General features: G+C 40.0%; 4 protein-coding genes across 20 annotated transcripts in view; all 4 read left to right on the top strand.

Moving 5' to 3' along the window:
- The window catches only part of LOC131327959 (pentatricopeptide repeat-containing protein At4g33990), a 10,271-nt gene extending 2,558 nt beyond the window's left edge, over positions 1-7,713 (top strand). The window contains exons 2-6 of one of the 17 annotated variants that reach the window (XR_009200315.1): positions 1-1,341; positions 3,749-3,841; positions 3,923-4,068; positions 4,228-4,341; positions 7,298-7,713. The exon at positions 1-1,341 is cut by the window's left edge and continues 1,168 nt beyond it. Coding sequence is in view for 1 of the 17 variants with exons in the window: in XM_058361073.1 (XP_058217056.1) it covers positions 1-1,287 (1,287 nt within the window). In the remaining 16 variants the exon portion in view is untranslated. Of the gene's footprint in view, positions 3,526-3,748; positions 4,069-4,227; positions 4,342-7,297 lie in introns of those variants that run through there. The other 16 variants (XR_009200314.1, XR_009200312.1, XR_009200311.1 and 13 more) reach the window with 16 other exon arrangements.
- Positions 7,714-11,357: 3,644 nt separating this feature from the next.
- On the top strand, positions 11,358-18,539 carry LOC131327961 (glycoprotein 3-alpha-L-fucosyltransferase A). Its single transcript, XM_058361074.1, has 7 exons — positions 11,358-11,978; positions 13,124-13,284; positions 14,466-14,707; positions 15,964-16,068; positions 16,669-16,825; positions 16,994-17,221; positions 18,097-18,539. Exons 1-7 carry the CDS (start codon positions 11,571-11,573, stop codon positions 18,350-18,352), a joined length of 1,557 nt encoding a protein of 518 aa, XP_058217057.1. The 5' UTR covers positions 11,358-11,570; the 3' UTR covers positions 18,353-18,539.
- Positions 18,540-42,561: 24,022 nt separating this feature from the next.
- On the top strand, positions 42,562-50,173 carry LOC131326245 (abscisic acid 8'-hydroxylase 4-like). Its single transcript, XM_058358949.1, has 9 exons — positions 42,562-42,918; positions 43,911-44,238; positions 45,715-45,864; positions 46,387-46,635; positions 46,965-47,054; positions 47,467-47,545; positions 47,828-47,934; positions 48,739-48,857; positions 49,792-50,173. The coding sequence occupies exons 1-9, from the start codon at positions 42,740-42,742 to the stop codon at positions 49,889-49,891; spliced, it is 1,401 nt and encodes a 466-aa protein (XP_058214932.1). The 5' UTR covers positions 42,562-42,739; the 3' UTR covers positions 49,892-50,173.
- A 2,130-nt stretch (positions 50,174-52,303) lies between these two features.
- On the top strand, positions 52,304-60,848 carry LOC131326775 (ceramide synthase LOH2). Its single transcript, XM_058359658.1, has 6 exons — positions 52,304-52,792; positions 56,683-56,891; positions 57,263-57,418; positions 59,367-59,552; positions 59,642-59,820; positions 60,315-60,848. The coding sequence occupies exons 1-6, from the start codon at positions 52,676-52,678 to the stop codon at positions 60,332-60,334; spliced, it is 867 nt and encodes a 288-aa protein (XP_058215641.1). The 5' UTR covers positions 52,304-52,675; the 3' UTR covers positions 60,335-60,848.
- The last annotated feature ends 11,001 nt before the right edge of the window (positions 60,849-71,849 follow it).

Genomic DNA, 71,849 nt, shown 5'->3' with positions numbered 1-71,849 from the left:
AAGTTGGGTATTATTGATTACGCATGTAGAGTTTTTGAGGAAATTCCTTCAAAAGATGTAGTTTCATGGAACACTATGATCGGTGGCTATGGTCAAAATGGTCTCGCAAGTGAGGCCATTGAAGTATTCAATTTGATGGAAGGGTGTGAGGATATAAGACCAAATCAGGGGACTTGGGTGTGCATTTTACCAGCTTACTCTCACCTAGGAGCCTTGAAATTGGGGATGAAAGTTCATGGGCGGATTATAAAAGACAGTTCCCTCTTGGATGTCTATGTGAGTACCTGCCTCATTGACGTGTATGGAAAATGTGGGAGATTAGATGATGCAATGTCCTTATTCTTTGAGGTGCCGAGGATGAATTCAGTTCCTTGGAATGCCATAATATCATGTCATGGGATTCATGGCCACGGTGAGACTTCTATGCAGCTATTTGGAGCTATGAGGGATGAGGGAGTGAAGCCTGATCACGTGACATTTATATCTCTATTGTCATCTTGTAGCCATTCGGGTTTAGTTGACAAGGGTAAATGGTGCTTTCATGTGATGCAGGAAGAATATGGAATCAAACCTAGTTTGAAGCATTACGGGTGCATGGTAGACATTCTTGGTAGAGCTGGATATTTGGAAAAGGCATATGATTTTATTGAGAAAATGCATTTAAGGCCTGATGCTTCAATTTGGGGTGCTCTTCTCGGAGCTTGTAGAATCCATGGAAACATTGAGCTGGGTAAATTCGCTTCGGATCGCTTGTTTGAAGTGGATTCGGAAAATGCTGGATACTATGTTTTGTTGTCGAATTTATATGCAAATGTAGGAAAATGGGAGGGAGTGGATGAAGTGAGATCAATGGCTAGAGACAGGGGATTGAAGAAGACTCCTGGCTGGAGCTCAATCGAATTGAACAACAGGATTGAAGTCTTTTATACTGCAAACCAATCCCATCCGCAATGTGAAGCGATTTACAAGGAGTTGGAGAGTTTAACTGCTAAAATGAAGAGTGTTGGTTATATTCCAGACTATAGCTTCGTGTTGCAAGATGTTGAGGAAGATGAAAAGGAGTATATACTTATGAGTCATAGCGAGAGATTGGCTATTGCGTACGGAATTATCAGCACTTCTCATAAGAGCCCTATCCGGATCTTCAAGAACTTGCGGGTTTGTGGGGATTGCCACAATGTGACTAAATTCATATCGAAGATTACAGAGAGGGAGATTGTTGTAAGGGATTCTAACCGCTTCCATCACTTCAAGGATGGGGTTTGTTCTTGTGGGGATTATTGGTGATGTGGATGTATTGTTTACAAAATTGACAGCTTGGATGTCAGTCCACGACTCCAGGTGAGTATGCTATACCAACCTCGAAGAGAACTGAAAACTGTATACGATAATTCTGCTCAAGTTTGGTTGCCTAGTTGCTTAGTTAGTTAGTTTCTTTGGAGGGCACATCACAGGCCTTGGATCAAGCATGCCCTTGGGCTTTAAACACCCACACAGCTAGTCTTTCGGAGAATAATGTTTACTGGGAAAGATGGTAAATTAAATGACTGGTCCCTCCAACTATTGAGAATTTTTATGAACACAAATAGTAAGTTCTATGGTGGTTACACTTTTCAACAAATTACGGGACACCTATTTGCTTATGTCTAATGAGTTGTTCATGTGTACCTTCTTTATTTTTATTTCCAGAATAGTTTGGACTTGGTTTACTGGTTAATTGAAACTGTATGGTGCACATAATGGATGGATGAGAAGCACATTTCGTGTGGCACGTACATTATTTCCTGCACATCATGGATGGATGAGAAGCACATTTCGTGTGGCACGTACATTATTTCCTGCACATCATGGATGGATGAGAAGCACATTTCGTGTGGCATGTATATTATTTCCTTTCAACCCCATTATTTCTTTTATCTATGTTGATCAACTTAGTTGTCCACATAATTGAGGTTCCGCAGAGGTTTTTTATCACAACTTTGTAGATGAAGACGAAGAATAGAAGTCAAGCTGTTCACTCATGGCGATAAGGTTGAAGAAGGCTGCAGCTGATGCTTCAACCCGAGATGAAGTAATATTCGGAGTCGATGTTGTACTGACCTAGTGACCTGTCTATCTATCTGTGAAACACTACAACAAAAGAGGGTATTCCCTGCACTTCCTTTCCCTGTTTCTTTCCAATAAGCCTCACTAAAGGTCAATTTTTTGCCGGGGCTGGAGAAAACAAAACGCATGGGGTGCTTCCCAATTTCCCCATCCCTTCATATTTTCCCTTCGGCGCCTAAGGCGGAGAAAAGCCCTAATGTTCTTCAATCGACTCCTCTGGTCTCCTCTCTCTCGGAAAGCCCTATTTTTCTCTTCGATTGACACTCCTCTGGTCTCTCTCTCTCTCTCTCTCTCTCTCTGTGGCTTGAATTTGTATCACGATTGGACTGGTTGTATCTCGTTTTGGGCAGAGAAACTTCAGGATCGACATACCATGTGTTCGGCTGTTCTATCTCTACTGGTATTCTCTCTCTCTCTCTCTCTCTGTGGTTGGTGGATATGTGGTAGTGAAGGGGTTGCTGGTTCATTGATGGCTGTAACGGATCTGTGGTGTGGAAGCGAAGGACGGCCCAACCGGGGGGTTGGTGCTCTCACTACCTTAAGGGTTCTGAATCTATCTCCCATCCATATCAGCACTCTCTGTCTCTGGGGTTCGGCGTTCCCCTCGCTGCTGGTCTCTGTGTGTGTGTGTGTGTTTCTCTCTCAATGTCTCTTTATTTTCTCCGATGGAGTTGGGCTTCAGTGGTCAGGGTTGGGTTTCTAGTTAGGGCAGTCTATTATGGGAGGGAGGGGGTCGTGGGGAAGGAGGATTTGGGTTAGGGCACAAAAAGCTTGGTTTGCTTGTAGGAAATGATAAACCCCTTACTTTGTTAATGGAGTTACTTGTGTAAATTCTCTGTTTTTGTTTGATCTGTTGGTTTTCTTTACTGCATGACTGATTTAGTGTTCCATGAAGCTATTATTGTTGGATTTTTTTTTAGTTAGCTTCAAATACCAGTCATATGGAAATCTAGATGTAAACGTATGTAGCTCTGCTATTAAGGTCATGTTTTCTAATATGATCGATGTTGGTTCATATGATTACCTTAACTTGTTCAATTCTGTGTAATCGAATTGAAAGTAGGTATATTATACTGGCGTGCAACGAAATGTAAAGAAAGAAAATCACTGAAACAACTCTTTAAATTTTTTGAAGACTAATATGTGAAAGATGGGCTCAAGTTTGCAAAGGAATTTGTAATTCTATTCTAGATCTGAGGCCCTTTCTTTCATGGTTGTAAATGAGGTCAATTTTGAAGGAAAGGCACCTCTCAATTTGTTTTTGTAACTTGTTCCTAAGTGAAATTGTTGATTGAGTTTGTTTGTGGAGATTGCAGTCCATTTCTTGGTCTGGAATGAGTTGGCTTTTGATTGAGTTTGTAACTTGTTCCTATGTGACCTTCTATCTGTATTTATGTTTAAGTTCTCGCTATGCCATACTTCATATCACTACAACAAAAGTGGGCTTTCCCGGCATTTGTTTTAAACCCGTTTATAGCCCTTTTTTAGTTTAGCGGGCGGGCCACAGGGAAAAAAACAGAAGCGATCGCTGTGCTTTATTTCCCCAAGTTTGGACATTAGGTTTAAGACTCAAGAGTCAGAAAACGCTCCTCTCATGCTTAATTTCCTTATTGTCTTCATTTATTTTCGTGTTTGATTTTAGAATAAAGCCAGGGCTCTTTTTGTCATGTCGGCGGAGGAGCGCGGGGTTTTTTGCCATTGCTTTATCTGGTGTATTCTCATCAGCTTGATGGGGGTACCAATACTTTCCTTTTCCCATGTTTATTTGTTTCCTTTTACTTTTATGTGGTCTTATGCATCGGGTTTGTATTTCTAGTGGAAATCAGGGAAGTGTGTGAAGCTACTGATAACAAGACTGTTGTTTGGGCCAAGTGGTAGATATTTTTGGCTGAGGAGCGTATTGTGGCTAAAAGTAACGCCGATAGCAATTTTAAGCAGCCAAAGGTTGGTCTTCTATCAAAGGTATTGAGTGATTGAATCTACCTTGATATACGCTTGTACATCTAATTAACAGTAATGATTTTTTTGATGCTTTTTCTTACTTTTTATTGTGCTGAATCTGCTGATTTCATTCTTTTAAAATTGGGAACAAAATGCTTACTCTATGGTCACGGTTGACAGTTGAAGAGGCAATCTAGTGGGGAAAATTGCGGAGCCTTGGTATTGCCTCAACACAAGCTACCTCCAATCCACCGTTGATACTAGGATTGACCTATTGACTTGTTCTTACACAAGGTACTTAAGATTTAAGCTCTCTAAAATTCATGTTGAGTAAGTTTTCATGAAATCTATTACAAGTGACCTGTTTGATTGGGTCGATCGTTGAATTCCTTGGTGACACTACATAATTGAGACATTTGTTTGATTGACAAAATGCCCAAACCATTCCATTCCGTGGTTACTTTTAGGCTTTGGATACTTCGGACCTCTATGTCTTGGTTACTTTTCGGAGTTGCGTCTGTTAAGCCTCTTGCATATTTTACTTCTAGTTTTGTTTCTCTAAGTTCACTTGGAAACCATGGGCACTATACTTGAAAAGTAACAGGTTAGAATCGAAACTTAAAAGTTTTTTTCCATTCACTTGCATCTCTATTGGCTTATGTGTTTTATTTGGCTGATTAAACTCTACTTTATTCCTTTCTAATGGCTGCATAGATGCATTATGCATAGAAGCATAACAGAAGGATTATTTTCAGCTTGTTGTGAAAAGAATTGATCATAATATTATCTACGGAATGGTCTTGGTGTGATGTAGGACAAAAATGGAGAATTTTTGTATTTTATTTTTATTGTTTTAGAATAAGATTTTGACTAGGAATATTTTCGTTTCGGTTAGAATTATTAACTTTTCACATTCAGTTTTATTTTGATTTCTACTTTTATTAGGATTCTTGGTCTACAAGAATTAGAAATTTATTTTAATTAATTAGGAAATATCTTTTCTTTAATGCCGCTTGTTTTGACATGATTTAAGATTTCTTTTACAGTAGAATTTCTAGGGTTAGGGTCTTATAAAAAGGGTTGTAACCTATTCAATTATTCAACTTTTAAGCTTTTATCAATAATATTGCAGAGATTCTCTCTTTCTTTATTGTGCGCAAGATTTGTTCGTTGCGACGAGTTGTTTATCTCGTTTGGATTAGTACGTTAATTAGTCTCTCGTGAATTCCGCTGCGTTAAGTGGTATCAGAGCCATGCTTTTTCCTGGTTCGATGGCATTCATTCGTGGAAGATATACAAACCTTATTGACGATGATCGTAGGGAAGAATTTAACAGAACTCGCACTAAGGGATTTGTCCATGATCAATCTGTTGAACACAAAATTGATAGAAACTGCTTTGAGGGATTTGCCCGCAACCAACCTATTAATCAAAACGTCTCCGGAAGATATTCTTATTATCAACTTGATGGTGAGGATGAATCTGAAGACGAGTTATTTGAGGATTATTATGGATATCAGTCAAATAAGTGACATTCAAGGCTTGAAGGGTTTTATCGCACTGATGACGACTTTTCAACTTTTCAGGTACAACCAATAATTCCTAGTTTTAATGGATATTGCCATCCTGAGAATTTAATTTATTGGTTTTGTAAAGTTGACAAGTTTCTTAAGCATATGGAAATTTTGGAAGAAAATGAAGTTAGATACGTGGCTCGTAAATTATAAGGCCGTGCTTCTAGATGGGGGAAGCAATTGCATTATAATCGGGGGTGTCAGTATAAACAGCCAGTCAAGACATGGCTCATGATGAGACGATTGATGAGTGATAGATTTCTTCAATCGCATCATGGTTAGATGTTGTATGAAGAATATTGAAGAAATCTCGAATCCAAGCGATTGTCCCGAGATACTCTTGAGTTGTCTTATTCTTTTTCAAGTAATAAAAATTATACTGTTGCGGCTACTGAAAACTCAAGGGACACATCACTGAGACTACTGGATTCGAGTCGATCAAGCTTTAAAGGTCAACAAACCAATAAAGATCTTTCAATCTCACATTCATCATGTTCCAGCTATTACGATGGATATGAGATTGCAAAAGAGGAAGGAGATTGAGTTGAATTAGAGGAGGTGATATTTGTTGAGCCGAACACCGAAGAAACAGTAGAGGTCGATGTCGAATGCAGTCATTATGGGCACATTGAAGCTGACGGTAAAAAGAAAGTTGACCTTGATATTAGCAAAAAAGAGGAAGCTAAAATTGAGGTTGATAACAAAAAAATTGATATCGATGTTGGTGATCAAGTTGTTGAGAACCAAAATAATTGTCCATTGGATTTGGTTGATACTAATATTAGTGGTATGCGAGATAGTCTGGCTAGCAATACATGTGAAAGTAAGTTGGTGTTGAAAGAATTATTCTTTTCTTCAAGAAGATTGACCAACAATCTATTCGAAGCATACATTCAAAGAACGGATTCATTGCAAGATTGCATGTTTGACGGGGGTTATGTTGATTTCATAGATTTTCTCAGAGTGGAACAGTTTGAATGGATTCCCAACATTCGTCTAGTACACATTGTTAACAAGTTGAAGCATGAAGAAAAAAGATTATTGCATGAACACTTTTCTTTGAATGATTTTTGGAAGACAAGCAAGAAGTTGAAGTATTTCAAATATCTATTTCTTTGGAAGGGAAGGAGGCAAGTTTCTAATGAGAACTGGAGGGCGAGTTCTTTTGAAGAAAAGGAGATTGATGTAGGACAAAAATGAAGAGTTTTTGTATTTTATTTTTATTGTTTTAGAATAAGATTTTGACTAGGAATATTTTCGTTTAGGTTAGAATTATTAACTTTCCGTATTCAGTTTGATTTTGATTTCTACCTTTATTAGGATTCTTGGTCTACAAGAATTAGGGTTTTATTTTGATTAATTAGGAAATATCTTTTCTTTAATGCCGTTTGTTTTAACATGATTTAAGATTTCTTTTACAGTAGGATTTCTAGGGTTAGGGTCTTCTAATAAGGGTTGTAACCTATTCAATTATTCAACTTTTAAGCTTTTATCAATAATGTTGTAGAGATTCTCTCTTTCTTTCTTGTGCGCAAGATTTGCTCGTTGTGATGAGTTGTTTATCTCGTTTGAACTAGTACGCTAACTAATCTCTTCTGAATTTCGCTGCGTCATGGTGAGACTTTTCTAATGCATTCAGATTGTATTATTGACCAAATGGTACTTTCTTCTTTTAGGCTGAACTTGCTAGATGGTTGGAAAGGGATAGTTTCAACTTTCAAGACAAGGGTACGAGGCAGTTGGTGCAGAACGGTGACCAGTGCTAGCGTTCGTTTGCGGAAAGAACACCTCAATTGAAGAAGATTTTGGAAGATCTATCTGTATTTTTTTTTTTTAATTATTACTAGTAAGGTGCAATAATGAGAAATAACAAGAAAATGCCTTATCGGGAAGTATTCCTGACATCGGTATCGCCAGCCTTTGCAAAAAACACCGGGAAGACTTGTTAAACGCAAGTATTCCTGACATTTGTATCGCCAGCGTCTGCAAACGCTGGGATAAATGTTTGGAAGACTTGACTAGTTTACCCGAAAACCCCGATTTGTTGTAGAGCTTAAATCAATGTAAGATCACATAGTCCGTCTTTTCTGCTCTTCCGGATAGTGCCATCTGGGAATATTTCTTGCCATGGAAATTTCAACTTGCACAAACCCTTTAGGCTGGGGGAGCAAAGCAAGTGCATTGTAGTTTTGGGGATGGCAGAACTTGGACTGCGTGGTTTTGGGGATGGCATCATTTGTCTGTTTTACCTTCCAGATCAGTCAGCGAAGGAAGGGGGTACACAAGCTGTGTTATTAGGTGTGGGGGCTATTTTTAGGGGCTATTGGCAATTACCTCCAACCTGTCTCCGCCCCGATCTGATAAGCAAATGGAGCAGGGATAGTATTTGTTTCCTCCGCCCCGCTTAAACCCGATCCGAATCCAAATATAGGTATTACGGAGTATATTTTTGTACATAAATGTCTAAATAAATTTCATTATTTTCATATAATAAGAGCAATATACCAATTAATAGAACATTAGTTTATGTCTTTGTTTTCTTTATTTCTATTGTTTTTAACTCATCAATTATCAATATCTTGTTTTCTTGTCAAAACACTTTAAAAAGAACAAAATTAATCAAATTCTTATGGTGAATGGAGACCCAATTATTCCCCTACCCTGGCAACTCCCCGATTTCCCCTGCTCTGACTCCTATCCGATATAGAATGGGGCAAGATTGGGGGATGCTAAATCCGACTCCAATCTATTCCATTGCCATCCCTAGTATTTGGAGAGTGATTTGGGTGGATTTGGGATGTGTTTTGGGCTGATTTGGGGCTTATTTAGGGGATATATATATCTGAGGGCTGTTTTTAAGAGATGATTTGGGCTGATTCGGAGAGTGCTTTTGGGGATGTTTTGGGAGTTAATTTTTTGAGGCAAGAGTAATGGAGTGTTGGTTGAGGCAGCCGCAATGAAGGCTAAGGGTGTTTTTCAAGCATTTGTTTGTAAAGTTAGCTCTTTGCTAACTGTTCGTGTTTTTTTTTTTTGGTTGGGCTTTCTTCTTCTTAGTTTTTTGTAAAGAAAGGAAAACTTCGAGAGGTGGAGAGATAGATTAGTAATTAGCGAGTAGCAGTAGTAGGAGGATATTATGCATTCTCTGACACTCTCTAAATGCCTTTCTTTTGTGATTGTAGTGGTCCCGTTGCGCTAAGGTTCTTATTTTTTGTTTTGCGAGACGGATCAATCTCTCACAATACATCACTTTTAATTTAAAAAATAAATACTTATTTTAGTTAGAAGAACAAGGCCCGGTTTCAATTTTTCTCCTTGTGATGAATGGAATTCTTTTGCTAAGCTAAAAAAAATTCGCAATTGCTTTCATTTGAAGACAACAAAAGAGATGGATTAAACTTCAATTTGCAAATGGAGTGGAGTGCAGTTAGTGTCTACTTTCATGCACATGGGTAGAGTTCGATTTCTGTAAGCATCTATCCCCTTTCCCAAGTTCCTTAGAGTAGAGTACATTAGGTTTAATGAATGACAAAAAAAAAAAAAAATTATTTTAACAAAAAAAATCCAAACCAAAATTTAATACTCCCTCCGTCCCTAAATAAGTGTTCGGCGCAGAAAACTAGGCTTTACAAAACATGCATATTTTTTATTAAAAAATTTAATTTTTTTTCACAATCTAATAGAACTCATTGTTATCTATTGATTTGTGAAAAAAAATTGATTTTTTTAACGAAACAAATGCTTCTTTTTTAAGGCCTAGTTTTGTGCGCCGGACACTTATTTAGGGATGGAGGGAGTAATATGAATATAGAAGTAACCTTTCTCTTCATTTTTTATGAACAACACGCAACAATAAAAGGTGAATTGCTGTCGAACAATGTCACTCCCAAATTTAATGACTGCCACTAATATAAGTTTGGATGTGTATCTAATCCATGTACACAATCAGCTTAATCAACATAACTGTACCACATTTGTGAAAGTTGATTGATTTTTAAAAGAACATTCATCCTTCATTTCCTCTCATTATAAATAAATGTGACAACAGTCAAATCTTTGATCTTCCGGTAAAATCTCCGTTTTTTTCCCTCAATTTTCGCACTCTCAAAATTTAGTAATTTGAGATAGTTTAAAAGACACTTTCACGATAGCGCTCGCGGTTCTACCCACTCACGCGCACAGGCACTACATGACCCCACGCATTGGGTCTAGAAAATTGGACACTTGAGATGATCGGGCCTGTGGTGATGGACTCCACGGATCTGGACAACACAGTAAAACATGAGACAAGGCCAATGTTTTCTTTTGGGTATATTTCACTTGCCTCCCCTGAGGTTCCTAACAAATATAGAGACGTTCCCTAAGGTCTCTAAAATGACATTGTCTTCCCTTACTCTATTTGACAATATACGTTTCTCTCCTTCCATTAAACTGTTGTTTGACTGTTAACTGAAAGATTTGAAGTCACATTTTTTAGTTCCTTCTTACTTTAAATGTCCTTCTCTATCCATGTTACCAATTCTACCAAACACTACTTGATTGTAATCATCCATCTCCACCATAGCACATCCTAATCATCATCATCTCCTTTCTCTCTCTCTCTCTCTCTCTCTCTCTCTCTCTCTCGTGCCCTACCATAATTAGTGGATAAGTGTCTCTAACTCAACGAGATACACAATTAATGTAAATTTGCAAAATACATACAAATCTGTTTATATACAGATATTTCTTAATGAAAGATGTCGATGATATTAGGAGTATATTTTCTAGGATGCAGAATTGGGATAGAAGGGCAGCATGCATGTATTTTGGTTTCTTGTGTTGGCCATTAACACATCTATTTGTTCTTTATTGGAGAGAGAAATAAGCACCGGACATTATTTGGAAACCTAATTCGAAGGTGCACAATTTTGGAGAAAAGAGGGAGCCAACTAATTGAAGAACGCGGAAAAATCTAATTCATTTAAACGCCAAGTTAAACACCATTTGCAGACTAATTGATAGTAGAAAGGTAAAGTAAGGGAGGTCTTTGTCATTTTCGAAACCTCAGGAGAAATGTCTTCGTATTTGTTAGAAACCTCAGGGAGGCCAGTAAAATTTGACCCTTTCTTTTGTTTTCCTCATGGGAAATGGGTCCCAACATCCTGTAATCCTAGCTGTTCAAAAAATTAATAAACATTCTGGGTAGTAACCTGGACCCCGGGATGCTATCAAGCGATCCCTGCCGAGTTTCGAGGGCATTCGGACCGTCTATCTCAATAATCAATGGTCCAGATTGAAAACAAACTCTTCTAAGAAAGAGAGTTTAACTCTTCCTTGAAAGAATTCGTTTTTCAATCCGTATTGCTGAAAATACTTTTGCATGGTTCGAATGTGCTTTTACACCCGCTCGGCATGGTACTTGGTAGGGACTGTTTGACAGCTTCCCTAGATCTATCCGTAACCGGTCCTGCCGTCCTGTATCTATACAAATACGGAGTACAATAATGCTGTCAAGCGGGGTGCTTAGCAGCGGTGCCGAGCGGTTGACTTAACTGTTTATCTCGGCAATCGATGGCTCGAATATTAATCCGAGCAACAGACAATTCAAATTTTTATACACTCAAATTAGATTCGAAACATTCGTGCAGAGATCAACGGCCAGATCGACTGCTTGACACTGCTGTCAAACGCCTCATCTCCCAATCCAAGGAAAGAAACGTCCTAACGAGTTGACGGATCAAAAAATGAAAACGTACAAGATACGTCTTCTAATTGTCTACCAAGTACCAACCATCACTCAAGCATACGGGCGGACTTCTCCAAATGAGATTGACCTGAACCAAAACACCGGAGCCAGAAACCCAAAACCCTAGATGAAAGCCCACATGAAAATTTTCCTACCCAGGTAGTTTTCTTCCCCAATTTCCCAAGAAAAAGCCAAACAGGGAACAGAAAGCTGAAAAATCGTTGATGGGTATGGTCCCAAATCAGAGGGTCACGAGACTGGGTCAGACCCACGACGAAATACCCGTGTCCAATTCCAATGGAGCTTCTTCTTCAACCGCTACTGCGAAAAAAAGATGGTACAATTTGATGCCACTGTTGGTAGTCCTGGTCGTTGTAGCAGAGATAGGGTTTTTAGGCCGGCTCGACATGGCCAAGAACGCTGCGATGTTGGCTGACTCGTTCTACCAGTTCACGACGTCGTTTTCGTCGGCGGGGGATTCGGGGACGGAGGAGGAGTTCGGGTCAGGCTTGGTGGGTATTGATCGGGGCGCCGAGGCTGGTGGGTGCGAGGAGTGGTTGTTGAGAGAAGACTCTGTGGTGTATTCTAGGGATTTTGAGAAGGAACCAGTCTTGGTTAATGGTGGTGATCAGGTTTGGTTTGAATTAGTCCTATAGACATGTTTTGCGTTTATGTTTTTTTTTTTTTAAATAACTCAAGCACGCACTCGACTAATCATGGACCAATCCCACCGCCTACTTGCGGGGATCCCAATTAAAGTCAGAACAAAGCTCCGTATGGATTGGCCTCAAAGGAGTTGATAGAGGTTTCGAACCTAAGACCTTAAAAGAGAGCAAACCCCTGAGTCCCACGCCTTGACCACTAGGCCAACCCCTTGGGGTTTGTTTTGCGTTTATATTGCTGTTTGAGTTTTGCTTTGATGTGGACTTTTGTTCCCGTTAATTGTCCGTCAACAGATGTTGTGTTGATCCATCGAATTAGTTTTGGGTTGGCAATTATGGTTAATTGATTGACTAAAATAGTAGTCATGATACTTATTCAGTCTTTTTTCTTGAGCAGTAGTACTTGTAACTTGTAAGGGATGTATATATGTATCAAAAATGTCCAGGGAGAACTACGAATGATGGAGACAATGATACAAAACGAAGAGAGCCCGATACTCCTATCTTATGATGCGATACATGTTTATAGTCATGTTCACGTATAGACTCGCATTTTGAATGTACGATGCTTTTACTTCTATTATCAGTTTGTGTAACTTTGTGGAACATGTTAGTTGTGCTGTAGTTAAATACTTGAGAAGTTGAGAGCTTGTTCAGGCTAGTGATCTGTAGTATTGAGAAGAAGGATATCAAAGAAGTTCAGAATTCAAGAGTGCCGTTGTATTTTTGCCGAATTCTTGCTCTCTTCATTATCGTATTTGTTGGTTATGCATTGGGTGGTCGTGATTTGGTAGGTCGTAGTTTGCCAACTTGCCATAGTCTAGCGGAGATGTCTTGGTAATAAATGTCTTCATGAATCTACAAAATGAAAGACATTTGAGAAACATCACTGTAATTTTGTCACCTTCTTTTTAAAATTTCGAGCGGTATCGTGTCAAAAATTTTACTAGAAATGTGTAATACATCATACCTTTCTCGTTTATTCTTTAAATGCCCAGTCCTTACAATTTTTCCTTTTTGAAAAATTTTCTTCTTCAAAGTCTTTATTTTTTCAATTACCATCTAAGTTGTGTTATTTTATGTTTGATATGTATGTTCTGCATGCTTCTCTCTAGGAGTGGAAGTCTTGTGCTGTGGGGTGTAAATTTCAGTTTAATGCCAATCAGAAGCCTGATGCTACTTTTGGGGTAGCTCAACAACCTGGGACAGCCAATGTGCTTCGATCAATGGAATCATCTCACTACTACTCTGAGAATAACATTGATCTTGCAAGACGGTGGGTAAGCACACTCAGAGATGACTCCTTTGTTGTTTTTGATACTCTAAAAGAATAGGCAAGCATTTAGAGAAACGCTCAGTGTAAAATCTGCAGCCAAGAAAATCTTCGAACAGCCCAAAACATTCTATGTATCCTTTGTGCGCACGCAGATTGAAAGTTTGTGCTTAAGTATAGGGTACGATGTAAGTGCAAAAGAAGTTTTGCTTTTGGTCTTATGAAGTTAGTAGTAACTAGTATAATTTAAAGCAAGAAAATTCTTTTCTAGAACGCTGTGCTCAAATACGCGTATGTTATATACTCCCTCTGTCCCAAATTGGATGTCAATTTTTGATATCCCTGCCAATTTCAACTCCTTATATCTTTCAATATGAATCTCAAAAAATATGCAATATGGATCTTATTTGATAGTTCTCGATTAGTTCTAATATACAAAGTTTTCAAACTCATGAAAAACATTATATAGTAGATTGAAAGATATAAGTGATGAAAAATGACACATTATAGATTGAAAGATATAAGCGATGAAAAATGACACGGGTTTCAAAAATTGTCATTCTTTTTGGGACGGAGGGAGTAGTAGGTGATGCACATGCTTGAACAATCTAATTGACTTTAAGAATATAATACTATCCATTGTGTAACTACTATTTTTTTTTTGCGGTGGTGGGGGTATCCATGTTCTGTTTTTTGAGCTGTTTCAGTTGCCTGATCATTTTTTCCCCCTCCTTTTACTTGCCTTTCTGGTATCATCCATGTTTATCTTCAGATCTTCTTATTGAATATGCAGTAAGTGAAATGGCATTGCTAGTTGTTACTAGAGAGAACGGAAAAATTGTAGAATCTTGGCCCTGCATAATGGCGGTATTTGAAAAAGTTGGTTATCATCCTTTCTGGTATCATCCATGTTCACGCCATGTTCACGCCATGCTTTTTCCTTTTTGAAAAAGTTGGTTATACATAATGGCGGTATTTGCATCATGTTACTGACATTAACACTGACAACTGACAAGTGGCACCAAGAAAACCCTTTGTCTCCTATCTGTTTTGCTTGTCCTTGTTTCTCAACATAGATTACAGAAGATATGGATAGTTTGTTTAGCAATAGAAATTACTTGTGGTTCAAAACTCTAGTAAGACCAAGTATAGTTAAACTGACCTCAATTTTCCTCGTGTACTAGGAGGGGATATAACATTGTAATGACAACTAGTCTCTCATCAGATGTCCCTGTTGGTTACTTCTCTTGGGCTGAGTATGATATTATGGCCCCACCTCAAGCAAAGACAGAGAAAGCTCTGGCAGCAGCTTTCATTTCCAATTGTGGTGCTCGCAACTTTCGTTTACAAGCTCTTGAAGCACTTGAAAAAGCAAAGGTCTCTATAGATTCTTATGGCAGTTGTCATCGTAATCATGATGGAAGAGGTGTGCACATTGTATTCTTGAGTTTTCTTCATTTAAAATAATTTCTTAATGTTAATAATACTATTATTCGTTTGAGGTCGTATATCATTTTTTGATTTTGCTCGTGTTTATATTCGGATTATCTCGGCACTTGCAAGTTGCAACATTGTTAGATTGAATGCTCCTATGTTATTGCTATTTTGTTATGCAACATTAATACTTGCAGTCCTTTCTTTCGTAACTTTTAAGCTTGTATGATAACTTCTCTTGCTAGATGTGAGCTTCTTGCGTGTTTGCTTTTAGAGTAGTTTTGAATCCTTAACTATTGTGGTGCACCATTATAATTTTCTTCATATTTGGTTGGTTTGTTGGGGGATACATTGGTAATTTTCTAGATGTGACCATTTAATGCAGTCTCATCGGTTCCGTAAATGCTTCAGGATATTGAGACCGAGTCTCTGTGCAGTATAAGTCTTGAAAGTGTAACAACAAAAGGAAGGTTGTGATGCCTTTTGATTTTGGTATGGTTCGAGTTTAGTTTAAAAGTGCATTTATGGACGAAAGGTTCTGATAAATATGCAAGTGTATGCATACCTTCTTTACAAAAAGTTTAGATTAGTCTTGACTGTACTTTCCCTCTGTAGTTCTAATTATACAGGTGTTTATATTGACTGGTTTCCCTTTAATCCAAAGAATTTTGTGAATTCCTCGGCTGTGGTGAACATTCATATTGCCTTGTGATTCGTGAAGTTGTCATTTGTTGCAGTTGGCCCATTCTTTCTACACTGTAAATGTGTATAATAAATATTTAATGAGAAGTAGTGTGTGAAATAGATAAAATGGGAGAAGATAATTGCTGTGTGGAGTGTATATTTATGTTGTTCTTTGCTCCGCAATATTAGGCAGCTTGTTGGATTTATGCTATGAAACTTATTTGCATTAGCAGAAGTAGTCAATGTATCTATGCAATTAGAGCTCAAAAGGTGGGACTGCATATTGCGTACATACTTCTGTTGAGAAATCAAGAATAACATCTCTTTCCTGAAGATGTTAGAGATTTTGGTACGAGTTCCATGCTTAAGTACGTGAGTTGGTACTAAATGTTTATAAGTACTTATTTTGCAACGGTATGCTCATCTAGAAGAAGTCAACTAGTATCAATTAATTCCAAGAACTTGACGACAAAATTATATTACTATCTGTAGTCAATCACGTCTTTGCTTACCAACTGTAGCAGAACTAGTATAAAATCATAGCTGTTTGTGAAATTGTTGCAGTGGACAAAGTGACAACTCTGAAGCGCTACAAATTTAGCTTGGCCTTTGAGAATTCGAACGAGGAGGACTATGTAACTGAAAAGTTCTTCCAGTCTCTTGTTGCTGGTATGATATTAAACTCTTTCCTGCATTTTTTTTTACTCTTGATGCCTCTGTTATGTTTCTAAACTTATATGTTTTTTTTTGCGTGTGTGATGTTCGTATTTCCATGAGGGTTTTGTTGGTTTTTAGAGTCCTATTCTCCCTCCATTTTTCTGGTAGTATCCCACTATCCCTGAAATCTAAATCCTGGAATTCACCACGCATTTAAGTTGTATAGTTGTTGAACTAATCTCTAAAGGATCAAAAAGCAAGTTGTTTAAATTGGTATTGCTGTTCCTTTCAAAAAATAAATAAATGGCATTGCTGCTGTTTGAGCCTCGAGCTGCAATTATGGCTGATGTGTGGAATGGAATAGTTATCTGAAATCGAACATTATTTCGCATTGGGAATGGCCCTCCTACTAAGAAAGGAACATATGCTTTTCTCCTTATCATCTTCTTGGAGTGATTTGGGAGGAATTGTTAACAAGTTTCTAATGAATTTTTATTCTTTTTTGCTAAGCAATGAAATTTTACTTGGTTCATGAATCATATGCATAATGGGAAAAAATCCTTAAATATGTTTAATAATGCTGATGAAAGGAAATTTTGCCAAAAATCTTAGGTTGTGTTCCTGTGGTTGTTGGTGCACCAAATATTCTAGATTTTGCTCCTTCTCCGGATTCAATCCTACATATTAGGGAGCTGAAAGATGCTGAATCTGTTGCCAACACCATGAAATCCCTTGCTGAAAATTCTGATGCATACAATCAATCATTAAGGTATGCCTTTATGTGTGACCATTTTCCCAGTCTTTTGACTGTTTTCGGCGATTTTGATTGAAATACAGTATACAAAGGCTGAAGGCCCTCAACTACTATCTGGTTCCTCAGATATGTCCTCTGTAGCTTCTGCTTATCGTTTGCAACTTGGGGATATTTATTTTTCAGGTGGAAGTTTGAGGGGCCATCTGATTCTTTCAAAGCACTTGTTGATATGGCAGCAGTCCACTCATCATGCCGCCTATGCATTTACCTGGCAACAACGATCCATGAGAAAGAAGAACAGACCCCAGCTTTTCTGAAACGTCCATGCAAGTGTACCAGAGGCTTAGAAACGGTCTACCATGTATATGTAAGGGAAAGGGGCAGATTTGAGATGGAGTCCATCTTCTTGAGGTAAATCTCAATTTATTCATCAACAGTTTTAATTGTTTACACATTTAGGATTGTATGTGTATTGATTTGCTTGATGCCTAAGATAGTGTGTAAAGAGTCTAAAGACACATTTAGGATTGTATGTGTATTGATTTGCTTGATGCCTAAGATAGTGTGTAAAGAGTCTAAAGACCTTAGTGCACGGAACGGGATTGGGAGCAGAAGCGGGGTAATATAGAAGCTCCCAAGGTTGGGAGCATGAAAGGAAGTATACTAAACTTACGAAGATGTAGCATTGAATATACACTTTAGAATCATTTTAGGGAGTAAAATTATGGGCCAAGTCCACCATAAGTGTAAGCAATGGGCTAGTGTTAGGCATCCCGTGTTAGTTTAGGTCTTTCACTCTCCCTAGCATTTTTGGTTGGAACACTTCAATCACTGATTTAGGGAGACAAATGTTAAATAATCCTCCACTTTCTGGTTTTTCAGGGCTTGGGTACGAGAAAGAATCGTGGAAATCTGATTGTTTTCTTAACTATTCCATCTAACGGACTCTGTTTTACGTGAGCAAACCACCTTTGACGATTTCTTTCAACTGATCTTCAAAATACCAAGAGATACCAACTTATCTACAATAATACTGCTAAGCAAGAAATACCAACTTTGCTTCTTTTTTCTTTTTTTTTCTCTATCACGTCAATATTAATTCATCAGCTTTGTCCGGCTAAAACTCTTGGTGAAGTTTGAGATATTTCCACAATGTCGACCCCACTTCACTTAGCGACTGACCACAAGACTAGAAATTTTGCATTTAAACAATCCATGTGGCGTTCAAACATTCCCTAGTCTCGTTCATATCCTTGCTATAGAGTTGTGACTCGTGATTTTGTCAGGTTGTCAAATTTGACTCTAGAGGCCTTGGAATCTGCTGTGCTCTCGAAATTCAAGGCTTTGAAACACGTACCCATCTGGAAACCGGAACGACCGGAAAGCATAAGAGGCGGGAACGAGCTCAAAATCTACAGAGTATATCCTGTTGGCAAGACACAGAGGGAAGCTTTGTATACCTTCAGATTTGAAGGGGATGCTGAATTCAGAAGTCACATTGAAAGGAACCCTTGTGCAAAATTCGAAGTCATTTTTGTGTAGATTATTGTTAAGGCCTTTTGCATTTTTAATTTGACATTTTCCCCCTTATTTTTGCAAATGGGACCTTATTTTGCAGATTTGCATGTCTTTTTTATTCATCCTATAATTTCACACTAGAATTTGGGGAGAGATGCGGCTTATCAGTCTCAATTAAAGTTTTAGCTCCCAGTTACTTTTTAAGTCCAAATTTATACTCCTTCTCTTCCAAAGAGTTAGGGTTGTTTGGTAACCTAAATTCAACACTTAAAACTGAATCAATTAAGTAATAAGTGATTTAGAGCATTCGCAATAGTAATAATCAAAATTAATAATCAAAATGTGTCACGTCAGTATTTGATTATTCATTTAGTCCATAATCAAACTTAACCACCTTTATCACTACATTGGTTATTTTTGCATCTTTAACCAAAAAAATCTTCAATACTCAATGCACATTTGTTCAATTGCAAAAAATGAGTTTCAATCACACGTCTGACCACATCATATTATTCGTCTCAATGAGATGATTGCAATATGCGGTGTTTTTGAGTTTTGAGTTTGGTTATTGAGTTTTGGTAAAAATTGTTAAGTTTGGTTATAGAATGAATGAAATTTGGTTATTTGCTAAAAAGAATTGTAATTTTACTTATTACAATGTGGGGTATTTTTTGAGTATTATTGTTAAATTTACTTATCCACACCAATTTGCTTATTACAGTAGGGACGCCCTTAGAAGGTTTGATAATAACATTTTACCTTGCTTAACAAATTAAGTGCCACTTAAAATGTATGCTAACAAGGGCTTGTTTGATAACTTAAATTCAGCACTTAAAACTGAATCAATTAAGTAATAAGTGATTTAGTAGGTTTGATAACGATATTATACCAAACATTGCTTAACAAATTAAGTGCTACTTAAAATGTAGGCTAAAAAGTTGAAAAAAATTAAGTAGCTTTGAGCTACTTAATTCTGGCTGAATTCTTGTGTACGTGCATTTAATCACCATACCACCACCACCACTCTTACAACCATACCACCACCACCACTCCACCACCACACGTCGCCACCATCACCATCACCACTATCACCACCACCACCACCACCACCACTTCGCCACCAACACCACCACTCCACACCACCACCACCATCATTCCCACCACCACCACCACCACCACCACCTCCACCACCTCCACCACCACTCCTCCACCACCACCATCACTCCCTTATCACTCCATCACCATCACCACCACCACTACCACACTGTCGCCGCCGCTGCCACCACCACAATGCCACCATTGCAACTATCCTTCCACCAACACCACTCACTGTAACTATTACACTGTCACTCCACTGCCACCACCACCACCACCACTCGCTGTCACCGTTACATCACCATCACACCACCACCACCATTACACCATTATCTCCAGCACTCCAACGCCGCCACCACCACTGCCGCCGCCACCACTCCATTACCACCACCACCACCACCACAATCACCATTCCACCATTATTATAAGTACATTGTGATCATTAGTAAATTAAGAGAGAATCAAAACTAAAATTAATTTATCATTTTTTTAATTCAGTACTTAATATGTTTACCAAACAGCTTTTCAGCTTAAAAAATTCAGCATTCAGCTTTTAATACTTAATTTTTCAGCATTCAGTTTCAGTTTTCAATTTTATCAAACAGACCCCAAGTTGAAAAAAAAAGTAGCTCTGAGCTACTTAATTCTGGCTGAATTATTGTGTACTTGCATGTAACCATCATACCACCACCACCACCACTTCTACAACCACTCCACCACCACCACCACTATTACCACCATTACCATCACTACACCACCACCACCACTACCACTTTAGCCCACCACCAATACCACGCCGCGCCGCCACCACCACCACCACCATTACAACATCACCATTGCACAACCATCACTCCACCGCTACCAGTCACTGCCACCAATACACCACCATCACTCTACCGCCGCCACTCCACCATTACCATAAGTACGTTGTGACCATTATTAAATTAAGAGAGAATCAGAACTAAAATTAATTCATTATTTTTTTAAAATTCAGTGCTTGATATGTTTTTATCAAATAGCTTTTTAGCTTAAAAAATTCAGCATTCAGTTGTGGGCACGCCACCTGAAAATTTTGCTTGTGAAATTGGGTGCGGCCCTTTTTGTTTGGAAGAGCGCGGCGAAACGCCTCGATTCAGAGTCGCCACTCGGGTTTTAGCGGTGAAAGCACCCAAGGAACCGAACTCGAAAATGTTTGCCACGTTTGTTTGATTTTGGAAAAGGCTTGTAGACTGGTCCATCGTCACCTTCGATATCTGAGGTTCGGGAGCCAGGTTAGAGAAGGGAAGGGTTTTATGGCACCCCCTCTCGCCCAATCCGGAGATTGGTCTCTACTCGGGCATTTTGTAAAAACGTTTGCATTTTTCTCTCATTTGGTCATCTTTTAGCCAGTTAGGGCGGGGGAGCAGCTAATGGGGATTAAAATTGTGACAAGTTGCAGTTAAGTGACAAAATGCTTCATGAATGACTTGCTTGCAATGATAAACATAGATTGAGAACAAGCACTGGACGACCCGATTGAATTTGAAGTTTGCTGCCCTAAAGGAGCATGGGCAGGGTCCGCACCAGCATGCACTGGCCGAACCAGTGCATGCAGAGACGACCTGCGCACGCCACAACCTGACTGGCGTACTTCACTCTCCAGGTTTCACAGTCTTTGTTTGCAATCCTCTGGGCTCTGGAAAAGGACCAGCGCACACCCAGGACAAACCACACAGTTAGTAGAGCAAAATATTCATAGTTACAGACAGATGAGGTAACTGGAAGCCATAAAAATAGACAAAAAAAACCCCCCTAAACAGAGTGGGGACATAAAAAGGCCAAGTTTAAGCTAAAATGTAAGGGCCAGCCACTGGATCCTGGGACAAACTGCCGTACGCCACTTACGGATAGCCGTACGCCACTTTGACCTTGATCCAATGCTTGGCTTTGCATCATCTGGGCTTTGGAACATGACCAGAAGGATCCCAGAGGCCTTTTAAACAAGCAAAGAGTAAGCAATAACTACTACATCTAAACAGTTCTAAACATACAGAAAGCAGTAAACTGGTTATTTAGCATGCAAGGGTGATTGACAGAAAGATAAGATGATAGAAATAGTGATCCATGATCCCCACGCCAGTAGTGCTCGTTTTGCCATTACTGGCGTACGGCATAGGCGTACTGGCGTGCGCCATATTCCATCTCATACGATTGTTGTATTTCGCCAGTTTAAGGCCAGGACTAGTATTGTTTACCAGCCTGGGCCTTACTGGTTCCCCTTAGGGGTCGAAAACAGAAAAGACGTAAAGGTGGTATACCTTTTGGTATTGAGGTTTGAAGGTTGTGTTGAGCTTTAGAGGTTGAAGATGGAGGTTGTATGGTGACTGAACATCAGTGGGTGTATGGAAGTAGACTTCTTTCCTTTCTCTTTCAATAGAAGAAGAAGAAGAGCAAAAAGAGAGGAGAAGGGAGCTTTATGCTTCTTGTTACCCAAATTATGCAACCCAGAGGGGGGGTGAATAGGATTGCTAGTAATAATTACCAATAAAAATTTATCTCTAACAATATATGCAAACAATAAGTATGCAATCAAAATAGAGAGATAGAGAGATAGAACCCGTTTATAGTGGTTCGGTCCGGATTTGTCCACGGTCCGGCCCTACTCCACTTCTCCTCAAGCAATTACTTGAAGGTTAGACTAATCTTTAAAAGATTACAACTTGTAAGTCTTGCGGGTGCTTACAAGAACCGAATGCCTCTAGCTTTCCCGAGGAGCTAGCACAACCGCAAGAATTTTCTCCGAAAACTTCTCAAAAACAATAACACCCAAATTCCAACCCGAATTTGGTCTTCTAAGCTTTCAAGTGTTTGACTCAAACACTCACTTAGGAAATACAAGTATGTGAAGAAGGTATGAAAATTATCGCTCACGACTTGTACAAATTTTCTCTCAAGAATAATATGAAAGTGGAAGAACAATGAGAATTTTTGGCTTTGATCTTTTGAGAATTTGCTCTTGCAATAATATGGAATGTTGTAGCTTGTGTATGTACTCATTAATGAGTTCTTGATGCCTTATATAGCCATCCATATGCTTCCTAGCCGTTGGAAACTAGCCGTTGGAACTAGCCGTTGGAAACTAGCCGTTGGAAACTAGCCGTTTGAAACTAGCCGTTGGAAACTAGCCGTTGGAAACTAGCCGTTTGATAGAGTGGTCATCCGGGTGGTCGTCCGGTTGTCACAGCTTTCTGTTCAGACAGCCGGCTTGTCAGCCGGTTCGTCAACCTGTGGCTCACAATTTCATCTAAATAAACCGTTAAAGCATGTATTGAGCTCAATAAAGTCTTTGTAAATATAAATCATGAATCCAAGAGACTTTATGCTATATTTCAAGGTCACGAAAATATTTAATTCGGGAATCGACTTTTCGATAATTTTGTATTTGCCGAATAAAAATATCATTGAATTAATCATCAAAATAATTAATAGAGATGCATATAAATTTTCACAAATTATAATGCATACATTTTTCAACAATCTCCCCCTTTTTGATGATGACACAAAATGATAGTTTTTATTCAAGTAGGAGTTATGCCAATCTCCCCCTTAATACATGCACCAAAGCAGTTATCTATGATCAACGAGTAATAGCAATAATCATCAGATCATAGCAAGCAATTTTTTAAATTTGCCCAAAATGGCAAGATAGATCAATTAAAACTTGGCTTTTTATAAAACTTGGCTTTTTCTCCCCCTGTGACATCATAAAAAAAAACTAAAAAGAGAAAAACAATAGGGCCATGGTTCCAGCACCATGCCGCTCGTGCCCTGTAGCACTCTATCTTCGTACATTGAGAGCTTGGCGTCCTTGATTTTCGTATTCTCGAATAATGGCTGCTACAACGGCAGCTATAATGCCAATCCAATACCACAGAGTATCCACATTTACATTCCATCCGAACCATGGTGGTATTCTCATGGTAAGTAACGCACACAGCAGAATGAAGATAAAGAGTTGCATCCAAATGGTTTGGATAAACAACCTGAACTCTGCTCGTTCGGCATCTCTTTCGTAAAACTCAAACGGTAACCCTTGCGGTATGTTTGCCATTGCTCGATTTGGAAGGATAGAGATTTGGAGAGATTTAGGCCGAGAGAGAAGGAGAGATAGATAGATGAGGAGATAGAGATTGTGTTGTTGAATTTATAGAGTATGAGATTGCCGAATTGTTTGAAATGCTGCGCCGAATTGTTTGAAATGGTGCGCCGAATTGATTGAATTGATGCGCCGAAAGAGAGATAATAGGGGATGCGGCACCGAATAGAGATAGGATAGGGGATGCGGTGCCGAATAGGACAAGAATAGGGGTGGCGCCGAAAAGAACAAGAATAGGGGAAGAAAATTGTGTTCGGGTGTTTATTGTTGTGTCCCCTTAATACATGCTCCCCCTAAAAGAGAGCTTTTTAAAGAATGCGAGGGGTATTACCGAGAATGATTATCCCTGCAAGCTTAGAGACAAGAAATTCATATCGGCGAAGTATATAAGAGACAATTTAAGCACTAAGCCATGAAGTTCATACAAACTAAGTGTAACAGACTTAATAAATCAGAGTTAGCAACGCAAAAGCTTGAATAAGTCTCAACCTCACGGTTGTCCGGTTGGACATCCGCTTGGACATCCGACTGACAAATGCAGGTTAAGTCCAGAAATCGTTTAAGAGGAGTAACATTAAAGACCATAAAACTGATTTTCTTCATACCAAACACAGGAAAATGAAACATATGATAAAATGTTTGGAGGGTGATTTCTTTATCAAGATCATTTGTACTCTCCATCAAGTATGATATTTACGAATTCAATCAACTCAACATTGAATCAAAAAAAAAAAAAAAAACTTTTGACATCAAGAACACAACTTTTTCATAAATGATTAGACATGCCGAGTTCTCGTCGAATGAAACAAAATTGTTCTTCACCAAGGGGTTTTGTGAAAATGTCCGCCAATTGCTTGTCGGTACTAATAAAGTTAAGTTCAATATCCCCTTTTTGAACATGATCTCTTATAAAATGATGTCTAATCTCAATATGTTTTGTTCGAGAATGTTGAATTGGATTCTTGGTTAAGCTAATTGCACTAGTATTATCACATTTAATAGGAATATGATCATATTGCAAATTGAAATCCTCCATTTGTTGTTTGATCCACAATATTTGGGCACAACAACTTCCGGCCGCTACATATTCCGCCTCGGCGGTAGATAGAGCTACGGAATTTTGTTTCTTGCTATGCCAAGACACTAGGGAGTGCCCTAGAAATTGGCAAGTCCCACTTGTACTTTTACGATCAACTTTGAAACCTCCAAAATCCGCATCCGAATAACCAATTAAATCAAATGCAACTCCACGTGGATAAAACAATCCTAAGTCATGAGAACCGCCAACATATTTAAAGATACGTTTAATAGCTTTTAAATGCGATTCTTTAGGACATGATTGAAATCTAGCACACATGCAAACACTAAACATTATATCCGGTCTACTTGCAGTGAGATAAAGTAATGAGCCGATCATACCTCGATACATCTTTTCATTGACGGCCTTACCATTCTCATCTTTGTCTAGCTTAGTTGATGTGCTCATTGGTGTGCTCGTTGGCTTTGATCCTTCCATGCCAAACTTCTTAATAAGTTCTTTCGCATACTTGGCTTGGTTGATTAGGATCCCCTCATTAGTTTGCTTGATTTGAAGTCCGAGGAAGAAGTTAAGCTCCCCCATCATACTCATTTCAAATTCACCTTGCATACACTTAGCAAACTCTTTGCACATATTATCATTAGTGGCACCAAAGACAATATCATCAACATATATTTGAATAATGAGCATATCTTTACCTTTGGCTTTAATGAAAAGAGTAGTATCAATTTTTCCACGAGTAAAGCCATTGTCAAGCAAGAATGAACTAAGTCTATCATACCATGCACGTGGTGCTTGCTTCAAACCATATAAAACTTTTGAGAGTTTAAAAACATGATCGGGGTATACATGATCTTCAAAGCCGGGAGGTTGTTTGACATAAACTTCCTCATTTATGAACCCATTCAAAAATGCACTTTTCACATCCATTTGATAAAGCTTGAAATTTTTGAAAGATGCAAAGGCAAGTAATATGCGAATAGCCTCTAATCTAGCTACCGGTGCAAAAGTTTCTTCAAAATCAATACCTTCTTCTTGATTATAACCTTGAGCAACAAGTCTAGCTTTATTCCTAACAATATTTCCGGATTCATCTAGCTTGTTACGAAAAACCCATTTAGTACCTATAATAGTGTGATCAAGAGGCTTAGGTACTAATGCCCAAACTTTATTCCTTTCAAATTGATTTAACTCATCTTGCATGGCCAAAATCCAATTTTCATCATCTTGAGCTTCCGGAAAGTTTTTAGGCTCAATTTGAGAAACAAAAGCTTGATTTTCACAAAAATTTCTATGAGACGAGCGAGTGGTTACCCCTTTCGAAACTTCTCCAAGAATCAAGTCCTTTGGATGGTTTTGCACGAATCTCCAATCCTTGGAAAGATCTTGGTTGTCTCCCATGGCATCTTGAGGTTGATTAATAACTTCATCTTCTTTGATTTGAGAGCTTTCTACTTGAGTATCACCATCAACTTTTTCTTGAATTGTCAAGTCATGAATCTCATGTGTAATTTCTAAGTCATCATTATCAACAACATCCTTAGTAGCACAAGGATTAGATTCATCAAAGGAAACGTGAATAGATTCTTCAACAAGATTAGTGCGCTTATTATAAATTCTATATGCTTTGCTAGTAAGAGAGTAACCAATAAAGATGCCTTCATCCGATTTTGAATCAAATTTACCCAAGTCATCTTTTCCATTGTTTAATACATAACATTTACAACCGAAGGCATGAAAGTAATTAATGTTGGGTATTCTACCATTCCAAAGCTCATAAGGAGTTTTCTTGAGGATAGGCCTAATTAAAACTCGATTCAAAATATAGCATGAGGTATTAACGGCTTCCGCCCAAAAATATTTTGGCAAAGAGTTTTCACAAAGCATAGTGCGGGCCATTTCTTCCAAAGTACGATTTTTTCTCTCTACTACTCCATTTTGTTGAGGAGTACGAGGTACGGAAAAGTTATGACCAATACCATGTTCATCACAAAACTTTTCATATAAAGAATTGTCAAGTTCTTTTCCATGATCCGTACGAATGTTAGAAATAACAAAGCCTTTTTCATTTTGAACTCTTCTACAAAGTTTAGTGAAATTAGGATAAGCCTCATTCTTATGAGTTAGGAACATCACCCATGTATATCTAGAGAAATCATCAACAACAACAAGACAATAATAGTTTCCACAAAGACTTGGAGAGAGAGTTGGTCCAAACAAATCCATATGAAGTAATTGCAAAGGTCTAGTAGTTGAGACAACATTTTTGGACTTAAAAGAAACCTTGGTTTGTTTTCCTTGTTGGCAAGGACCACAAAGTCTATCTTTTTCAAATTTGATTTTAGGAAGACCTTTTACCAAATTTTTTCTAGAGAGTTTTGAAATAGCATCCATACTTGCATGTCCTAGGCGCCTATGCCAAAGCCAACTATTTTCACTCAAAGCGGAAAAACATTTTATATCACAATTACTTAAATCATTGAGATTAAAAACATATACATTTTCAAATCTTTGTCCAACGAAGAGTGTCTTGTTGCTTTTGTCATTTTCAATGATACATTTGGATTTTTCAAAGATAACACGATTTCCTCTATCACATAATTGACTTATGCTAAGAAGATTGTGTTTTAAACCATTAACAAGTAAAACATCTTCAATAATAGGAGAATTACCTATATTGCCGATTCCTATGATTTTACCTTTGTTGTTGTCTCCAAATGTGACATGTCCACCATCTTTAGACGAAAGAGAATTGAAAGCCCTCTTGTCACCGGTCATGTGTCTTGAACATCCACTATCAAGGTACCAACTTCCTTCCTTGAGAGAACTTTTGAAGCATACCTACAATAGCACATCAATTCTTGACTTTTGGTACCCAAATCATCTTGGGTCCTTGAAGGTTAGCATTGATACGGTTCTTAGGAACCCAAACCTTTTTTGCATTAGAAGATGAGTATCCTTTCATAGGACATGTAGGAGAAATATGACCAATTTTACCACAATAATGACATGTCAATTTAGAATGGCTAGAAGGAGGAACATCTTTTCCAAAAAGATTTTTGTGTTGAGTGGGATTATAACCAATTCCGGCCTTGTGAAAAGAAACCATTTGTTTTCCAAGAAGAATGTCTAAACTTTCTTTTCCATTAGTGAGTTTTGAAAGAGAATTAGTTAAATCATCAATTTGTTTTTCTAAAGATTCGTTTTTGGAAGTATCCTTCAAATACTCTTTTTCTTTTTCCAAAGAGGTTCTTAAACTTTCATTTTCTTCCTCCAAAATATCTTTCTCTTCAATTAAATCATCTATTTCTAGTGAAAGATCTTTAGCAACCTTTTTAAGAAATTTGTTTTTAGAAACAACCTTTTCAAATTCTACTTTCAACTCTTTATAGGCAATAAATAATTCATCAAAGGAATAGGATGAGTCGAGATCTACCTCGTTTTCTTCGATGGCTATGAAACACAAGTTAGCGACCTCTTGTTGCTCATCGTCCTCATCGGAGCTACTATCGTCACTATTGTCCCATGCGGCCATCATAGCTCTCTTTTTGTCCTTCTTTGAATATTTTTTTGCATATGGACATTCACTTTTGATGTGGCCGGGCTTCTTGCACTCGTAGCAAATGATTGGATCATTTTTACTATTTTCTTCTTTGCCTCCATCTTTTCTTGAAAATCCTCTGCCTTTGTGAGATGCTCTATTTTTGAGGAGTTTCTTGAACGTTTTTGTGATGAGCGCCATTTCATCATCCTCACTTTCGTTACTTGAATCCTCCTTGCTTTTTGATTTGCTTGTTGTACTTTTGAAGGCAAGATCCTTAACTTTCTTCTCTTTTTCACCCTTGAGGTTGTGATGCATTTCCTCCGTCATGAGAGATCCCATGAGCTTGTCCATCGTGTATGTTGAGAAATCTTTGGATTGTAGGATGATGGAGGTGGTAGTGTCCCAATTGGTTGGCATGGAACGGAGCACCTTCCTTGTCATTTCGGATTGACTGTAAATCTTTCCAAGAGCTTTTAAACCGTTAGTAATACTAGCAAATCTAGCAAACATTTGAGATATAGATTCATCCGGTTTCATTTTGAAGAGCTCATAGCTATGCACAAGAATATCAATTTTGGACTCCTTAACTTGACTATCTCCTTCATGTGACATTTCTAACTTATCCCATATTTCTTTAGCCGATTCACATGCGGAAACACAATCATATTCATTGGGAGTAATAGCACAAAAAAGAAGGTTCATAGCTCTATAGTTCTTTTCTATTGAAGCCTTTTCCAAATGACTCCACTCATAATCTGGTTTAGGCATAGTCTCTTCTCCAACTTTCTTAGTAGGAATAATGGGACCATTTTTGATAATTTTCCATAGATCATAATCCGTGGATTGAATAAAGATCATCATTCTATTTTTCCAATGAGAGTAATTTTCTCCGGTGAACAAGGGAGGTCTATTGGACGATTGACCTTCGATACAAGAAACATTACTAGTGGTTGCCATGGATCTTAACTCTTAGATGGTTAAATCTACAAACAAGAGCCGAGGCTCTGATACCAATTGTTACCCAAATTATGCAACCTAGAGGGGGGGTGAATAGGATTGCTAGTAATAATTACCAATAAAAATTTATCTCTAACAATATATGCAAACAATAAGTATGCAATCAAAATAGAGAGATAGAGAGATAGAACCCGTTTATAGTGGTTCGGTCCGGATTTGTCCACGGTCCGGCCCTACTCCACTTCTCCTCAAGCAATTACTTGAAGGTTAGACTAATCTTTAAAAGATTACAACTTGTAAGTCTTGCGGGTGCTTACAAGAACCGAATGCCTCTAGCTTTCCCGAGGAGCTAGCACAACCGCAAGAATTTTCTCCGAAAACTTCTCAAAAACAATAACACCCAAATTCCAACCCGAATTTGGTCTTCTAAGCTTTCAAGTGTTTGACTCAAACACTCACTTAGGAAATACAAGTATGTGAAGAAGGTATGAAAATTATCGCTCACGACTTGTACAAATTTTCTCTCAAGAATAATATGAAAGTGGAAGAACAATGAGAATTTTTGGCTTTGATCTTTTGAGAATTTGCTCTTGCAATAATATGGAATGTTGTAGCTTGTGTATGTACTCATTAATGAGTTCTTGATGCCTTATATAGCCATCCATATGCTTCCTAGCCGTTGGAAACTAGCCGTTGGAAACTAGCCGTTTGAAACTAGCCGTTGGAAACTAGCCGTTGGAAACTAGCCGTTTGATAGAGTGGTCATCCGGGTGGTCGTCCGGTTGTCACAGCTTTCTGTTCAGACAGCCGGCTTGTCAGCCGGTTCGTCAACCTGTGGCTCACAATTTCATCTAAATAAACCGTTAAAGCATGTATTGAACTCAATAAAGTCTTTGTAAATATAAATCATGAATCCAAGAGACTTTATGCTATATTTCAAGGTCACGAAAATATTTAATTCGGGAATCGACTTTTCGATAATTTTGTATTTGCCGAATAAAAATATCATTGAATTAATCATCAAAATAATTAATAGAGATGCATATAAATTTTCACAAATTATAATGCATACATTTTTCAACACTTCTTAATGAGGCTAACCCCTTGCAAATGAATGCAAGAGAGGTATTTATAGGGGAGAGAGACTGAGATCAGTCTGGTGCTAAGGCCTGTTTGGCTGGCTTGGGTCAAGAAGAGAACATTCCCATGCATTAAATGCATGGGACTAGTTGATGGGGGGTGTAGGAGAGAGGGGGAGCGGGCCTGGCCGATATAATCATCAGGGGCTACTGTGGCCGACGTCAGGGTGGCACAAAAGTCTCGTCCATGTGGCTGAATAAAGTTGATTTGACTGGGTTTGACCGGCGTGCGCCAGTGATAGCTGAGTCAACGGTCGATGACTGACACGTGGCAGCTAACTGGCGTACGCCTCCAATACACTGGCGTATGCCAGTTGGGTTTGGCTGGGGCTGTTTGGCTCTGGTTTGAAGGGTTTGAAAGGGGTTTGAAAGAGGTTCGGGACGCTCAAAGCTCAAACACACCATTATCCTCAGACTGTTCTCGACCAAAATCATCATCGGGGAGATAAAAGATCGACAAATAACGTTATCTGGACAGTCCAGAATGGGGTGTCTACATCAGTACTTAATTTTTCAGCAATTAATTTCCGTTTTATCAAACAGCCCCTCAGTCTACTATAAAAAGAGGTGCAATTTTTATATAAAAAAATAAAATATAAAAAAATAAAATACTTCTGTTCACTATTTTTTGAAATTTTTTGCACCAAATTAGAGAGTTAATTGAGATTTTTTTGGTGTGAAGAAATTTGAAAGTTATGTATGAAAGTATTTTATTTTATTTATTAGAAATTGCATGTCTTTCCGGGGTGAACTAACTGTTTGCATGTCATTTTGTAGTGGACCTTCTACTATGAAAAAAATCATGTTCGTCGGTTAACAATTGACGCTTGATCAAATTCAAAGAAAAATGTGTTCCGATCATGCATTGATTGTTGACCGACGAACATGATTTTTTTCATGGTAGAAGGTCTTGACAATATAATTCTGAAGTACCAAAAAAAAAAAGGGGAAAAAACTGAAATGGTCCCTGTAGTTAAGTGTTTGTGTCAACTTGGTCCCTGTAGTTGTAATTGGCTCGATTTACACTCTATACTTTTCATTTTGTTCTAACTTGGTCCAATTACTAACCGCCGTTAGTCCTTTTAACAGCAAAATCAAATGGCCCCCTTTTTTGGGGTTAAAATAGTAATTCTCTCATTCCCCTCTTGCCCTAATATTAGGGATGTGCACGGGTCGGGTTTGCCCCCCAACCCGACCCAACATGTCGGGTAACAAATATTTTACACCCGCAAACCGAATCGAAAAGGGGTAAGAACCGTCTGAGAGCTCGATTCTTTACGTCAGGTCGTATAAAGTCCGACCAAAAACTGAATTAATCTTTATAAATTGGCCCGGTTGGGTAAGGTAAGAAACACACCAACCCGAATTCCGAACAGAAATATGATTTTTAACAGAAAATGAACCCGTACCTGTCCGAACCACATGTTCGACCCCGTCTGAGACCCTTTGGGTCGGGTCGGGTCCGCAGGTGGACGGATTTTTTGCATAGGCCTACCTAATACACCTCTAAACCAAAACACAGCTCGTTCTCCATTGATAAGGAGGCACCTGAGAAGAATTTTGGTTATAGTTTTCTGCAAAAAGTAGTCCTCTAATTCAGCATTTTCATGATCAACCATGAGACTACATAACCACTGGTATTGTCTATCTATTCAACTTGTGGACAAATACTGAGATGTCTTATTTTTCTGCGTAATACTGAAAATGCATATAGAATTATGTCCAAAAATCACAACATGATATAGATTCAAAAATCACAACATGATATAGATCCAAAAGTCACAACATGATAAAGAACTATGTCCAAAAGTCATAATATTACATTAACTGATGGATTGTTCGGCTAAATAAGCCAAGTGGCTTATTTTTTTGTCCTTATTCAATTTTTTTTTAGCATTTGTTAATTTTTTTTTTTTGTCAATTTTCAGAGATTATTGCTTCGTTATAACGAGAGGAAGCTAAAAAGTAAAAAATTACCATCGAAATCCATTTTTTTGAATAAAGACGAAAAAATTGACTTATTGACTTATTTTTGTCTTTATTTAAAAGAACTAGCGGCGGACTAACGGCAGTTAGCAATTAGACCAAATTGAAACAAAATGGAAAGTACAGAGTGTAAATCGAGTCAATTACAACTTCAGGGATCAAGTTGACACAAACACTTAACTACAGGGACCATTTCGGTTTTTAAAAAAATAGAGGTTTGGACAAGCTCTACAAAATGAATGGATTCAATATTGTTGCTGGCCCGGGATGGAATCCAAAAAAAATTGCAAATGGACGAATATGGACTGTAAAAAGCTTGACAGAACCCTCCCCATAAATTACTCTTAAGATATGTGGCCATCAGAGATGGTTGCCATCCCCGGAAGGCTATTTGCGGGTCCATTGCCTTTGTATCCTTTAACTTCAGTGTCCTTTTCTATTTCGAATAGTGGTCTGTCTTCTTTAACCGAGTAATCATTTAGTGGTTCTGCGGTACTGTCACATGATGCTCTAATGCGTTTCTTCGAAAAAATTCATTCGGGTTCATACCCTTTGTACTAATCTCCATATAAATTGGGCAAATGGGGGATCCTGCTGACCCTATGTGTTGTCCCCCGTCCTTTTGGATGGTCTAAATTTCCCTAGAAGAGTTCTCTCAAAATCCAAAACAAAAGTGTTCTCGGTAATTAATAGTTCAGATTTTAAGAGAACTCTTTCAGGGGTAATTGTCAAAATGGACGATTCGGATGAGGGACAACACACATGTTGACCTCAAAGGTCAACAGGATCCCCAATTTATAAATTTGGAGAAGAAAGTTGGGCACCACGTACATGACGGTTCCAGCCTCCGGGACCACCTAATAATTGAGGGGTTTGATAACGTCCATGAACACAATCTATGAAAGTGTCAATGAAAAGATCATGGACGGTCCAGATTCACTTGTCCATGATCCTTTCATTGACACTTTCATGGATTGTGTTCTTGTACTCTTAACATTTTCCAAATTTTTTTCTTTTAACCTCCTGTGCACAATTTTAAAGTGGTCCCAAGACCAATTTTGTAGTCACATGTGGTTTATATTGTTTCGTTTGGATGAGGGCTATGCACAGTAGTTAATTTCGACTTTGAGGAATTGGTAGATGTGTTTTTCATTTTTCTCCCTTTAGGGCGCGATTGGATGTGGCATGCACGAGTGATTTTTGGGGTACTTCCTCCGTCTCAAAATGGATGACAATTTTTAAAATTTGTTCCATTTTTCATTGCTTATATATTTCAATTTATAATGTTTTTCATGAGTTTGAAAACTTTGTATTATAGAACTAATAAAAAACTACGGAGTATCAAATAAGATCCATATTGTATATTATTTGAGATTCGTATTGAAAGATATAAGAAATTGAAATTGACACAAATATCATGTAACGACCCTGAATTTTGGTCTATAAAAATTTCGTTAAAAATTTGAATTTTATTTAATTTACTTATTTTCTTTTGAGTGGCTATATGTTTTCTTGTAAATATTCGTCGCAGTTAGATTTTGGTCTCGACTAGAAACCTTACGTGACGAATTTAGTTAGTTTCCAACCGACTACTTGGAGGAACCGAGCAACCGACTTACCTAGTTACTAGATGAACCGTTTGGACCTTTTGAACCTTTGTCTTTACCCATTGGTCCATAATGGTTAGGGTAATCTTTATCCATTGGACAATAGGCTTCCTATTAAAATCTTTTGGTAAGTACAAGATATAGTATTTTAATGGTTTATAAAAACTTGTGCAAAGTACATTTATTCTTTGTTTATTGGGGATTCTCCCACCCCTCCATTATCCATTGGTTAATAACCACAAGGGTAATTTTTGTCCATTGGATAATAAACTTTTTATTTTAAAAGTACATGTAGTCTTTCAAAATCTTATTTTAAAATAAATGGTACTTGTACTCTTTTGTCCAATGGTTATTAACCGCAAGGGAAATTATTATCCATTGGGTAATAACCGCTAGGAAAGTTAGTAACCATTGGGTAATAAAGTCTTTTGACCAAATAAAGTACCGATGTGACTAGGAAACCTTCCAATAAAGTTGATGTGACTAGTCAACCTTTTCAACCCTAAAGAATTACTTATTTATTTCTTTTTTTTTAATTTGATTTTATTCTTTGTCCATTGGACAATAAAAGTTAGGGGAACTATTATCCATTGGATAATAGAAACCCAATTCTTTATATTAAAGGGGTTTTGAGCAAAATACTTGAATAGACATTTATAAATATTTTTGAAAAGTACTTTTAATTATTTTTTCTAATAAAAGTTTCCTAGTAGCTATTGACCATTGGACAATAAATGTTAGGGGATTTATTATCCATTGGGTAATGGCCTTATTCTTTCAACCAAGTACATGGGCTTATTAAACTAGTCATTTTTCCTAATTGCCCATGTGATGAAGTACCAAAATTGTATTTTGAAAGTACTTAGTAGCTTTGTAGCCTTTAAGGCCTAATATTCTCCTAAGTACCTTTTTATTATTTTGTATTGGGGTTTTTACCCAATTGGATTTGTTTAATGGGAAGTGTGATCTACCTAGATTACAAAGTACCCTAATTTATTTATTTAATCAACATGTGCCTAAATTGTAATTCTTTATTTGATATTTGATTTTGTGAATCTTGTACTTTCTTATTCTTCCTTGTTTATATATATATATATATATGTGTGTGTGTGTGTGTGTGTGTGTGTGTGTGTGTGTACTTGAGAGAGAGAGAGAGAGAGAGAGAGAGAGAGAGAGAGAGAGAGAGAGAGATTGCCGAGAGAGAGAGAGAGAGGGAGAGGGGAGCCGAGAGAGAGAGAAGGAAGAAAGGAGGAAGATGGGTTGTACCTTGACTTGACCTTCCTCATCTTTTCAAATCTTTGGTGATATCTTTCTTCCTAGCTAAGAAACTTCCTCCATTGTACTTCTATATTTGTTTAGCACAAAATCTTGTACCCATTGTCTCCAAATCTTCCAACAAATCTCCCATAATCCCATCCAAGGACAAATCCTAGCCATGCAAGCCTACCTTTTAGCCAAACTTAGCCATGCAAGCCTAGGGTTAGACTTTGATCTTTCAAAGATTACATGCCATGTGTCAAAATTTGAGGTAGAGAGAGAGAGGGGGGGCCGGCCTTGTGAGAGGAGAGAGAGCCAAGGTTTTGCCTATAAATAGAACCATTCCCATGCCATTTGAACACACACCTTCACCTAGCAACTTCTCTCTCTAGAAAAATTAGTGTTCTTTCTTTGTTCTTGCTTTTGTTCTTCTTGTTCTTGAGTTGTTCTTGAGTTCTTCAAGAAACTCAACCTAAGCCGCCACTAAACCGCCACTCGACCACCCTCTCGATCCAAAAGTAGTAGTAGTAATAGTCAAGTAGAAGTTTCGAGAGAAACCTTTCTCTTTCGAAGCTACCGGAGGCCTACCGTAGGAAGTTACTCCGCCCGACCACCGACGTACTTTCCGTAGCCGACTACCGCCAAAAAGAACGGTAGATTATCCCTATCTACTACTCCTAATTATATGTAGTTCATCCTTACGTACTTATCGTTTGATTAGAAGTATTCGTATTTTGATCTTTAAGATAGTTATGAGTATGCGTATATGAATTGCTTGTATTACTTGTGGTATGTGATAAAGCATAAGTGATTTCAGTCCAAAGACGTCCGTACATGTGGCGTTGTGCTTTGAATAAAGCATAAGTGATACACTCCAAGGGCGTCCGTACATGTGGCGTTATGCTATAAGTAATGATTGAGCGTGAATAGTAATATAGAATTGGATGATCTTGTTAGGATGATTCTTGCTTACGTTTGTCCTACCGCGGAGTCTTTACATGTAAACGAGACACAAGAACCGAGGAAGTAGAAACATGACACCTAGGGTGTGGTTAATGAAAGGAAATGTTTTTCGAGGAGAAAATATTTTGAAACTACATAATGACCGGTTTTGAGTGGCATTATGTGAGTTGTGTGTGTGCGTGTATAAAAGAAATATTTGAAAAGAATGAAAAGTTTTGGAATCCGCAATGTGGCCGGACTTGCCCATTGTGTGAGGTGTGTGTGTGTTCCAATAGGAATCCGGAAAAAGCGGAACCATTGTGAGGTTGTATGTGTTCCAATGGGAATTCGGGAAAAGCGGAACCATTGTGAGGTTGTGTGTGTTCCAATGGAGATCCGGAATAGCGGAACCATTGTGAGGTTGTGTGCGTTCCCATGGGAACCCGGACCGACGGAACCATGGTGAGGTATGGCTTGGTTATCCGCGGAGAGGAGCCAATGCAATTGTGTGCCAATGGGAACCCGGCGTGGCGGAACCATTGTGAGGATACTCGGGAGACCGGCGCGGCGGAACCGAGGTTGGGTGTGTTAAAAACAAATTTTGGAAACCGCAATGTGGCCGGTCGTGGTAGCCCATTGTGTGGAGTGTGTTTTGTGTGTGTTCCAATGGGATCCGGGAAAAACGGAACTATTGTGAGGTTGGGTGTGTAGCTTGGTTATCCGCGGTACGGAGCCAATGCAATATTGTGTGAGTTAAACAAATGATTTTTGAAAGATGAATTGGGATGTGAAAATGTTGACACGGTCTACGATGAGTCGCGAAGGAGAAACACGAAACTCTTGGACACCAACGATAGTTGATTAATGAATGTGGATGTGTCATTGATTAACTGTGTATATACTTATCATGTGGAAATCGATGTTGTATTATAGCTTTGTTTTAAGTTATGAGTTAGCGGGTATGGGATTACTCTGCTGAGCTTTGTAGCTCACGGTGTTGCCTTTTTGGTGACCCTGACATATTATATCGGTGGTGATGCTGGTATAATGTGTCAGATTTTGTAGATAATCAGGATAAGCAGATCACCATGGAAGCTTTTGGAGCTGAGGAGCTGGCAAGAATGGAGGAGCTGAGGAGCTGTAGTTAGGAACCGTAGAACCCCCTTCATTTTTGTAAATATTGAACTCTTGTAGGAGTTTTGTTGTAATAAGAGCCAGACTCCATTTGATGTTATCAATAAAATGTCCTTTTTAACGTACCCAAAATTCGGGGCGTTACATATCAAAAATCGTCATCCAATTTGAACGGAGGGAGTATTATTTATGGAGGAAGATAAGAGAGTAGAGGGTATTAGAGCATCTCCAATCCAACACCCTCCAAATCTCTATTTGAGAAGATCAAATTAATCTATTTTATTTGAAAAGTAGATTTAGCGGATTTTACTATTTATCTCAACTCCAACCCAACATTCTATTTCTCAACTCCAACACATATTTGGAGGAGATTCTCTATTTTTTCCTTCATCCTCTATACTTAGAGGATCAAAGTTCATCCTCCCAAATGGAGGAGAGTTTTAGAGGATGTGTTGGAGAATGTTTTTCCTCCAAAATGAAGAAATGGAGTATGGGTTGGAGATGCTCTAAGAGCATCTCCAATCCAACACCCTCCAAATCTCTATTTGAGAGGATCAAATTAATCTATTTTATTTGAAAAGTAGATTTAGAGGATTGTATTATTTATTTCAACTCCAACCCAACACTCTATTTCTCAACTCCAACACATATTTGGAGGAGATCCTCTATTTTTTCCTTCATCCTTTATATTTAGAAGATCAAAGTTCATCCTCCCAAATGGAGGAGAGTTTTAGAAGATGGGTTGGAGAATGTTTTTCCTCCAAAATGAAGAAATGAAGTATGTGTTGAAGATGCTCTTATACTATCATTTATAGAGGGTGAACCCATATAAACGTGACTTTTATAGAGGACAGATAAAAAATAGTTGATTTGAATGAAGTATTAAAAAAGGAAAATACAATATACTCCGGTACATTTGGTTTGAATAAGAAATAAAAGGGAGGATAGCGTGTGTGTGTGGTGGTGGTGGGGCGGGGCGGCTAATCCGCCCTTACTAATTATGCCTTGGTCGAAATCCATCCTTATCTTTTGGGAAATGATATTGACACTCCAAAAATTAATGCAGGCACTCCAAAATTAATGTAATTTTAAAGTCATTTTTTTTTATTTTTGGAGTATCTGCATCAATTTTTAGAGTGTCAATATCATTTTCCTATCTTTTGGCCCCAAAACTAAGGGGTATTAATATTGGAAGGGGGATGAGTTCATCGAGGTGCAAAACTTCTATCCAAACCAAGACGAAAATGTCGTATCACCCCTTATCCGCTTGGATGAGCTTATACCCCTACTTTTGGCAGCATCCAATTGGGGCCTTAGAGCATGTACACTAACAAAATGTATTTTATCTATCCAATAATCCACTTTTTTTATTTTACCTACTTAAATCTCTCTCAATCCCACAGCAATTCTCTCTATCATACATCTTTATCCTTATAAAATATATTACTAAAAAAGAGAGAGACAAAGAGGGGTAGAGAGAGAATGAGGGAGTGGTAGGGAAGGGAGAAAGAAATAATAATATTTTAATGGTTCGCTTTTGAAAAATACCTCGCTAGTTTTACAGTGCATTTTTCTGAAAGGAAAAATACCTCTGTGTGTACCGAGACTGGTGCAAACTGCTTTGGTGGCTTTGATTAGGTAAAATGGCTAAAAAGATGGGCCTGCCTACTCTTGTGTACATGCTCTTAGTCATGTTCAACTCTCATCAATGGCTCTTTTAATCTAAGTTATGATTAATATGAATTTAGCCAATTGGTGATGAGCAGTTTAGAGCATCTCCGATGGACAGCCATTTTGGGAGCTTAAAGCGATATTTTGGTTTCAAGACCGAAAGACTCCAGTACTCTAGTGGGGAGCCAAAAAATGACTTCGCCATTTTCTTTGGTTAAACTTGGCCATGGAAATGGCCGGGGCCTTTTTTTTTTTTGGCAAAAGTTGTGATCTAAGGCTTTTGGGATCAATCAACGGTTGCAAATGGTAACGGCCAAATAATGTATTAACACTATTGGAACTCCTTTGTTGAATTTTGACCATAACATTGTAACGAGAAAAAAAATGACAAGAATCATTGGAGATATCTAACTGTTCCCCACATTATGTCAACTATGCTATATGAATGATGTGATAATCTATTCTTTGAAATTAATTCCGCCAAGGAGACTGATTTCATCATGCTCCATTGCTAACAAAAATGACTGTAGGACAAAGGACTTTAGCTTTAATCCCGATATCGGTTTGGGACGTTTTTTTTTTTTTTTTTGTGCAGATGGCTATGTACTGGTAAGAATAATACTCCCTCCGATTGGATGTGTGGAGTAGGTTATCTGCATTTATATTCATTTTTTTACATACACACAGAGAAAATAAAGAATAGAAAGACAATGATTGCTGCACTCTTATCTTTTCATGAAGAAACGATGAACTTTTGAGTTTATCTGTTTATCATTTAAACTGTTCTCATCTTGCCTATACAATATGATAAAAATCAACTTAATCTGGCGTTAATAAGGACATGCACAATACGTAATTTGTTCCATAAAATAGACCATGACGAAATAAAGAGTACGAGTTTTTCATCTCTCTATCAATGGTTACTCAAGATGAGAAGTTTTGTGGACATGTTCTTTTTCCTGAGAGGTTACAACATGAACAATCCAAGCCATCAATGTAGATTTGAGATGAGGTTTCCAAATTTATCGGTCTTACAGGACCAAATAGCAAATTATTCAAAAACAAAATAAAGAAAGACGGGTTTAGTGTATGGAGGGGAGCTTAACCCATACAACTTGGGGTATTGGATCGTCTTTAAATCCTTATTTTGGACGAGATCAAACCGTCCAAACCTCAGCCGCTTATCTCGACAATTAGTGATAAAAAAATACTGATAGTGCCCTGCTGGTGAGAGACCGACAAGCTAATCTTATTATTTTTTAGTAATAGGTAAGAGTCATCGGTAAGACACTATCAATAAATTCAAACGGTTGAAATTGAGACGTACGATCGAGGTTTTGGATTACCCGGTCCGGTCAATATCGAAGAGAGGAGGCCAGGAGGGCTTGCCGACTTTGAAAACTACGTGTGACGTACGCCAATCAGAAGACGGCCTTACCGTTTGGGTTCGGTTTCGTCTCTGGGGAGGGAGTCGCCCGCCCTGTACTAGCCCCTTCTCGTGCCCGGAAGAACAATCGCGAAATAGAACCACCGTGATCTCTACACGTGTCGGGTACAGCTATCCCCTGATTGCGACCACACCCTTGGAAAACCGACTTCACACATGCATTTTTTTTTTTTTTTTTTGATAACGACTTCACATAGTTAAGATCGAGTACTCGAGAAAGTGGGAAATTTTTTGGAAGTCTTCTTCATTCAAAAGAAATTTGCGTTCGTTAATTTTGTGCCAAATTTTTATGAGTTATTGATTTTTCTCGACGAAGAAAATCGGAAAAGTAATATATTTTTATTTTTATCTAAATATTTTAAAAAATAACCACCTTTCAGTATAAAAAAGAGTCAAAAAAATTGATTTTTTTCTTCTTTTGAAAAGTGGTTATTTTCCAAAATATTTGGATATTTTGATTCTTCTCGTCGAGATAAATTAATAACCCTCAAAAGTTTAGTGCAAAATTAATGAACGTTAATTTTTTTTGAACAAACACAAAATCTCCAAAAAATGCTAAAAGTTAAATGGAACAGGGCCTCAATGGTGCTCTAGAGGCTTTCTTCACCAGATCTGGAGGTGCCGTAGTGCACCTTTGCACTACAACATATAGTGTGGCGGTCCATTTCAATAATAGACAGCACAAATAAAACCCATGTATAGCAGCCACGCACAGATTCATTTTGCACCAATCTCGGATTCTACAAAGATGATCGGAGCCGCTCATTTTGTTTTTCATATATTTTTTAGGGCCCCTGTAAAAAATTATCTCAATCCGATACTTGTAATAGCATTTACGAATCATCCAACTTTGCTTCAGAAATTCAGGCCAAATTCTGAAGCAAAGTTGTATGATTCGTCAATGCCCTTACCTTTATCAAATTAAGATGATTTTTAACAGGAACCCTAAACAATATATTTTAAACAAAATGAGCGGCTTCGATCATCTTTGTGAGACCCGAGACGTGCGCGAAAAAAATTTGTGCTCGACTGCTGTACGGGATTTTTCTGTACCCCTAGCATTTCGATACCCCGGAATGGGTTTTATTTGCAAGTATAACCCCCTGGTTCATTGCTTTTATTTACTTCTCGTGAAAGTTACTACCTATTCCGTAAACACTTTTTCTACTTTTTTTTTGGTTTTGTATTTATTCAAATTTTTTTCGAGTGTGTTAGTTTTATGTCTCACTTTTTTACTTTTTCGATTCGTCAAAAATTTTAAAAAGTCCTAAAAGTTCCTATTGAAACAAGGTTATTTGATACACTGCATTTTTACACTACTTGTTTTTACCATTTGTAAACTGCATATTATTGCATTTTCATTTTCGGAATTGATTTGTACAATCTCCTTTTTGATAACCACACTCCCTTTTTTGGATTTTAGTGTTAAAAGTGTGTGTATTTTTTTACTAAAAGACAAAAAGAAAGTGTGAATATCAAAAAAGAGATTGTAGATATCAATTCCCTTTCATTTTTTAAATTTGAATAATTAAAGTGTTACAGTTTTACAATAATAATTAATAACGAAATATGATGGTGGATATAATTAAATTGAGATAAGAGTCTGAAAAAATCTCTCCAAAGTGCATTAATTTTCACTTTGACGTACCGTTAATTTTCATGCTAGATGGATCATTTATGCGGCCTAGCTAACAGTCCTGAGCCATTGTCGAGAGATGTCAAATTCTGATGTGATTAATTTACAAAATGAAGCTAACTTATTTATGTTGTTATTTTCTTCGATAACAATAACTATGTTATTTGCATGTGGTTTTTTTCTACTCCTTGAGTGAGGCATAAGTTTCTCAGTTAAATGAGGAGCAAGCTTTTCAGTCGAGGCGCGCGCAAGATAGTCCGGATATTAGGTTAAGATAGTCCGGATATTAGGTTATCAAAAAAAAAAAAAAAATCTTGAATTTGATTGGTTCATATAGTACCAATGACCAATCACATTTAGGTTGATGTTTTTTATCTTGGAAAATGAAAATTGATGACTGGCCGGTGAATACATAACTTGAATTACAATCATTTTCAGCTTTAAATTAGAACTGTTGGGCACTCGTTAACCCTCAAATAGAACAGTAATATTCGGAAAACATCTAATTAGTCCTTTAAAAACATTCTTAATTTTGTTTTACCGACCTTTCATTACCTTATAACTGTCTCTAATCTCTATCTACAATATTTCCTCTCACCACACTATATATATAAGCACAACCCACCTCATACCGGCCCCTTGCTTGCTCCACTGAATTGGTTTGTAAGCTTTGCATCCTTCAGCATATCCCCTCCTCCTTTCTCCACAAAACTACCATACCACTGCACCGTCACACACAGAGAGAGAGAGAGAGAGAGAGAGAGAGAGAGAGAGAGAGAGAGAGAGAGAGAGAAGAGAGAGATTTTTTCACGGACACGTACCATGCCAACATTGATATTCATTCTCTTCTTTCTATGTACTCTCCTCTCATACCCATACCTGAGGAAACAAAAGCAAAGGGCAATGCTTCCCCCAGGATCAATGGGGTGGCCTTGTGTAGGAGAGACTCTTCAACTGTACTCTCAAGACCCAAATGACTTCTTTACTCATAAACAAACAAGGTAATTGAATAAACATGCAGAGTCTTTTATAAAATCTATATATCTAAAGTTCTCTCCCAAATTTGCAAGTGGAATGGAGTGCAGTTGGCCTCCATTACATACTTTTATGTATGTGGGCAGAATTCGATTTTCGTAAGCCTCCTCCCCCTCCCCCAAGTCCCCTAGGATAGTGTAGATTAGTTGCGGAGGGAGCATGGGACAAGGGGGCCACGCGCCCCCACTCAAGTTTTTTTTTTTAAAATTTATATTTTGTTTAGTTCATCGTATTTCATAAATTTACTTTTAACATGTCGAATATCATTTCATTCTCAATTTTTTGTTTCACATATTTGAACATTGTCATTATATTGGTGAAATGAGACGTCTAATGTGAAAAATAGCAGTCACTTACTAATCGAAACTCTCTAATGCATAATGTCCAAAATTCAAAAATGCCTAATCCATGGGCTATACGTTTTATACTTTAGCAATTATTAAGAATGGGAGCAATATTGCTAAATATTGTATAGTGAATTGCTCTTAGACTTGATACGTTGAGACAATTCAAGCAATTCAATTATTTTTATATTCTACATAATTTACTATTAATAAATATGTTAGGTTTTTTTAATTCTTAGCACAAATGTTTTAACCTTACTTAGTATGCAAATTTTTGGTTGAAATGTGTTTAAAAGGTGCCCCGATTACATAGATTTTTGGTTACGTCACTGGTGTAGATTAGGATTAACGAATGACAAAAAAAAAAAATTCTCTCCCAAATTTGTCTATGCATAATTTACTTTGTGTTATAGTACTTTTTGTAGGGTAGTAACCCTAGCTGTAAATATATGTAGCCTTACAGTGATAGGTCAACTTTGATGTATCTCTTGTAAAGTTATTTGTTTAAAAGTACAAAGCAAAGTTTAGTTACCACATTTATTTTCTCCTTCGTACATGATTAATATTTGTTACTTGAAGTTTTAAAAGTATTAGTGCATTTAATTTTTCCTCAGATATGGAAATATATTCAAAACCCACATCCTGGGTTGCCCTTGCATCATGTTGGCTAGCCCGGAAGCAGCCAGATTTGTGCTGGTGACTCATGCTCACTTGTTCAAACCCACGTACCCGAAGAGCAAAGAGAAGATGATTGGCCCTTTTGCGCTGTTTTTTCACCAAGGAAGTTACCATACTAACCTCAGGAAGCTGGTCCAGAGCTCTTTTGCTCCAGAAGCAGTTAGGAAATTGGTGCCTGGTATAGAAGCCATAGCCATTTCTGCCTTGGAGTCTTGGGCCATTACTAGTGGGCAAGCCATCCACACCTTCCATGAGATGAAGAAGGTTTGTGTCTCTATGTGAAACTTATGCCCTTCTTTGATGATTTTCTTCCCCTTTTTTTTTGCTCGGCAAACGAACGATTTTAAATATCTCGAAGGGGAACATCGAGGACAAAATATCTTTGCTCAAGGAGCCAAAGACAACCAGCACAACCATAAGAAAAAAACAAATCTTCCAACAAAATGTTGAAAGACGCCCATACGGATTATGTTACAATTTTACTTTCCGAATACCATCTAAAAACACCTTAAAATCCTCCACAGAGTACACTTTGATATCGAATTTTGCTTTCATCCATATGATTTTCTTCCCCTTCTAAGCTGATTGATTGTAAAATGTAAGGGACTGTTGGGGGTTCGACTTAAAATCGCGCGCATGCACACAATATTACGAACGAAGAAAGCAAGAGAAAAAGATTTATATAATTGATCCCCAAATTGGACAATTTTTTTTTGGACAAATATTTTTATTACATCGACTACTGGGTATATCATATCATATAGATCCTACGATTTGACATCACAAAATTACCTTAATTATCGAACGCCGTCAAAGTAGCAAATCAGACCAATCAGGTTTCACATACTCAACTGCGCCCACACCAAGTGATAGTGGAACTTCTCCATACTTGCGGAGAAGCTAGTAATTTTGTTTGTGAGAGTGTTAGAATATTCTATAGCATTGTTTTAAATTGTTTTAATTAATCTTCTGATGTTTTGAATATTCTTTTCAATGGGAGTACCATGTTGAAAATTTTAAGCAGAATCATGTGCCTAACTGAGTTATTATTATTATTATTTTGCTTGGCAAACAAAACATTTAATAAAGCTTGAAAGGGGTATATCGAGGAGAAAAAGCAGTAAAACATACAGGTGGTTAGCTGCACAAAATGAAAACAGAACGAATATCCAACAACCAACACTTGGATAAAGATACAACTCAATGCTAGGTTACACTTTCAACTTCCGAATACCATTTAAATAGCCCTTAAAGTCTTCCACTGCATAGATCTTGAGTTATTACTATTCAGTAGATTGTTCAATGTTATTAAAACGAAAATGCTGGCTGGGGACACGCCTCTCGGTCACTCCCCAAACACTCATTTCTCGCAAAAAGTGGGCTCCACACATCTACGGGCTCTACTGTTTACGAGAAAGGAGTGTCTGAGGAGTGGTCGAGAGGCGTGTCTGTAGCATGACTCTACACTGCCATGATGCCCTAATTGGTTTAACTTGTCACTTGTGGTGTCACCTGTGGTACCGACAATTATACAGCACATTAATTCAACAATTATACAGCGATGATATGAATGAGTCTTATTATTTCAGACCTGATCAAGATGGGCTATTATTTCAAGAATGCCATTGTCATGCCTTCCTAGTTGAGTAGTATAATTCTACACATAATTTCAAACAAAAACAAATTTTTTTTTTTTCCCGTTTCTAATTCATATTTGAGTTCTCTGTGAGTCTTCTGCAGTTCTCTTTTGAAGTGGGTATTCTCTCAATCTTTGGTCTCTTGGATGGAAAATATATGGAAGAGCTCAAGGAGAATTACTGCATATTGGACAAGGGTTACAATTCTTTCCCCACAAATTTGCCAGGAACTGCATACAACAAAGCAATCTTGGTAAGCAAATTACTCCTCTAACATGAATGCGCACACGCACACACATACACATTATGTACAAAGACGAAACACCTGCAAAATACTACGAAGGTAGAACCTCTGGTTTACTTTCTTTCACTTATTTTCTGGATACTTTTTCAGGGTACGTAGCAGTTCTTTCTGTACGGGAATTTATTATGTCAGAAGAAAATGGTAAACAAAAAGATAAATAATCAAAAACTAAACATGTTTTTGGTTTTATCTCAGTTGTCTTTCCTTATGCAACTCCCACAACAAATTCATAATCTGAACATATTTATTTTTGGAATATTGTGTATGGCACTTGATTTAGTTATTGCGTACCTTAATTACTTGATGTAGTGTCCCCCCGGTATTCTAACTCTTTGAATGTATACTCTTTCCCCTACCGCTTGACATTGGGAAAAAGAAAACCATATATTCAGTCTCGTCTCTACCATTTTAAGTCCTTAATTTTTTGCTGAAAGTTTATCTGAATCTTCTATATATGAAAATTTGTCAAAGGCAAGAAAAAGGCTAGGTGAGATACTGAGCGAGATCATATGCGAAAGGAGGGAGAAAGACCTGGTAGAGAAGGACCTTTTGGGTCATTTGTTGAATTTCAAAAATGGAGAGGGGCAGACCTTCACTGAGGATCAAATTTCGGACAACATCATTGGGGTTTTATTCGCTGCGCAAGACACCACGGCTAGCGTGCTGACGTGGATTCTCAAGTATCTCCTTGATGATCACAAACTTCTAGAAGCTGTTAAGGTACCAATGGTTTCTATTAAGTCCATTTTTAATTTGCACTGATTTCTACAAGAGATATACGGAGTACTTATTTAAGGATGTGCTGTAAAATTTAAGGAGGTGCTGTAAACAACAACACCAACCAATTACAGCCATCCAAAATTGTTCTAAATGGTTTGAATTTTAATGAAATTTTTCCGGGGGAGAGAGTTTCATTAAAATCCTCCAGAACAATTTTGGACGGTCACGATTGAGTGCTGTAAACATTTGTTTACAGAACCTCCGTAAATAAGATTTTCCCTTTCTACAAAGGGATTACACAAATCTTATTTGTGTTTTTATTGTTGCAGGCAGAGCAGAAGATGATATATGAATCAAATGATGGAGGAAAGAGGCCCTTGACATGGGCTCAAACTAGGAAAATGCCAATTACTCATAAGGTATGTGAATTGTGATAGGGCCAGGCAGGGTCGTCGGCCCTGGGCTAGAGGTCCAAGAAGCCGTGGCCGTAGGTCCCAAAATAATATGTGTAAAAATTAGGGCTTCTAATCATATTTAGTATCTAGTACTATATAAGTTCAACATTTGTGTTGGAAAAATTCATGAATTTATTTGGTATTTATTTCAAAGAAATTATTAAGGATTTCATTTTCGAGGTTTGCATCTTAGGCCCTGAAATGTCGGGGCCATTCCTGGATAGGGGGTGTGGTGGAGGTTTCTTTGCATGTGTATTGCTTTATTCAGTTCAGTTATTCTAAACATGAACGACTATATATGGTGAGTTACGAAAACGGGGCACAATATAAATTTTGTTCTAGCCTTGACCGTTTAACGATGTGTTTATAATTTCAGGTCATATTAGAGAGCTTGAGGATGGCAAGCATCGTCTCTTTTACCTTTCGGGAAGCAGTGGTTGATGTAGAATATGAAGGTGAGGATTTAATGAAGTTATTCGATCGGGTGCACAATGCTCCCAACAAAAAATAACCTGCAAAACTTAGAATCGTTAGAATAGTTAGATAAACACTTTGGAAAAAGAGCTGAACTCCTGACCTCTTTTTTCTTGACACTTAAGAGCACTCTTGATGTCGTTCGGCCAAAGGCCTCTTGCCCTCTTGGCCACAAAACGATCCATATTTATATTTATTTTTTTGGTTTACAAGGTGGCCTTAATTAATCAAAGTGTTATGGTCCATTATTTTCCTAATGGCAGGATACTTAATTCCCAAAGGTTGGAAGGTGATGCCATTGTTCAGGAACATTCATCACAACCCTGAATTCTTTGTTGATCCTCAAAATTTTGATCCATCAAGATTTGAGGTATATGGAGTTCTAGTGCTCTATTGTCTGCATTAAACCCATATATTGTTATTTCCTTGCTCTTAATTATTTGGGAAAATGACGGCCAAGGAAGGACGTGTTTGATAATTAATATCCTTCAAGGACATTTTCAATATTAACAAATGTTCTCAGAATGTCCTTGGTGGGTATTAATTATCAAAACACGTCATGGGCTGTCATTTTCCCTAATTATTTCTCTTTGTATCTCCGGCCCAACTCTCTCCATTCCTCTATTTTAGAGATCCAAAATCTTATAATTTATCCAAAAGCTTTTTTTGGAAAATGTCAGTATTCGTACAAGCTCCAACCATTACTCTCTATTTCTATCTTCATTTTTCAAATACACATTTATTCCGTTTTCAAAATGCAACTCTCCCTCTTTTATGTTTTAATTATAATAAATTCTATGTATTTGTTAAATATATCTATCGAACATTAGTCTCATTTTATTGTCTGTAGTTTTGCAACGATTGATACTATTTTTGTATGCATCTCATTTATATGTAATGAAATGAAAGCTAAGCATTTTAGTAAACGGAGATCCATCTCCGTTTTATGGATCAGAATCAAAAGTGGGTCTCCATTGTAGAGACTCAATATGGCGATGGGTGGGAGAGGCCTTATTATCCAAAATGGGGTTTTTGAGTCAAGGTTGGAGATGCGCTAATTATTTCCCTTATTACTATAGAAGAATTCTAATCTTTTTGAAATCCTCTATATATAGAAAACTCAACCCGAATGATGCGACAGTGACATTTTGATTGTGATTGTGGTGGGTTTCAGGTCTTTCCGAAACCGAACACGTTTATGCCATTTGGCACCGGAATACATGCTTGTCCGGGGAATGAACTTGCTAAACTGGAGATGCTTATCTTAATCCACCATCTTGTTACCAAGTTCAGGTACGATAATTAATGGCAGATGATGAATTTTTATTTCTCCAAATAAAAATGGAAAAGAAAACAACAGCCAGTAAAACATTAAATCATCTTAATATACAGCTCGACACAAGTGAAAAAAAAGCTTGATCGGTCGGTAATGAGAAAACTTTTTTTTCGATAATTTTTTTTTGTAGTAATTATTTTCCATTAGTTGAACAAACTACAGTACCAAAATAAAAGGAGGTTATATTTGGTAAAAGACTCTTCTCATTTAAAAAAAATGGAATTAAAAATCATAATGAAATAACAAATGTAAAAATTATTTCCGATGTTTTCTTGTAGCTTTCAGTTAAAATGAGATATAAAATGTGGAAGAGTACGTTTTTTGAATCAAACTCGGTGTAACTCTAAACACTACATGAAAATATATGAATGTACACTTATTAATAAGTAGATTGTGAAATCATTAATTAGTCGGTTATAATTTTGTTCTAAGAGTCGGAAAACAAGTAAGGGTCAGCTTGGCCTAACTTTCAAGAGCTGGTTTTGGGTTTTTTTTCATTAATCTTTTTCGCTTCTTTTTGATGGCTTATAAGTAAATTTCAAAAAAACATTGGTCTACGGTTTTATACTTTTTTCTCTCATAGATATGAAAAATATAATAAAAAATTATAACCTGAATCTTGTAGAAATAAAGAGAAAGCAATAAAAAAGTTAGGTGCTTTTGTTTGCAAAATGTCTACTCCGACTGCTCTCATTTACCGCTTCTCCTATCGCTCTCAGTCTCACCGTCCAAAAGTGTTTTGGGCGGTGAGGATTTTAAAAGAACTTAACTCTTTCCTGAAAGCGATTTTTAAAATTCAAACTATTGATTGCCGAGACAGACGGTAAAATTGAACGCTGCTGTTTTTGTTTGTTAACTGATGATTTCTAACTCCTATATATATTATTGCAGGTGGGAAGTGGTGGGATCCCAACAGAGTGGGATAGAGTATGGGCCATTCCCAGTCCCTCGGAAAGGCCTACCTCTCAAGTTTTGGAAAGAATCCAATTAAAACACCAAACAATTGCATGTGCATCTAGCTAGCAAGAAGTTTCCAAATTTAAGAAATAATAACATCCTTACATTAAATCTTACAAACGTCCACGATTGATTGCATACATATATGTGCCTGTAGATTTTTCAATGAGAAATAAAGAGATACATGCACTACCATGTGACTCCATTATTTCTACAGCATAATGTCCCTTGAGCTCGTTCTGGAGGTACTAAGGAGTGTTACTTTTTCACGGGTTAAATTTTTCAAAGGCAAGCCAGCCACCTTGTGAATGTAATGCCAAAGATTAATTGGGTCTGTCAATAGTCCTCTGCGGCTTATTATACCCCATCTATCAGAGGTTACATTGTACTATGCATTATTGTTCTTATTGCTGTTTTCCTATTCTACCATGGGTTTTATATGTGGGTCGTGCATGCTCTATTTTCTCCCCCTTTTTTTGTTCTTGTGTTTAATCTCGTAGTACCATCGACGAGTGTCACTCAAGGAAATCCTTTTGGTGCTTCCCTTAATTAATCAAAATTTGACATTCTAGGCTGCATCTGACTAACAAAAAAACAAAACAAGTGGAGTGGTAGCGCAAAGACATGCACCATATAGTCCCATGCATTTGACGGAGATTCAAACTTCACTAACTACAAATAAAATTACATTACTGACTATTGCCGAAGAAAAAAAAAGACAAAATACAAAGGGGGACAAAAAGTAAAAATGTTTTCCCACCTAACATGGAACCTCACTACTTTAACCAATTCGCCCATATGGTTATTGGAGAACAAAATTGTTTTCATACTTGTAAGCCTGTTTTCGATTGAGCGTACCTAATACTACTCGACTCCAGCAACTCAAATCCTTCGTGCTTTGTCTATACCGATGTTCCAGTACATTTAGGGCTCGATTGGATGGTGATTTCGTTCGGTGTATTCCACAATACACCTGGACGAGGGATTGATGGGGCTGGTTTTGTTCGGTTTGGCATCCCTATTTTCGCCTGTATTACTTCATCCCCTTGTTCGTATGTACAGGCATTTTGGTGGAAGAGGTGTTAAATTATCCGGCCTAATACACCTACTTTTTGACCAAAACACCCCTCCTCATGCCCCCCCCCCCCCCCCAACGGCTCTCTTTGCTAACAGAGAGAGCGGCGAAGAAAAAGAAAACACCACTGACACAAAAAAACACACACACAAAGAGACTGGGAAGAAAATCTGGGAGCAATTTTGAAGATTTATTGATTGGAGAGACTGTACAGATGAGTGGGTGCCGCTTCTTCTTCTTCTTCTCGGCGAGAGCAATTTGTTAATTTTACGTCAAACTTTTGTAACTAATTGATTCGTCTCGGCGAGAGGAATCAAAAAAGTATAAAATTTTGATCGAAACTCATAAATTATGAGTTTCGATAAAATATTTTTCCTTTTCCGATTTCTCTCGCCGAGACGAATCAATAAATCATAAAAATTTGACGCAAAACAAACAAATGCAAAAAAAAAAATACTCTCTCGTCAATTTTTAAGTGTCTTACTTCGTAACTCCAACTTATTAAAAAGACATCATCATTATACATTTCACATCAACTTTTTCCTCCATTTTTCCTACTTACCCATCATCATTACACTTTTACTCACTTACTTTTTAAAATGGAATCTACTTTTAGGGACAAAATAGACAATGCACCAACTTTTACCCACTAACTTTATAAAATGGACACTTATTAAGGAACAGTTCAAAATAAAATACTGGACACAAAATAATGGACGGAGGAGGGAGTACTAAACTTTTCAATCCAAATCCATCCTTAATGGAACACACCCTAAATTACAAACGAGTGTTGCTATATGTACCGACCACGGGGAGGGAAAACGTACCGACGGCCGCCGGCGGGCCGTCTCCGGCCACCGGACGGCCGATCCGAGCCGTTCAAAAATTCTAAAAAATAAAACCGAGGGGGTCAACGCGGGAATCAAGGGCATCCGAGGTGTTTAGGGTGCTTGATCAAAGCACCCTTTTTTCGTGTATATATGTGTGTGTACATATATACACGAAAAAAGGGTGCTTTGATCAAGCACCCTAAACACCTCGGATGCCCTTGATTCCCGCGTTGACCCCCTCGGTTTTATTTTTTAGAATTTTTGAACGGCTCGGATCGGCCGTCCGGTGGCCGGAGACGGCCCGCCGGCGGCCGTCGGTACGTTTTCTCTCCCCCAATGGTCGGTACTCATAGATTTTTCGATTACAAAATGAGTCCCCAAAACGAAGGAGCAGATCCCCTCAATTGGTGCATTCGGACCGTTGAAAAACGTTTTGGACGGCTTACATTTAAAGAGTATTTTTTTTGAAAAAAAACCACTACTTTTAAATCTGTTTTGAACGGCTCTAAGATCCAACCCCCAAAACAAGATACAGGTCAACGAAAGTTTTATTTTTGGTCAAAAAATTAGACTCCCGTGGCTTTGATAATCGTCACAACGTGTGTAGATTGCATTACAGTGACAAGGGGCCCACCGCTATTGAACAATCTCCGCACGCACCCACGCCGCCCATTCACAAGATCTCCAACCTCCCTTCCTTCCCCCTTCTCTCTCTCTCTCTCTCTCTCTCCAAGCTCGAATTCTTACCTCAACTTCCCCTCTCTCTCTCTCTCTCTCTCTCTCTCTCTCTCATCCCCAACCGCATTGCGATTAGGGTAAATTAAACGACCGAATGCGTTTGTTCTTGTGCGAACTTAAGCAGTCGATGGATCCGTTCGATTGAACCCCCCGAGTTCGACGTTTGAAGCCTCCAATGGACTCGATCTGGATCGACAGTGGCGGCCCAAGCGCTTGGCATTTCGCAATCGCGATATACTTCGCCTTCGGCTTCGTCGCCGCGAGGTTCTTCCTTGACAGATTCATATTTCGTGTAAGGTTCTCGCCGTATACGAATCACATTATGTTTCCCCTGTTTACGTTGTTGCTGTTGCCTTGTCTAGCTGTTGTTAATTGCTCTTCTTGAATTGCAGTTATGTTAGGAGTAATACCTGCTTAAAAGGTTTGATTATTGCGCCTGTGTCTGGTGACTATGTAACTATAGAGCTAAGCCGCGTAATGTGTGAGTGCGTGCGTGCGTGCGTGTGTGAGGGCGAGAGGGTCGAAATTTGAAAGAGCTCTAGGTCAGAGCCTAAGTCACATATTGCTTGCACGAGCATGAAAACGTCCTTGGAAAACACCTCAAACTGTTATGTGAGCGAGGATTGAGAGCGTGATTGCAAAGCGAGGATTAAGAGCGCGAGTGGAGCGAATTCTCAAGGATTATGAGGCTAAGGTCAGAGCGCCCCAGAGCTTTTTCACTGTATGTAAAGTTCCATGTCTCATGTGTAATTTTCTAGCAAAGGTAATCTTTCAAGAAATGACATTTGTAATACAGAAAAATTTACCAACCATAGGTATGGTAACACAAATTTGAGCTTGTTGTACATGATTTACTACTAAACAGAAGAGTGCATATGTTATCCTAGAGTCTCTGTCTATGAAACTGAATTGCTTTAAAAAAATGAAACCACCACCAGATATAGTAATATGATGTGGTGTAGTGGTTTTTAATTCGGTTTCTGTCCAGTCGGATGGAAGATGAACTCGCTCCCATGTCTTTTTTCATGAAATATTTTTATGCGCTGTGTAGTGCCAGCAGACATTGTGAAGTGTGCCTGCCAGAGAGTGCATATCATTTCACACGCATCACAGACTCTGTACATGCGTAACAGCTAAGGATTATGCCACGTTTTACACTACTATTTGCCGACTTTTGAATTCTTGACTTGGGTGGAATCATATCACGAATGTAGAAAGCGAGTTTGCAAATTTTGTCCGAATTTCCAAAGGATCTGTCAGGTCGCAGTTTGACACGAGTGATACCGTTGTCCAGTGAATTGTGGGATTAAGCTACAAAGCATAAATTGTGGGAGTGCCAAGTGTCAATCACCCGGTTTACTTAAGACAAGTGGGTTTGGAGTGACTGAAGTGCTTCATGAAACAAGCACGAGGGGGCAATCCTACCCATTTCAACTAGATAATAAGGCCAAATGTCCTTAGAAGTGCAAATTCCACTTTTATATGCCCCCCTCCTAGACAGAGACTTCTCATCATGGATAGTTTGTTTGGTGCTATTGGTGTACAATGTACTCATTCTGGGTTCCTTAGTTCCCAAAAGGACTTGGGGATGCTGTATTTAAACCATGGCAAGCACTGCTGTGATGGAATACGGCACAGTTTTGGAGCAAAAAAGCTTCCTAGCCCCTTCCCCCTGAATCCCTGTTTGGCAAGCTTTTGTCAATATGTGAGTAAATTAAATCAAGGTAGCAAGGCCTGATTGCTTGATCTGAGTAATGGCATACCTGTCCAAAACCACTCCTGAGTAAAGAGTTAGTACATAAATTCCAAGACCTGTTACTAGGCCCATCTATTTTTAAAAATTTGTACCGCAGATATAGAAGTATACATTGCAAGCAATGAAGAAAAAAATATAGCCGTACAAATTACATTAGTGATTAGTCTCCAAATTAAAAAATAGCAATGAATGAGCGATAAAAGATTCATGTGGTTGACCCTAATTAATTGGGACGCAAGGTTTATTTCGGTTTGATCACAAAAAAAGAGTTTTTGTGTGCAGCCGCTACTGTGTGTATGATGGGTATTTCCTTTTAGTCTTAAACCCAAAGAAGCTTAGATCGACTTTGCCTTCACAAAATATGCAAACTATAGATATGGTAATACAAATGTGAGCTTGTTGTACATGATTTACAACTAAACAGAAGAGTGCATATGTTATCCTAGAGTCTCTGTCTGTGAAACTGAATTGCTTTTAAAAAATGAAACCATCACCTGATATAGAAATATGATGTGGTTTAGTGGTTTTTTCACTTTGGTTTCCGTCATCTAGAATGCAAGATGAACTCGCTCCCGTGTCTTCTTCCACAACTTTCGTGTGACATTTTGATGTGTTGTGTAGCCCCAGCAGACATTGTGAAGTGTGCCTGCCAGAGAGCGCATATCATTTCCTGTGTATCACAGACTCTATACATGCCTAACAGCAAAGGACCAATGGGTTTGGAGTGACTGAGTACATCGTGAAACAAGCATGAGGGGGCAATTTTGGAAATCCTTCCCATTTCAAACTAGATTTCACTTTGCTATGCCCAAACCGAGAAACACCACTCCACACAACACACCCCACACCCCCCCCCCCCCCCGGCCCCCAAACCCAAGACAGAGACTTCTCATGTTCGTGGATAGTTTGCTGGGCACTATCAGTGTACTAATTCAGGGTTCCATTGTACCACCCAGAAGGGCATGAAAGAGGAAGGAATCCAATACCAAGGGTCCAAGACCCCAACAAAGAACTGTCGCTTTATGTGCGTTGTTAATTGCAAGAATGCAAGTAAGACACAGGGGATGTGGAGAAGAAAAGCTCCTTTGGGCATCAAAGCTATCAAGGAATGGGAAGCACGGTTCTAGAATGTGGACAAACCAGGACAATTTTGGAGAGCTGCCTTGTGCGGCTTAACAAACTGAACGGGTCTCAAAAAATGCCTATTGAAATGAAACTGTAAAAGATGAGTTGATTAATGGTTGGACCGATGGAGAGACATAGTATACTTATATAATGCCGCAACATCGTGTGAGTACCTTACTATTGTTGTTATCTTTCTTTTTACACCAACAGAAATGCAATCAAAACGAATATTTACTTATGACAGACGTGCATGGTCTATAACATGATGTAGCATCGTTGCCTGAATGAATTAGTTTTGGATAGAAAAGCCAAAAAGCTACCATTCTTTAGTGAGCCAATGGTGGCATATCTGTTCCATCATAATTAATTCTAGCCCAACAGCTACCATTCATTAGGGAACTGGGAACCAATTGTGGCGTATCTGTTCCATCATAATTAAGTCTACCCAAACAACGGAGTACCATTCATTAGTGAGCCAATTGAGGCATATCTGTTCCATCATAATTTAGTCTAGCCAAACAGCTACCATTCATTAAGGAACCAATTGTGGAGTATCTGTTATAATTTATTTGGTTTGAGGATGACACAGAGAAACTATTTTGTCTCCGGAGCTGCCTCTGCTGCTTAACTGCTTAAGGTCATCAGACTTTAAGCTGTTGCCAAGATTGGTGTTTTTAGTCCACTGAACTTTAGGAGAACTGATTGAGAGCTTTCCAACTTCAGTTTTAGCTGCAAAATTATCAAATGGTTTGCAAGTCAGTCAACTTATAGGCTGTTGAACTTGAAGGTGTGTAACACTTTACCTAACAATCAGACCATGAAATCTTTCAAAGGCTACATTCACTTAGGTGGAAAACTAGTTCTAGATTGCTGATCTAGCAAAGTGGTTGTTGCCTGTTGGTGATTCATCTCTGGAAATCATTTTCTGGCCTTAAGGGGGTTTGACGGTATTTTATTGATTGTGTTGGTGACGTTATTATGATAGTTTTGTGCTTTTGATTTTATTGTGGTTGTGTCCTTTTTGATGGTCTTTTGAGTAATGTCTTACTAATAAAAGAAAGTTATATCTTCACTATTGCAATCCTCAAGTAGTTTTCCTCAAGGAAATAAGGACTAACAATGGATAAATGGTAAGACCCTCATAAATGTTGGTGCGTGGCAATTGAAACTCACTTGACGTAAAATAACACAATGATGAATAAGGCAGTGGTCCGGTTATTCTTGTGTTTGTGATCTTTTAAACACCCGGTTTTATTCATTCTACAATTCATGAATTCTAATTGTTTATTTATCTTTCTCAGAAGCTGGCCATTTGGTTGTTGTTCAATGGTGCCATCCCCTTAAAGCTGAATGATACTACGCAGGCAAAGATAGTAAAATGCTCGGAGTCTATGTGGAAACTGACATACTATGCCACTGTTGAAATTTGCATTTTATCAATTACCTACCATGAGCCATGGTTAAGAGAAGCAAAAGGATACTTTATAGGCTGGCCAAATCAAGAATTGAAGTGAGTACGAAATTCCCTTCTACCTTTGTGACTTTGTCAAATTGTAGGATTGACAAACCTCATTGGTGGGACATTTACGAGCAAAGCATGTAAACTGCAATGTCCTATTCCTTTTACTATTGACGCCACTATTTTGGTCAGTCACAGCAAGAACATAGAGATTACTCTTTCCCAATATACTGTGGTTCACATATTTGGCCCTTGCAAGTGTAAAATAAAAGTAGGGACAGACTAGTAAACTGTCTTATTTAGCCTCCTAGAGATTTGAAACTCTGGAATGGTTCCTACTAAATCCTAATTTACTTGAGTATCGAATTGATAGTGCTGATTTTCTTCTATATGTTGAATGACCTGTGTGATTTACTTTTCAGGATTCCACTAAAGCTCTTCTACATGTGCCAGTGTGGGTTCTACACCTACAGCATTGCTGCCCTCCTTACATGGGAAACTCGAAGGAAAGATTTTTCTGTGATGATGTCTCATCATGTGATCACTGTCATTTTGATCAGTTATTCATATGTTACAAGGTATCTCTCTAGCTTATGGATGCACTTTGCTTGCGTGTTTGTGTTAGACTGAAATGGTGTGCATTTATCTGTGCTTCGTTTGCAAGCATTGTTTCACTGTGGAGTATGGCTCCGATCAAAACCCTTTGTTTTGGTGCTGCACGAACTCTGAACTGTAAACAAAAAGGCTTCAATCCTGCAACTCAAAATTGACCCATTCTGGAACATTCCCCTTGTTGCCTGGTTGTAAGATTCTCAGTTCTTTTACACCACATCCTGAGTCTAGAATGGGAAATGATCCAAATACCAACCAACAGGTGGCCAAGTTGAAATTGAAATTAATCGTAACAAATTTCTTGCTCCCTTTTTCAAATCAAAGCAACTGGTTTTGCTCACTTCAGCATCTATCTGTACAGCATATGACAATTGGATATTCGTGCCTGTTTGCGAAAAATTCTGAGAGTGGATTATGGGATTCTAGATTCTAAAAATCACTGTCTTTTTTTTTTTTTTTTGAACGGCAAAGAAAATTTTATTAATCTTTGAGATTGTTGCAAAGATTAACAGGAACAAGGAGAACGGCACCATATTCCTAAGCTAAGCTAAGAGAATCACTAACTTTTTTGAAGCTATTTTAAGAAACAAAAGCGTATTTTTTAGAAGCCATGATTTAGATGCTTTTACAGATGTCTGAGAAGCTGTGATTACCTCTAAGACAAAAATATTCCTTTCCATTTTAACAATCTAAGGAAAAAGCTATTGCAAAAGCCCCCTTCGCCTCTCTTTACAATTTGGGTTCTAGAGTTGTGGCTTGGTGTTTTGACATGCCCCAAACTGTAGAAGCCAGTACGAACAAATGCTTCTTCCCAGTTCCTGTCCGAATATGTGTCTGCAACTGTATGTGTATGGAGTCTATGGACTATGGATTATTGTAAAATCGAATTCAAGTACTTGAATAGATTGCCGAAACACTTGGATAACAGTAATTTGTTATTTGTGAATGCAAAGTCGATTGAAGCTCCTTTGGGTTTAAGGGAAATATGTTTCCACGGGCAAAAGGTCAGGACTTAATGCGGCTTTTCATATTTTGGAGTGTATGGCAACCCATAAAGAATTAAGAATGTTCAAATCAAGTCATAGGTTTGCTGTGTTCGATCACAACCTAAAGTGAGTTCATGACTTCTGGAGCATTGTATATTAGATTCCATCCCAGAGCACCAAGGTGTGGATAGCGTACTGTTATTATTATATTCATCAGTACCTGCATAGAGATGTTCTAGGAGAGAGTGAGAAAGTATGGCGATGCATCTTTTCTGGTTAACGGTCCCTGAGTGATGGTTAGGCTAGGTTTGGTTGATCTTTGGGAATCATCTCCTTGCTTGACTTATTTCTTCTTCTGTCTTGTTGTGTTGGTTTTCGGTATATGATGGTATGTTGATTTGGAACTGTCATCAGTCAACTCTCTATAGTGTCTTTTTGGCCACACTTTTTGGCAATCGGCATAGCTCCATTGTGTTGTGTTTAGTCCTTGTACCTTCAGAGAGTGACACCGGATTTGGAATAGGGACTACGTTCACATTTGGTAGCTGATGGCCAGGGCTAATTTCTCTTTAGTGGGGCATGGAAGCACATGGAATCAGAGATAGAGCAGAGTGCCAAATATGGTTTTCTGAGATAGTCTAAAATATTTGAGACTAAGATTCTTTTTCCTGAATGTTACTTGTTATAACTCTTTGTTCTTTCAGTCTTTTTCCCAAGTCCTGGTTGCAGCTACGCTGTTGTTTCTTCTTGTGAAGTTTATGCATACCTGGTATTTGTTTTTTCATGTGTGTTATTGCTGGTAATAAAAGGTGTGTTATGAAGGAGCTTACTTTAAATCTGGTGTTAAACTCTTCTTAAGAAGCGGACTCCACATCCTGGACTCTTTTACCATCACAAGCATCACTTTTTTACTTGTGCCTTTTTACAGCTTCTTCCGGATTGGCTCTATTATACTTGCACTGCACGATGCAAGTGATGTGTTTATGGAAGCTGCTAAAGTTTTCAAATACTCTGAGAAGGAGCTTGGAGCAAGTGTGTGCTTTGGACTTTTTGCTATTTCATGGCTTCTACTGAGGCTAATATTCTTTCCATTTTGGATTATAAAGTCCACAAGGTTTGTCCTCCAAGCAGATATTCTATTTCACCAATCTGTATAGTTTGTCATACTTTAGCATAACCCCTTAAGTGGTTGATGTATAACAGCAAAGATCTCTGCAATTTTTTGAGGTTGTCAGAGGCATATGACACTTTATTGTACTATGTCTACAATACGATGTTGGTGACCCTACTTATGTTCCACATATACTGGTGGTATCTCATATGTTCAATGATCATGAGGCAGCTGAAAAATCAAGGGAAAGTAGGAGAGGATATACGATCCGGTAAGAGATTTTCTTATAAAGTACTACCAATTTACAGGTCACGTTCCGTTTCAGGAAGACTGTCAACTGTCGCTTGTTTTGTATGCATAATTGCATGGAATCTCTCTCTCTCTCTCTCTCTCTCTCTCTCTCTCTCTCTCTCTCTCTCTCATTGTAGTGTGTTGCTTTTGTTAAATGTAATGCATGGGATGAGACGAGGTGGTTCATCTCATGATTCCTGAAGTGGCTTCATCCACTTTTCAGAAGAAAAGTGGGGTATGCTTGCATTTGTTGATCCCATGTTTGCATAGATTCTTTGGCAATTGCAACACAGACCCCCATGAAGAGTCTCTCGGACCATATCTAACACCCAAATTTGGGTAATGGTCAGCAGAACCTGTAACACATTGTCTAGAGCATAAATTGCATAGCTGAATTTTAGTTTCATTGTGGTTCACCAATCATATTTTGTCGTTCTGTTGAACAGCTTCTAACTTCTTTATACCCTAATGCAGATTCAGAGGATGATGAATAGGTGGATTATTGTGCTCAACTGGTTTTTAGCACCGAGATGTCTAGCCAACGGAATATTTCTTTTCATGGGGCACTAGGCCATTGTCAGCTGGAAATTTATTTGGAGCGTCCTTCTGTGGAAAGTTTGACTGCTGAGTTGTGTGCAAATTTTCAGTGCATCAGTTGATTCATGCGGGTTGAAAACTCTTTCTACCCTTTGAATATCCTCCCTTTTTTCCATTTCTTTCTATTGGAACAGAAATGGAGGTAGGACCATATAGTATGTTACATCCTGGTTAAGTTTGGTGTAAAAATAATAGGTCTGTTGCATTTTTGTTTCCTTTGCTCTCGAGAAACTGATGATCCCTTGTGTTGACAAATTGCATTCGTAGGAAAAACGGTAAGAGCAATCTGATTAGTCAGATCATTGCTTATTCCTCATTCTGCCTAGAATAGGGTGTTGCTTTGACCGGCCAATGTCAATAAGAGTAAATGCTCATTTTTCTGGGAGTTGCGGAAGCACAATTGTTTAGGTCTGAATGCAGTTTTTATTTAGGTCTGTATTTAGTTGCCTCCCTGACTCTATCACATTGGTCTGGGCTCTGGTTAATGTCAAGTGCTTTCAAATAGGAGAGGTGTTGAACATGAAAGCCCTTTTTTTTCAATCTAATCAAACGCTAGGCAACAGGAAGTCGTTTCCGAGAGAGGAGTAAAACATCAAACCATGCTATTCAGGGTAGATGGAGCTTGGTTGGTGAATGGAGGGGATATTTCATATCAATTATTCTAGGACCACACCCAAATACACATCCACACACACTGCACACTCTAGTGTGTGTGGGGCCCAAACACTTGTGTGTGTTGGTGTGTGTGTTGGTGTGTATTTTGGGTGTGGAGGTAGAATTACTCATTTCATATAGGAGGCAGATTGTCTCAAGTTAGGCAGTGGGTGAAGTCCAGCCATTTCCGACACATTTCGGGTTCATTTCATATGACGGGAATGGATAACCGTTACACGAAGGGAGGCACGTTATCTCAAGTTAGGTAGTGAACTGCACAGGGTGCAGCCCGGCCATTTTCAACCCCCATTTCGAGTTCACTTTGATGATCGAATTCATTTGTATATCGTAGAGCTTGTCAAGTGTGACTCGCAAAAATCATGTTGATGGGATTGCGATCAATGTAGACACCCCATTCTGGACTGTCTAGATAACGTTATTTGTCGATCCTTTATTACCCCAATGATGATTTTAGTCGAGAACAGTCTGAGGACGAAGGTGTGTTTGAGCTTTGAGCGTCCCAAACCCCTTTTCAAACCCATTGCAAACCTTTCAAACCAGAGCCAAACAGCCCCAGCAAAACCCAGCTGGCATACGCCAGTGTATTGGACGCGTACGCCAGTTAGCTGCCGCGTGTCAGTCATCGACCATTGACTCAGCTTTTACTGGCGCACGCCGGTCCATATGCGGCGCACGCCAGTCAAACCCAGTCAAATCAACTTTATTCAGCCACATGGACGAGACTTTTGTGCCACCCTGACGTCGGCCACAATAGCCCCTGATGATTATATCGGCCAGGCCCGCTCCCCCTCTCTCCTACACCCCCCATCAACTAGTCCCATGCATTTAATGCATGGGAAGGCTCCAACCTTGCCCCAACCAGCCAAACAAGGCCTTGGTCCCAGACTGATCTCAGTCTCTCTCCCCTATAAATACCCCCCTTGCATTCATTTGCAAGGGGTTAGCCTCATCAAGAAGCAAAAGCTCCCATCTCCTCTCTCCTTGCTCTTCTTCTCTCTTCTTCCATTGAAAGAGAAAAGAAGGCCATACACTTCCACATACCCTGCTGACATACAGCCACCTTTTAAGCCTCCATCTTCAACCCATAAGTTCAATACCTCCTTCAAACCTCAATACAAAAAGGTATACCACCTTTACTTTCTTTTCTGTTCTCGACTCCTGAGGGGAACCAGCAAGGCCCAGGCTAGTAAACAATACTAGTCCTGGCCTTGGACTGGAAAAATACAACAATCGTATGAGGTGACGCATGGCGCACGCCAGTGACCATATGCCATACGCCAGTCATGGCAGAACGAGCTCTACTGGCGTGGGGATCATGGATCACCATTTCTGTCATTTTATCTTTCTGTCAATCACCCTCGCATGCTAAATAACCAGTTTACTGCTTTCTGTATATCTAGAACTATTTAGATGTGATAGTTATTGCCTACTCGTTATCTGTTCAAAAGGTCTCTGGGATCCTTCTGGTCGTGTTCCAGAACCCAGATGATGCAAAGCCAAGCATTGGATTAGGGTAAAACTGGCGCACGGTTGTCCACAACTGGCGTACGGCAGTTGTCCCAGGATCCAGTGGCTGGCCCTGGCATCTTAGCTTAACCTCGGCCTATTTCCTGTCCCCCCACTGTTTTGGGGTATTTCTTCTGTTTTTCGTGGCTTGAAGCCATTTCATCTGTCTGTAAATATATTTATTTCTGCTTTATTAACTGCGTGGTTTGTCCTGGGTGTGCGCTGGTCCCTTTCCAGAGCCCAGAGGGTTGAGAACAAAGACTGAGCAAACAAACAAGTGGAGTACGCCATTTATGGGGTGGCGTGCGCATGTTCTGTCAGCATGCAGTGGCTCGGCCAGTGTATGCCGACACAGAATCTGCTCACGTCCCTGCAGGGCAGCGTACTTCAGGTTATTCAGTTTGCTCAGTGCTTGTTCTCAATCTATATTCAGCATTGCAATCAAGTCATCCATAAACCATTTTGTCACATAAATCACAACTTGTTATAGTTTTAACCTCCATTAACTGTTCCCCCGCCCTAACTGGCTAAAAGATGACCAAATGAGAGAAAAATGCAAACGTTTTTACAAAATGCCCGAGTAGAGACCAATCTCCGGATTGGGCGAGAGGGGTGCCATAAAACCCTTCCCCTCTCGTAACATGGCTCCCGAACCTCAGATATCGAAGGTGACGACGGACCGGTCTATGCCTTTTCAAAATCAAACAAACGTGGCAAACGTTTTCGAGTTCGGTTCCTTGGGTGTTTTCACCGCTAAAACCCGAGTGGCGACTCTGAATCGAGGCGTTTCGCCGCGCTTCTCCAAACAAAAAAAGGGCCGCACCCCAATTCCGCGAAGCAAAAATTTCCGGGGTGGCGTGCCCACAGTGGCGACTCTGCTGGGGACCATTGCGTTGATTGATATTTTGGCGATTAATACATAATTGAACAAATCTCAAAAGCTTGTCAAAACAGCACGCTTCGCGCTGCTGAAGAACGGAGTGGTAACGTAACAGGATCTCAGCATCCGACCAATCCGAACTGGGGCTTTTTACTATTGTTCTCTTGTGTAGTTTTCTCCAAATATCAATTAACAAAAGTGAGCCAAGCTTCAAAAGGCATTTGTTTTCAAAAGCATTGCATTTCTCTCTCAGCGAATCATTTTTCGGCATTCTCCGTTCGTAGCGATGGTTGGTCAGCCCCGTTGAGGTGTTTTGGGTAACCGGCACAGTTTACTGGAGCCCGGGGTCCTCGAATGCCCAACAACCTTGGACGATGATGAGTCGTACTACCGTTCGACCATTGCTTTGCTCCACCCGTTGCAATGGGAGGTATATCGCGGCTCTAGTCAGAGGAACCCCTTTAAGCCAAAACCGGCCTCTACAGCGTTTACAAAGCACTAGAACCTTTCAACATAAGTCAGGAACCCGCAGGGTAGGATTACTTGTTTCTAACCCCATATCCTGTCTATGTGTTACCGCTTTCCTTATCGCATGCTTATACATACATTCATGACCGTTTTTGCGGAGGAGCATGCTAGGGCGGCTTTTAGGATATCTTTTGTCGCGTCTGTCTTGCGCCCGTTCGGCATTGCCTTGGACCGATGACGAGTCGTGCATCTCGATATTGCACGTTACCAAAATTTTCAAATCCTTAATCAATGAGACTTCGGAAAATCGATACTTTCTAAAGTCCTTGTCTAAAACCCCATCGAGGTTTCAAACCGAAAACTAGGAACAACGGAGAGAATGGCATGATGCTTACACCGCTCGGGTTAAAAGTGCTAATCACTTACACCAGGCTCCGGCACAGTGCTGCTTACGCCAGCTCGGTTACGGTATCATGACATCTACACCCAGTTGTTCCAAAATCAAACTTTGAAACTTCAACAAGGGTAGAAGTCAAAGGCTTAGGTTGTTTTGGCATCCCTTGGTAACATTCGATTCGACCAAGGATACACCGTCGAAAAGAAAATCCGAGGATTCCATGGTAACTGTCTGAGTGGCGTAAAGCAGACTCCCCCTAGTTCTAGAGTCTAGGAGGACACCGACGACGTTGGCATGATCTTTTTTTCCATTCTTGTCGATTCTTTCAAATAAAATGACTGCAGGATGTCACTGAGCTCTTATACCTTGCTGTCTAGCCACGCCAATGCCAAAGCAGAATTTCGAAATCAAGAGCCAAACCTACTTGGGACCGTCCGTCGAGTCTGTTTGAGGATTTGATTTGGGGTTCGTCTCTCAGTCGACCGCAACGGAAGCTCTGGCCTGCACTATGTCACGGGAGGATTCACCGCCGACTACCCCGCACGAGTCTCCTCCGTCTACTCCGTCTCCACCAGCATCTCCCAAACTTATTAAAACAGAGGTACTAGCCATGGCGGATGTCCCACCTCCGAATCTTGCAACCGTCCTAGCCGATCTGCAGCGCAACCTGGCCATCATGCAACAAAGAGCCGACCAGGCCGACGCCTCTATGGCCAATCTTCAAACCCTGATCGAGGAGCGACTTCGCCTTGTAGCAGGAGGGGAAGGCGGTGAAAGGCGTGAACAGGGAGCCGCTGGCCAGGAGGAACCGCTGGTCGAGAATCCCGCTCCAAGCCCAGAAGTGGCAGCCTTAGTCGCCAAAATGGCCAAGTTGGAAAAAGCCGTTGCCAAATCCGAAAGAAAAGGGTCGGGAGTACTAGACATAGACCGCCTCTGCCCATTTTCGAATGCCAGGTTGCCCGATCGGTTCAAAATGCCCGACTTTGCAAAATTCGACGGTACTGGAGACCCGAAAACTCACTTGTTGGCCTATCATGGAGCCATGAAGTTGCATGGCGTCGGGGAGGATGCCATGGCTCAGCTGTTTCCGCAAACTCTTGCCGGTCCAGCCTTCCAGTGGTTCCTATCGCTCGACATCTCCAAGAGATGGACATGGGAGGACATCGGCATGGCCTTCAATGCCCAGTATAGCTACAACGCCCAACTCAAAATGACCACTCGGGAGTTGGAATCCACCAAGATGACTGCAAAGGAGTCCTTTGCAGACTTTATCCAAAGATGGAGAGCCAAGGCCGCTCTCATGCCTGATCGCCCAAGCGAGAAGGATCAGATCCGCATCATCTCCCGTAATCTGCAGCCCGACTTCGCCAAAAACCTCGTGTTGGTTCAGGGTGCAAACTTCGAAACCTTCTATGACTCCGGGCTGGCCATCGAAGAAGCCCTTCAAACCGGCGTTCTGCCTAGGAGTGACAATTCCTCCTCCGCCTCAGCCTCAAAATCAAAGCCCCGTGCATACACCGGGAACAGCACTGCTTTGTTCGGTGGCAACAGTTACGCCAACGCGAACTCTGCCAACAACCCCTCTGCCCAAAGCTCTAACCACATTGCCGACATCAACCAAGTTCAAACCCCTCAAAGACCCCGAAACCGCAATCAACCCCGTAACTTCGCCAACTTTGAGGCACCTCTCTCCTCGGTGTTGGAGAAGCTAATCAAAACCGGGCACCTCAGGCCTCTAGCCCCAACTCTATTTCCTCAAAATCCACCCCCTAGCCATAACCCCAACGCTTTCTGTGCGTATCACCAAATGCCCGGCCATTACACCGACTCCTGCTATCGCCTCCGTCATGCGATACAGGACTTGGTGGACAATGGCACCCTTCCAACTCCACCCACAAAGCCCAATGTCATCTCCAACTCCTTACCCAAACATGACCCTAACCCTCAAGTGAACCAGATAAACCTCAGCTCCACCATATTCAACCCCACCGACCATATTACCTCAACCATCAACCCAAGACCAGTTGTACCCTTTCCCTCCGAACCAAGCATTAACATGATGGCAGCCGGTTGGGCCATGGAGGACAAAGCCAAGGAGTGGGAGGAGCTTTGCAGTGATTGGACTGAACAGTATAACATGGGATTCCCCGCGCACCCTCAGGTCAATCAAATATGGCTAGACCAATGGCAGGTAGAATGGAACGCGACGCAGGTTGACCCTCTGGATGGTCTCTCTTTGTTCGCGCTCCTTTACCAGCCCGAGTTAAACCAAGTCGAAGTGGAAGCCGAGGAATACGTGTGGGATCCACAGCCTGATGGATGGCAATTGGGTCAGAGTCTCGAGACTGATGTGGACCAAAACGACTTTGGTGAGAAGTACTGGGACCAGTTCCAAGAAGGGGAGATTGTGCCCGATATTCGCCGCCCACTAGGCGCCATGTTACCCTTGCCTTGCCCTATTGTTTCTGCTCCCGGAGATGACTGCTCAATCATGGTCCTGGATACGTTTTCGGCCGACCTCTGGGATGCGGAAGAAACCGTTAAGACCCCACCGCCTGCTGATATTTGGGACGTCGACAACATTGTCGACCTAAACATGGGGAACGAAGTGTGGACCGTTAATGCTGCTCTCGTCGATGGAGGATTTTGGGACGTTCCATTCGTCACTAACCCGGGAGCGCCATTTGAAGAAGAGGCTGCACAGGATCTTGCCTTTTGGGAAGGTCTAGTGATGGAGGACTTGCAATGGGACACCGCTCTGGGGACAGACTCGTCTGCAACGGTGGCATCAACGGACAAAGGAAAACGCAAGCTGGAAGAGGTACCGGCCGATCTGTGGGATTCTATTGACTCATCTTCTTGGTGGGATGTGGCCAACGTCACTAGGAGCGGCCGAGTGTTTCAACCATCCAATCTCCAGGCTGGAAGCTCGTCCAATCCGCCCGGCCAGAAAGCCACTGTTCCCGCTGCTCAGAGAACTGATCCGCTCTTTCCGAATGGGGTTCCAGAAGAAAACGCCATTTTGAAGCAGCTCGAACGGATTTCGGCCGCTGTCTCTATCTGGGGTTTGATATCGTCATCAAAGGAGCATCGTGAAAAGCTTTCCTCCGCGTTGGCCCGGCTCACTATACCGATCGACATCACCCCCGAGGCCATGATTGCTCTGGTGCTGCCGCTTCTCTCTAAGCACTCCGTCACTTTCACCGAGAGGGATCTGCCCGTCGAAAGAACCGCTCACAACCACCCACTGCACATCACCGTCAAGTGCCGGGGACATTGGGTGCCAACCGCGCTAATTGACAACGGCTCGGCCATCAACGTTTGCCCAATGAGGGTTGCCTATCGTTTGGGGTTTTCAAAGAGCGACCTAACGCCCTCCAATCTGGCCGTCAAGGCATACGACAGCACTCGCCGCATGGTGGAAGGAACTCTGATGCTGAAACTGGATGCTGAGGGCTTCGAGATGGACGTAGAGTTCCACGTGGTCGACGTCCCTGCCACATTTAACCTGCTGCTGGGCAGGCCTTGGCTTCATAGGGCTGACATCATGGCCGTACCTTCAACCCTACATCAGAAAGTCATGCTGGGGCCGCCTACCGGAACTTTAACAATCTGCGCGGACTCTGGGATCCGCCCGCTCACAGATGACGGCACACCTGTCTTGGGCATTATGCACGGGGAAGAAGACTTAGACTTCGGGGGATTCTCTTTCGACACATCTGGCTCAGTCCTCGCCATCGCCATGGATGATGACTTCACCATAAGCTCAACTGTCCTCGAAATGATGAGGAAGATGTCATTCATGCCGGGCCTAGGACTCGGGGTCAACCAACAAGGGATCGCTGAGTTCCCTGTCTTTCCTTCCAACAAAGGTCGCTTTGGTCTTGGTTACACTCCGCCGGCCAAAGACGCTGAAAAGAGGAAAGACACGGGAAAACCTCGAACCCTTTTTGGTAACCCCGACAGCTACTTTGTGCGAGAGGGAGGAGGCTCTGCTTATTCAGGACAGATAGAGCCGTTTTGGGATCCGGAGACTTCCACTTGGCTGCCGGGATTTGAAATCTTTGCTGCGAACACCTGGTCTGATGAGGAGACGGCCGAAGAGAAGCTTGCCAAAGGAGAATTCGAGAAACAGCTGGGTCAGACCAAGGAAGAGTTTGATTGGCTGAAGGCTTTTGATCAAGGGGGTCTGGAGATGCTGTTCTCCCAAGTAGGTTTGGTTGGCAAGGGCGAAGAAGCTGAAGTGCTGATGCTCGGGCCCGACTCCTCAAATGCTCTCGAGGATCCTACCTCTCTCATCGTGAAGGCACAGGGAAGTCTCAATAACTGCATTTTCACTCCGCGTTTAACATGCATTGACGATGAGTCTGAATCTGACACAGAGTCTGTCAAGTCTAAGTCTAGCTCAGAGTCGGAGTTCGTGCCTCTTGGCCCTCCACGTCGTAGCTTTTACTTCGAGTTCGAGTCTGTTGTACTTGGCAACCCTGTGGGGTTTTATGAAATGCATGACCCTACTTCTGACTACTTTGCTAGCTTCTATATAAACTGTGTCGACCCTGACGATGAAGGAACAGACTTCGACGGGGACATCCCGGCTGAGTTGCGTTCCCTCATCAAAAAGGAAGACGAAAGGCGTGCTCAGCCTCTAAAAGAAGAAGTAATTTTTGTAAATTTGAAAGACGAGGATGACCCTCGCATGATGCAAATCGGTGCAAATCTATCCCCGGAAAATCATGCCGGAACGATCGAGCTTCTCAAGGAATTTCCCGAGGTTTTCGCGTGGTCTCACAAGGATATGCCCGGCATTGATCCTGAGATAGTGCAGCATCGAATCCCGTTGGAGCCTGGGGCTGTCCCTGTCAAACAGAAGCTCCGCAGGATGAGGCCGGATTGGGTTCAGAAGATCAAGGAGGAGGTTACAAAGCAGATTGATGCAGGGTTCATAAGGGTTGCAGAATACCCCAAATGGGTGGCCAACATCGTGCCTATCCCTAAAAAGGATGGAAAGATCTGAGTCTGCGTCGACTTCAGGGACTTAAACAAGGCAAGCCCCAAAGACAGTTTTCCCTTGCCACACATTGACGTGCTTGTGGACAACACGGCGGTGGCATGCCTTGCTCTCTTTTGTCGACGGATTCTCCGGATACAACCAGATCTCTGTGGCACCCGAGGACCAAGAGAAAATGACATTTGTCACAGAATGGGGCACTTACTGCTATGTGAAGATGCCATTTGGATTGAAGAACGCCGGGTGCACTTTCCAACGGGCTCAAACGACCTTATTTCACGATTTTATCCATAAGACCGTCGAGATCTACGTCGATGACATGATCGTGAAGGCAAAGGAGGAAAAAGACTATCTTCCAACACTCAGGCAATTTCTTGAAAGGCTCCGCAAGTACAATGTGCGCCTGAACCCACAAAAGTGCACGTTTGGGGTCACGTCAGGCAAAATGTTAGGGTTTCTGATCACCGCGCGGGGAATTGAAGTGGATCCTTCCAAAATCAAAGCGATTCTTGAGATGGAGCCGCCCAAGTCTGAAAAAGGTGTGCGAAGTTTTCTAGGGAAGGTCCAGTTCATCAGCAGGTTCATCTCCAAGTTGACTCTAACCTGCGGACCGTTATTCCATTTGCTCAAAAAGGGTGTCCCATTCGAATGGACAGGGAAATGCCAGGCCGCTTTCGAGTCTATTCAGAGGTATTTGCAGAACCCACCGGTACTGATGCCGCCAACGCCGGGTCGACCTTTGATTCTCTATCTGTCCGTTTCTTCAACAGCCATGGGATGTCTGCTAGCATAGGAAGGAAGTAATGGGGTCGAGAAGGCTGTGTACTACCTGAGCAAGAAGATGGTCGGATCTGAGGAGCGCTATACCCCTCTGGAAAAGACATGTTGGGCGCTAGTTTGGGCTACTAGAAAGCTTAGACACTACATGCTAGCCTATTCGGTGAGACTGATTTCTCGGATGGATCCTATCAAGTATCTGTTCGAGAAGCCTGCACTCACCCATAAGCTAGCACGTTGGTTGCTTCTGCTGGCTGAGTTCGAACTCCAACATGTCACGAGGAAGTCTGTAAAAGGGCGCACTGTGGCCGAATTTCTAGCTGATCACCCGATCGACGGCCCGGAAGACGTGGATTTCACATTCCCCGACGAAGAGGTTCTAACTGTGATCGAGGAAGTATGGACGCTCTATTTCGATGGGGCTGCTAACCAGAGGGGATTTGGGATTGGAGTGTTGTTGATCACGCCCGCCGGCGCTCACATTCCGCTCGCCTTCAAGCTGAATTTCGATGTCACCAACAATCAAGCCGAGTACGAGGCCTGCATCGTCGGAATGGAAGCTGCTGTCGCTTTAGGAGTCGAGAAGTTGGAAGTAATTGGCGATTCGAACTTGGTGGTTTCCCAAGCCAATGGAGATTGGAAAGTTCGTGAGGAAAAGCTGAAGCCTTATCACCAAGATTTGGAAGAACTGATTCCTCGCTTCAATAGGGTGACTTTCACCCATGTCCCACGCTTGAAGAATCAGTTCGCCGATGCTTTGGCGACTTTGGCTTCAATGATCGAACTTCCGATAGGTGTTAAGTTGCGGCCGATCATGATTGAACAGAGGGACTTGCCTGCTTACGAGTATGTCAACGCCATTGATGATGTCGATGATGGCCTACCCTGGTACCATGACATTTGGAACTTTGTAGAGCGTGGCGAGTTTCCTACCGAGGCCACGAAAAAGGATCGGATTGCTTTGCAAAGGCTAGCTTCTCAGTACATCATTTGTGGGGGGAAGCTGTATCGAAGGTCGCACTGCGGGATGCACAAGCTCTGTGTCAACGGCATCGAGGCAACAAGGATAATGGAGGAGGTTCACGAAGGAGTCTGCGGGCCTCACATGAGCGGCGTCATGCTCGCTAGGAAAATCCTCAGGCAGGGTTATTACTGGTCTACAATGGAGACGCAGTGCATCGACTATGTCCGGCGCTGTTACAAATGTCAAATCCACGCAAACTTGCAGCATGTCCCTCCATCTAAGTTGTACGGCATGACTTCACCATGGCCGTTCTCTGTTTGGGGCATCGACGTTATCGGGATGATCAGACCGTCTGCTTCAAACGGCCATAAGTTCATACTAGTGGCGATAGACTACTTCACCAAATGGGTCGAAGCCGAGTCCTATAAGACGCTGACAACGGTTCAGGTTGCTCAGTTCATCCGAAAGAACATCATCTATCGGTACGGGGTTCCTCAGGCTTTTGTGTCAGATAACGGGAGTCATTTCAAGGGAAGGGTTCTGGAACTCTTTGAGGAGTTTGGTATCGAGATCCACCATTCAACGACCTATCGCCCGCAAACAAATGGGGCGGTCGAAGCTGCAAACAAGAATGTCGAGATGATCATCAAGAAGACTGCCGAGTCAGCAAGGGATTGGCACGAGCAGCTGCCTCTCGCCCTCTGGGGGTACCGGACGTCTATCCGCACTTCAACTAG

This window comes from Rhododendron vialii, chromosome 5a, assembly GCF_030253575.1.
Source record: "Rhododendron vialii isolate Sample 1 chromosome 5a, ASM3025357v1".
In the NCBI taxonomy this organism is placed as follows: domain Eukaryota; kingdom Viridiplantae; phylum Streptophyta; class Magnoliopsida; order Ericales; family Ericaceae; genus Rhododendron; species Rhododendron vialii.
This window is presented reverse-complemented; position numbering and strand designations above follow the sequence as displayed.

Bases quoted from the DNA above. Each gene is read 5' to 3' on its own strand.
- LOC131327961 (XM_058361074.1), top strand. From the start codon at position 11,571: ATGGGTATGGTCCCAAATCAGAGGGTCACGAGACTGGGTCAGACCCAC. The intron at 11,979-13,123 runs GTTTGGTTTGAA...GCTTCTCTCTAG, and splicing joins TGGTTAATGGTGGTGATCAG to GAGTGGAAGTCTTGTGCTGT. The intron at 16,826-16,993 runs GTATGCCTTTAT...TTTATTTTTCAG, and splicing joins GCATACAATCAATCATTAAG to GTGGAAGTTTGAGGGGCCAT.
- LOC131326245 (XM_058358949.1), top strand. From the start codon at position 42,740: ATGCCAACATTGATATTCATTCTCTTCTTTCTATGTACTCTCCTCTCA. The intron at 47,055-47,466 runs GTATGTGAATTG...TTATAATTTCAG, and splicing joins AAATGCCAATTACTCATAAG to GTCATATTAGAGAGCTTGAG. The intron at 48,858-49,791 runs GTACGATAATTA...ATATTATTGCAG, and splicing joins CATCTTGTTACCAAGTTCAG to GTGGGAAGTGGTGGGATCCC.
- LOC131326775 (XM_058359658.1), top strand. From the start codon at position 52,676: ATGGACTCGATCTGGATCGACAGTGGCGGCCCAAGCGCTTGGCATTTC. The intron at 52,793-56,682 runs GTAAGGTTCTCG...TATCTTTCTCAG, and splicing joins TTGACAGATTCATATTTCGT to AAGCTGGCCATTTGGTTGTT. The intron at 59,821-60,314 runs GTAAGAGATTTT...ACCCTAATGCAG, and splicing joins AGGAGAGGATATACGATCCG to ATTCAGAGGATGATGAATAG.